Genomic DNA, 72,089 nt, shown 5'->3' with positions numbered 1-72,089 from the left:
ACACGGTGCAAAACAATCCAATCAATTCATTCATTTTCATTGACAATGTCTTGACAACAGATTTGGCGAGCAAGCAAACAACATACTATGGGAAATAAAATAAATAAAAAGATGAAAAGACAGAATAAAAAGACATCTGTTTCAGAAGTCTTTATTAATGTACTCTATATTTCATTAATATTATTATTATTTATTTATTTCATTGGTTGAAATAAAAAAGACCACCCTGGTTGATTGTGCAACATTTATTTATTGTAACAAAATTGCGAAAAAATATAATTTAATCATACATCCAGCCAATAACTCCCTGCTGAAGTTGGAGATGAACTTGGTTTACATGTGTTTTCTATCATAACACACCATAAGAGTTCAGTGTCTGGAGTGTTTACACTTTGACTTGGCTGTGTGTGTGTGTGTGTGTGTGTGTGTGTGTGTGTGTGTGTGTGTGTGTGTGTGTGTGTGTGTGTGTGTGTGTGTGTGTGTGTGTGTGTGTGTGTGTGTGTGTGTGTGTGTGTCTAACACACAGCACACGCACAGCTGGTTCCAATTAGTCATCCCGAAGTATACTGCATGGTGGCTGAGAGGAACTCATGGGAACAAAAGACTTGACATTGCAACCAATGGTGGCGAGCAGAAACATAAAGAGGATCTCTTCAGTTGAACAGAAGCATTTATCCCTGGGGCTGGGTGGCTCTGATGGCGATGATGATGATGAGAATAATAATTCCACAAACAAGAGCGGCGATGTTGATTGTCTTGGCTGTGTTTGATGCCTCCTTAGCAGCATCTGTATCACGGTTGTTAATTGCCGTTTGTACCTTGGAAAAAGTAAAGAAAAAAAAACAGTGCATTGAGATGTCTTCAAATCATGTGCTCATTAACATACATTCAATTTGCAAGAATTATTGTAATTCATTAGATTCCGTTTAAACCATTGTACCATGTGTATAACTCTATAACTGAGAGTTTTTGGGATATTTAAAGGGATATTAGAAAGTTTGAGTTAAACAAATCATCCATCCCAAATCAACATTCACATTATTCATATAATCAGTCATGGCTTGTCAACATGAATAGATCTTTCCAAAGGATCAACACTAAACAATGAATTCTCTAATGTATGATTTCAGGTGTAATGGGGTATTGATGAAATGGAGACTTTTCAGACCTTTCAGAGCTTAAAAAAAAAGAAAAATAATTCAGGCAAATTCATCACCAAAACTTTTGTTTGTGTGTTAGATAAATGTGAGAAGTTAATCTTCAGTAAAGATACCGTCATATTTAATTTAGAAGGTTTATTCCTATACAAGGCCCACAGATTAATAAGAAGTAAAGCCAGATGTTCCATAATTATGTTATAAATAAATAGTTATAGAATAATAACCTACCTTGCTGGAGCAGATAATAGCTGCGATTCCAAGTGGCAGACAGCAGCATAGAGTGCTGAAGATGGACCATCCCATATAAGTTTCAGGCATGCGGGTCTGTTGGCTTTCTTCTGCCATAGTGGACGTATTGTATGGATGTATGCTGCACTTTCTTTGGAGGGTCTGGATGCAATAGTTTGGTGAGTGTTGGGGTTTTAAACATTTTACTAGGTGGGTGTGGTTTAAGTCCAAACAGGAGGGCTCTGTTAGGCAGAGCATTCTATCAGACATTTTATCAGTGTCAACCCCAGTACTTGAGTCAAACTATAGATCCTCCTCCTGGTCAAATATTACTCAACAGAGGTGGACAAAGTACTCAACCCCAGTACTTGAGTAATAGTAGGGGGTGCTAACCACAAATCGTTACGCGGCGGATAAAAGCATGAAATTTGATACAGATGTCCCTTGGGTCATCCTAAAACATCCTAGAAGGGGTGCCCAAAGGAATCTGAAACAGGAAGTGAGTTATTGACGAAATTGAAAATGGCCGCCTAGTGTTGTCGATTGACTCAAAAGACAACTAAATAATCTCATAAAAGCATACAATTTGGCACACATGTCCCTTTGGTCATCCTAAGACATCCTAGAAGGGGTGCCCAAAAAAATCTTAAACAGGAAGTGAGTTATTGACAAATTTTAAAATGACCGCCTACAGTGTTATCGATTGACTCAAAAGACAACTAAAGAATCTCATAAAAGCATACAATTTGGCATACATGTCCCTTGGGTCATCCCAAGACATCCCAGAAGGGGTGCCCAAAAAAATCTTAAACAGGATATTGACAAAATTGAAAATGACCGCTTACAGTGTTGTCGATTGACTCAACAGACAACTAAAGAATCTCAAAAGCATACAATTTGGCACACATGTCCCTTGGGTCATCCTAAGACATCCTAGAAGGGGTGCCTGAAATGATCTGAAACAGGAAGTGAGCTATTGACTAAATTGAAAATGGCCGTGTACAGTGTTGACAGATGATGCAAAAGACACTCATAAAAAATAATCTCATAAAAGCATGACATTTGGTTCAAATGTCCCTTGGGTGATCTGAATGCATCTTAAGGGGTGCCAAAAAAAAGTTTTAATAGTCTCTCAATGGAAAACACTCCTCCCCCACGGGCTGCACTGCTAACATTCAAATCTATGAATACTTACCCCTACCCTTTGGAATGCCCTGGAGATCAGGCTCACTGAGTCTGTCCCCCAGTTTCACCCCCTCCTTAAAACCCACCATAGATTAGCTTTTAATGCCCATTCCTCTTGATTCTAGTCTATCTCTGCGGGTCTTGCACCGGTATGAAACCCTTTGCATACTTTTTCATTGCATTAAAGGCTGCCCCACAGTTTATGAACCTCTCTGCATGAATGTACTGTACTTCTGGAAAACGGTTCAATGACCTGTGTCCATCATTTCCAAAACAGGAAAGAATTAACAGTGTGCAGTTACAGATTTGACTTTTACTCAAGTACATACAGTATCTAGGAAGGCTGTAAAGTACTGAGTACTTTTAGGTTGGCCGTTTCTTTTTTATTCCCTAAAATGCAATTTTATTGGCCGCACTTCTGCTGTCACATTAGCCGTGTTTCTGGCTTCCCCTTCTGCTCACCTCTTTGCTACATGTTGTATGGGTGTATTGGAGTAAAAGTATTTAGTTCTGGTTCCTCAGTCATTTCTATGTGGTGTTCAGTGTGGACAGTATTGTGGAGGATCTAAGGCCACTGGACATGACTGGATGCATTGTATGAAGAGAATAAAGTCATCAGCCAGTTAATGAATGACAGCAGTGTGGGGCGATGCGAGACTCTCACTCTGGCATTCACACTGAATAGACTTTGGGGGACCAACATAGTATCTCTCTGACCAAAACACACAGCTATAGTTCCATGCATTCCTTCCTCTTTCAAATACTTGGATAACACTGAAGAGGAAAATATTCAAATTGTGTCCTAAAACATTTCCTTCTCGGCCCGGACGGTTGGCGTAACCGTCTGGGCACCTAGGCTGGTAAGCCTGACAGCTTGTCGAGGGTTCGACATTACTGACACATTCTTCACTGCCTATTGTCTGATAACCTGTGTGTCTCTATCTTGGTGAAGAATGCCACCCTGCTATTTAATGTCTCTCTAAAGCCTTTCAACTCACCATGTGCCACATGTGTTGAACGCCCACGGAAAAACAAAGACTGTCCATTAGCTTAATTGATAATGAAGTGTATAGTGGAGCAGTACATTGATGCTTAACTGGGATATCTTCCGTTAACAGCAGATTCCAAGAAAGTTAATTCCGTTTTTTTAGACAGATGCTAGGTTTTATGTTAACCTGGCATCTTTTTTATTTTTTATTTTTTTAACACTAAATTGTTTTCTTTGCACTCAGACCATTGACCTTGTCATTTGTTTACTGTAGTTCATGACACTTACTCTGATCTTGCCCTTGTAAGTCACTCTGGATTAGAATGTTCACTAAATGCCTAAAATGTAATTGCAATGCATAGTGGGAAAAAGGACCAGGTCACGTCAGTGGTGAGAGATAAAGAGATAGACAATGTCAATACATTGGTGGCAGATGAATCTCCCCGGTTCTCTCTCCATTATTCTCTGTGTCTGTGCATGTCTCTCTGCCTACAGTACCTCTGTCTCCTTAGCTCTCTGTCACTGCAGCCACACGCTTCACCTTAACAACCCTAAACCGTCCCCAATCGGACAGAATTAAACCCTGTTGTATGCCAAATAACCCCATGGCTACGCCCGGTAGCAATTCAAACCCTCAGTCCCTCACTCTGTTCCAAACTGGCAGCCCGCCTCCTTTCCTCCAACTGTGACATTTTCTCTCTCCCAAGCCAAAAAAAAAGTTAAACTAGAAAATATATTTCTCTTGCTAATAAAGTACCATGGCATATTGTAGCATCTCTGTTTGACCCTCTCTCAGTGCAAACTTGGCAACCCCCCCTCGTATCACAATAGCTAAACATAGCCTCCGCCGCTATAATATTAGTTCACCCTAAATGGAACCCAGTTTCCTCTCCCAATAGACACACTCATACCAATCCAACCTGGCGACCTAGCCATACATTGTGTTAATAAGGCATGCCACCCCTTTCCCTTGCCAAACAACCCCCCTTTGAGTTCGACAGCCTGAAGGGTATAGATGCTAGACTCTCTCTGTAGACAGAGAGCCAGGGGTCGTCAAGGGTTTGGGGCAGCAGGGGTTAGGGGGGGTTACATGTTGCCTTTCCGACATGTCGCCTTTCCGACGTTAACGAACCCTATACCTAACCCTAACCCTAACCTTAATCGCACGCGGAAGCCACTAGTCGGAGTGGCGAGATGTCGGTATGGAAGGCGGTTACCGTTAGGGGGTCACATCTGTACCTCATTGGTGGGTCAAGTATGTGACTGCTTCTGTCTTGTAGTGAAATTGGAGCCAAGCCACATGTCATAATCTCTTCAGTGCGGACTTGAAAAAGTCCAGTGTTGGCGTCTGGCGAATCCCCATGGGGAGAGAGTTCCAGAGGGCAGGGGCTGCCACACTGAAAGCTCTAGGGTCTACTTATTGCTGTGAGGGGTGGTGAGGAGCCCCAAGTCAGAGGACCTCAGGTTCCGTGTTTGGGAGTAATCCTGGAGGAGGTTGACATGGGGACTGAACATGAGGACAAGGCTGTTTGATAAGACAAAGAGATGTTCTAGTTGTCTGTCAGGGTCCTACAGAATCTAACCTTGTGCACTGTAAGTAAGTAAGTAGCTCAGCAGATACCGACAGTAAGCCACTCCGACCGAGTGGATCAGTGTCTTTATCACCTGAGCAACAAGGGCATCTATCTGCTTTACAAGCTGCTAGTCCTCTGGGAGATGGATTGCTGATGTGGAATGCCACACCCATCAACAGCTCCCAGTAGCCTACTTACCATACGACTTTCATTGTCTAAGTATGTATAACTGGCAGCTGAGAGATGATTGATAGCTAAACACGGAACGTGTGAAGTATGGTTGTATTCATGCATACCAGTCATGCAGAGGTTGCGTTTTTCCCCCCTTAAGTAACGTTTTAAATGTGGGAAATGTATGAACCTGAATGACAGGTTGAGGACATGAATAAGAGTATATCTCTATCAATTGTAAAGATGACTGTGAAAGTAAACAATGTGATTTTGTTAGCATGGATAGGGTCAGTGCTGGTACCATTTGTGGCAGGTGAGGTGATGACAGCTGGCTTTACATTAATTTGTTGGCTTTGTTTTATCATGCAAATTCAAGTCCATATGTGTGCAGTGATAATACGATTTTGCAATACTTTATATACATTTTACTGTATATCTGTCATGCAAGCATATCATTCTTGAGTTAGGATGGGTGGCACCGGTTAGAAGTACTGTATGACCTTGTTATTTACCTGTGGACACAGAGGAGGGGACCGTAGTTAATCCCACAGGGGAAATTCAGTCTCAGCTTGACCCAGCTGATGGCTGCTCAGAGGGTCATGATGAGGGGCAGTGAGGAATTAACAGAGGTGGACAAAGTACTCAACCCCAGTACTTGAGTAAGAGTACAGTCAAATTGGTCCAATTTACTCTACTACAAGTAAAAGTAGCTCAGTCAAAATGTTACTCAAGTAAGAGTAAAAAAGTAATTGATTTTAAATATACTTAAGTATTCAAAAGTACATGCTTTTAAAAAAATACTTAAAGTACAAGTAAAAGTAAAAGTCCTTTGAAGTCCTCGACTACCTCGAGCCAGATCCTTGAGGCAGATCTTCCTGCACTCCATTTCTACTGCCATTCCCTTACATTCTCTGCTGTGTCTGAGACTCAGGTAATGTCATCTGACTGATAGTCAGCCATCATGATGGGAGTTACTTAGCCTGGTAAACCCCCCTCCCTCCGGAAAAAACAAAATGTGTGTCGCAAGCTTCTTCCATTTGACAGAGTCAGGTTAGGAGTTACTAGCTTATCAATCAATCAATCAATCAAACCGTATTTATAGAGCACATTTTCACACAACCTTAGTTGACCAAAGTGCTGCACAGGTAAAAGAAAAGCAATACATCAAATCAAAGAACAAAAACACAAAAACAAAAACATGTATAAAACACATAACATGCATGCATATAGGAGACACAGACATAGAGCGAGATTGTTCATTTACACCTACAGTATGTACACAGAAGGTAGAAAACATTAGATAGGAGTTAAAATAGGAATATTTCGGAGTGGATGTTGTTAAAAGCCAGAGAGAAGGTGAGTTTTTTGTAAGGACTTAAAAATCTCGATGGACTTAGCAGATCTGATGTGGGACACCACAAAAATGCGGTCAGTTTAGTCATCCTCGGGACCAGTGTGAACCCCAGTGCCTCAAAAGAGAATAATTTTCTCATGAGGAAATAACAGGAGTCACACATGAGTGACACATCGCTGACAAAGCTGCACTCAGATCACATTCATTATATTACAGTTCTTAATGTACTTTGGTGGTAAAGACAATCTATTTGGTACAAATTCTCAGATCCAGGGCCATCAACTGTGACCTTTTTGTCAAGATACAATAATATTCAGCTTCAACGATTAGGACATGGAGCTAACTTTAAACTGCGGCCATCTGTCCTATAAAAAAAATAAAAATAAATAAATAAATGCATAGAGTAACTGTCATGAAGGGCGTTTTGATTACCGTGATTACACATATTTTTTCATCAGATTATAAGTAATATCTGGTGATTACCTTACATGCTCATTCTGCATGCATACAGGTGACATAGAAAACAGAACATTCTATTTTTATTGCGAGTGCAACGTTTCCAACTGACATTCATCATGTATTTCTGATTAAGGGGTTAAAACTTGGTTGATGTGTGTGTGACTTGTTGTTGAGTACCCTACCCACCCAACATAAATCAGCATCCATGCCTGCAGTCAGAGATGGTGGTTGCAGAGAGGCAGGTGTTGTTTGCAATAAATGTTCTTTGTGACCACATCCTCTGTTCTCATGAGAGCAGAGGATGTTTCATACCTACCCACACGCATGAGAGCAGAGGATGTTTCATATCTACCCACACGTACAACTGTGTACACACAACAACTTCACCTTGTCAAAACAAGATGGCGCCGACATGCACAGCCGTGAACTTCACCGCTGTGCTGAACTACTGACACATCAGGTCACTATTCATGTCATATCCTGTGTCTTGGTGAGACATGACCTTTGACACAATCTGAATGTCTCAATAGAAGAGCAGGGAGACAAAATATAACCACCCCAACAGTTTTGGCACTGAGGGCATTCAGAAAAAACTTGGGATATCTCGTTGTGTGGCACTGAGAGAGTTAAATGTTTCGATGAATCGAGTACAAAGGACCCCAATGTAAACAAGCCATAGTGCTTTCTTGGGTTTAAAGTCCTCTTAACAGACCTTGTATTGAACTGTACTTCCCTGTGCTTGTCTTTGCAAACTATTAATAAAGTATTCATTCAATAAATCAATCAATCCATCTGCAAAGTAGCCTACTTAGTTGCAAACAACTGACAATGTAACTAATAATGTAACATTCCATGTAATTGTCACAGCTGGCGTACGTGTTATATCCTTCACACACACACACATGTCAGGGAGATAGATAGACAGTAGGCTACTTATTATTGTAGTTAGATTTTCAGAGGAAAAAACTGTGCTCGTTAACTCCTGCAGGGCAGAGCAGAGATCAAAGGGAGAGAGTTAAAGTGGTTAACATTGTTGATGAATTCCATAAAATTCTCAAAGTATTCTGCACCTTGGACTTGTGTCACGGCACCCTATGTTGCCACATCAATTAAACAATTGAAAAAAATAAAATAAAATATATATATTCTAAATTAATCAATAGATCAGAACTGGGCTGGCCAATCAGGGACAACTGAAAAAAATCGCCACTGCTAGGAAGGAAGGAGGGAAGGAAGGAAGGAAGGAGTCTCTAAAGGAGAAAGGAGTCTTGAAGTGACCACAACAAGTTGTCTAGAAAGTGAATAACAACTCTGATAGTGTCCAGACATGGTCAGTCAGTAAGAGACTTATTTATCTGTCCTTGTGGGAGGAGTATAGAGTAGTCTATAGCCTATCACAGTGTGAGTTATGCTGACATTCCTTGCTGAGCATGTGGTGTTGATGCTCCAAGCTCATGATAAATATCTAAAAGGAATTGTATTCATCTTATTCATTTAGCCTCTCCCCAGAGAAGTGTTATTTAACGGCTTTCAGCCTGGCAGCACCCCGGTTTTAGGCCAGTGGTTCTCAACCTTTTCAGGCTGTGACCCCCCAAATAATCATACTTGAACTGGGGACCCCCCACCCTGATGAGCACATGGAATGTAGGAGTTGTAGATCTGCTGTTTCCAAAAATGTTTGCCTCTTTCTTATATTATTTGACAATTTGGCCAATTTACATTATACATATGTTATAGTATAGTTAGTTGATACTTTTGATGCAGTAATGGTGTCTTTTTTGGCATTTTTAAGGTATTAAAAATGTCTTGACGGCCCTTAAATTGTCACTTCACTGTCATCTGGGGACCCCCCAAAAATGATGTGGGGTCCCGACCCACAGGTTGAGAACCACTGTTTTAGGCATGCTATTATAGGTGAACGTTTACAAAACTTGTTTATTTGTCTGATTTTCTCCTTGCTCTCCCTCCTCTTTTCTTTCTCTCCTGAACACAACAAAATGATGGAGCTACCGTATAGCGCAAGAACACATTTCACCCAGTGATTTACACCTGTAAACTTTGTGACGTGACAATAAAACTATGATTCTGATTCCGAATGCCACTATGACTGTTCTGTTGCAGCTCACATCTCTTTCTTGCCTTGTCCTATAGCTATTATGTGTGTGGGCCAAATCCTTGCCAGAGAGACTTGCCAGCTTTCATTTGCATTGGCAGCCTCACGTCAGCCCGCCAATGACCCCCACAGAAACCAGGCTGATCAAAGCACTGTGTGATAATGAGGTTCTCCTCCTGTCCGGGCACACTGTGGTGACTGGACTGGATGCAATTAACATCCCAGTCTCACTGGCACACAGAGGTGTCATTTCACACACACAAAAATAAATGGGGAACTCCGGGGAACGTATCCGCTCCCCGGAGTTTCTTTTATCTCCAGCGGTGGACAGTAACGGAGTAAATGTACTTGAGTACTGTACTTAAGTACGGATTCTGAGGATCTGTACTTTACTTGAGTATTAGATTTTTGTTATAGTATTAGGTTTTGTTGCAAGGAGTTGCGATCCCCTGAGACCCCAAATGACACCCCTGCTTGCACACATCCTGGCTCTACCCCATCCATCCATACCCACATCTGTTGCACCATCCAGAAATAGAGTCCACCCACAAAGGCTCACAGTGTGAGAGAGCTAAACCTGGCAGACAAATCAGACCCAACGTATCAGCCAAATCCTAATTGATCCACATACGCCTGTCACAATTATTACATAATTGCCTATAATCCCAATTCTTTTAGAGAATCACATTTGTTTTTGCATAATCGTCATAATAATTTCCATGTTGAAAAATGTTAATATGTTTAAAAAAATAATGGAAATAGCAGATCTACAAGCTCAAAACGTATCACAATGGGATGAGTTTTGAGCTTGTAGATCGGCTATTTCCACTATTCATGTATAAGTATTAAGTTATTAAATTATGTAAGTTAATTGTCATATCCACCCTGTGCACCTTTTGCTTACAAAGCCTAAAAGCCAAACAGACATTTAATATCTATTCATAATGTTACAATGTTCAACAACAGATGCACAATGAAATCGTTAATTATTTGAGTGCCAATTAATAGTCCAGTAAAATTACATAACCGTGACAGCCCTAAATATTTTTAATTTATTCCGTTTTTGTTTGACAATACACAACACCACATTCATCCTACATAACCCAACCACCCACCCACCCGCATAAAACACAGTGCCCAGGGGTATAAAAAGAAACAAAACTATTAAGAAACCAGATATAGAAACTTGATCCAGAAAACCAAAAATAATCCTTAAAATGAATGATTAAGAAAACATCAATTTAACCTTGAAGGAATTCAAATTCACAATAAGAAAGAAATGGATGCTAACCCTTTAAGAACTTCTGCTTTTCTCCTTGAATATTATATCTTAAACATTCAAGATTCATAATTGACCTTGAACAAAAACATGGGAGAAAACATCCACCATAATGTGTTATAACTGACCCTTAAGGGGTCCATTTGGTTACATTTGTACACTCAGAGTTACAGACCTTAAGGGTCGATTTGAGACCCCCTCAAGGAACCGTGGGGGTCCCTGGACCCCACTTTGAGAACCACGTGTGGTAGATTATGCAGACCTGTCACCTGGTCATCATTTTATTTTCAGGATAAAATATGTCATTTGGGATACAAATGAAAACAATATTATTGAGACTTTCCTGTTAAAATAACAGTTGGACTATACATAAGCCCCCAAAGTATGCAATTATACAACTTGAATTACTGATGTGGGTACATTTATGCATATCACATGGTGAGAGTGGCACTGACTGATGTGCTGCAGACTGCAGAACAGCATTAATCAAGTGTCAAGTCAAGTCCATTTTATTTATAAAGAACATTTAAAAACGACCAAAGTGCTGTACAACATATAAAAAGCATAAAAAAAAAGGCTAACAGACAACAACATTAAAACAATTTGACTAAATTAATTAATTATAAACACAGGCCCCAATTGGCCTAAATGGGAGTTAATGCCACAAATCAGATGTTTGAATAGAGATACATTGACATCATAACATTCACTCCAAATTCCTGATGAAATGCAAACACTAACAAAACGCCTACTAAATGAATAATTAATTATATTATGTTTAATACAACGTGTCATTACCGATTTTCCTCTTAGGGAGGCAGTGTTGCTCTATTACTGGAACTATATGACGGTCAATCAGACTTCATGGGTATTAGTATTAGATTAGAAAGACTGGAAGACGTTATTATTAGTCCTCAATGTAGCTCAGACGTTCTTAGGGAATGACAGTTGCATTAGGCCTATTAGCCTACATATATTTGCTTAATCACTCGATTTATCTGTGTGAATACTGTTGCCAGAACAAAAAAAAAGAAGACAGAAAAACACCAAGACACAGCTGGAATGATGAGCCAGGCTGTGGTAATTAATTCTTTCTGGTAATGAATTAGTCAAACAAACACATCCATGATAGATACGGTATTAAGTAAACCACGTCCTGACTGCTGATACAAATGTGATCCAAAACAACTGTAGGCCTATAGCTGCATCGTTACATATAGACTCCGCTCCTATAGGCTAAATAGCTAAACTGTGATTGCTTGCATGCTGGTTTCTGAGTAGGACTGAAACATGACTGTCATATCATGACAGTCATGGATGAACTTCAACCTGGTGTTTGCACTTTCTCCATTTACATCTACATAAACGATCACATTTCAAATATGAAGTGCTTACCCCATGGCTACGGATGTTAACATGATGTACAGGCCCTCAGAAGTACCCGTATCTTCCGTATTGTTCAATAAAAAGCATTTTAATCCGATCAGTGGCCATTTTCTCCGTATTTCCTCCATTCAACTACGCGACCCTATCGGTTGGGAGGTGTATTGCACTCCGATACATTATAACTCTATGAGAAAATGGCCACCAATCGGAATAAAATGCTTTTTATTGAACAATACAGAATAGACAGGTACTTCTGTTAAGCCGTACATAATTGCAACATCCGTGGCCATGAGGTAAGTACTTTATATTTGAAATTTGAACGTTTATATAGATGTAACGTTCGTAAATAGAGAAAGTGCAAACACCTGGTTGAAGTTCATCCACGACTGTCGTGACAGGGTGTGATCCATGGCTTCTGGAGCAAAGGAAAGAACGTGACTGCCACAATGCACGTGCTATGTGTGCGTGTGCACGTGCATGTGCGTGTGTGTGTTTGCGTTTCTGCGGCTGGTTGCCATGACCATGGGGGACGCGGATAACAGGAAATAAACAGGAAACAAACAGCCTAGTCTTCAATTTTAGGAAAGAAGTTTGATGGATCAGACTGAAGATTTTGAGAGTTTTCTGAAGAAGGTTGATGAAATATGTGAGTAGGCTTAATACAATGATGGTTCCGACGGTACAGTTCAGGAGCTGTAGCTAGTGTCAGAAGAGGTTAATTAGGAAGGTTAAGCAATAAAGCTTTTTGCAGATCAAACGGTTTCCTAACTAGGTTAAATCCAGTGGTGGACAGTAACTAAGTACTTTTACTTTACTGGAGTATTTCCAATTTTCTACTCCGCTACATCTCAGAGGCAATTATTGTACTTTTACTCCACTGCAATTATTTGAAAACTTTAGTAGTTACTTATAGATTTAGATTATTATGACAAAATAATATTTAAACTTTGTCTCACAACGCATCGCAATGTGACGCATTGTGAGCTTGTAGATCTGCTATTTTCAATTTTTTTGTATACATTTTACACATATTATGATAACTTAAACGGGATATTCTGCATAATGAGTACTTTTACTTTTGGTACTTTAAGTACATTTTGATGCCAATAAATTTACTTGTAACAGAGTGTTTCTACATTGCAGTATTATTGATACTTTTACTAAAGTACACAATGTGAGTACTTTTTCCACCACAGGTTAAATTACACAACTTTAGCCTAAATCTACTTTTTAAAAGAATGTAAGGGAGGTAGAGCTAGTAGGTTTTTACATATTAAATACTTCATCAGTCAGAAATGTAAACAGGGGGGAACAGTCAGACATTAAGGCAGTAGGCTACTTCTTTCTTTCTTGTTTTACTTTGTGCAGTATATTTGTATAGCCTATTTATATTTTGACATGCCAACAAAGCTCTTCTTGAACTGTATTAATACGGTTTACACATAATTAACCTATTGTGGACTTGGACAACACAGCAGGGAACCAGAACTAATTGAACTTGCTCTGAAAACTATGTCGGCTAAAGCCAAAAGGCATAGATAACACTGTTGAAGGCTGTTCAGTGCCTAATAGAGTAACTACATTACCAACAGTGAGGTGGTGGTGATCTCTCTCTCTCTCTCTCTCTCTCTCTCTCTCTCTCTCTCTCTCTCTCTCTCTCTCTCTCTCTCTCTCTCTCTCTCTCTCTCTCTCTCTCTCTCTCTCTCTCTCTCTCTCTCTCTCTCTCTCTCTCTCTCTCTCTCTCTCTCTCTCTCTCTCTCTCTCTCTCTCTCTCTCTCTCTCTCTGGTGAACTGGTGAGAGGTGTGACCTCATCAGACACAGAGGCTCAGCAGAAAGCAGATCACTACATCGCTGTCTTGGAAGCAGATGAACCATGCAGGACAAAAATCAACAAGACATTCATCAACACAAACCCTGCTTCAGTGGTAAGACACACACACACACACACACACACACACACACGCACACACACACACACACACACACACACACACGGACGGACGGACGCACGGACGCACGGACGCACGCACGCACACACACACACACACACACACACACAGTAGTGCGTGCGTGCAATGTAATTTAGATAGATACAGTACTGTAATGCATTATGCATACTGAAGTAGGGTGGCAGTGGCTCAGGAGGTTCGATCCCCGGATCATCCTGGCTTCGTGTCGAAGTGTCCTTGAGCAAGTCACTGAATCCCAAGTGCTCTTTGACTGGCAGGCTGAGGTTGTTGCCTTGCATGCTTGCCTAGTCTGCCGTCGGTGTGTGAATGAAACATGCTTTGGATGCAGGCACTATAGAGATGCAGATGCATTCCCGCTGGTCCACGCACGTCCAAAAAATATTTTGACGGCTGCTGGATAAAAAGGACAAGTGCAACAAAAGGGAAAATATCCGCACACACCTTCCCAAAAGACTTCTGTAGGTCGTGACATTGTACTCCTTTGAAATAAAGTTATTTTGGAAGTTTATAAGACGGTGGATATTTTCTTTTTCATACCCTAGAAATGCAGACCATTTACCATGCAGTCCATTTAGCTTGAGAGTTGTAAATTGAGTCTATACATAGGAAGTGACAGTTCAGATGAATGGCCTGTAGTTTCGCTGTTTTACCCCTGCTGGTGTCAGAAAGAATTTCTCTCAATGCAAGTGGGTGGGTTTTTGACGAACTTTAGATTGATTTTCTTACCTTAATAAACATGGTCATAAATACTATATGCTTCCAGTCGCTAGTTTAAAGTCTTCTTTCAATCATCATGATATGCGTTTTGGTAAATGATGGTCCCATTTATTTTCAAATTGATGTGTGTGTGTGTGCGTGCATGCGTGTGCGCACTCACACACACACACACACACACACGTGCACGCTCAGGCAGGCGTGCATGCCTATGCATCTGACGTGTCTCTATTAATCTATTTCATCCCACTCTTTTTTTTTATCTATTTTTAGAATTCACAGCAGACTCAGGGTGTGCAGTGTCCAGGTGAGTGAAGTTCCATCTGCATTGAACTGCATAAACCCTATTTAAAAAGCCATTTAAATTCCTTACAAGGCAAGAAACCATTTATTGCATTGACTGAGCCCGGTGCCCTCCCTGAATATCAAAACTGACCAGCCACTCTATATTGCCAGAGTGGAGCTGCTAAACAGTGTTACTTCTCAAAGACAGTCCAGAGACATGTATTACCTTAGTGTCTGTTTTTTTGATTGATACTTTATTTAGTCAATGTAAACATTACGTGCCAGAGCTTATGACTCCTAGATCCATAAGCTCATAAAGCGGATAATAACGTTTTAAATTGTGGCGATTTACAAAACAAATTAAGTCTTGCTGGGACCCCAATCTGTACTGAAAAAATCACAGCGTTAATCACAGACCCTTATTTAGACCCCTGTGGTCTCCGGAACCGTAAGTGGAGAAACAGTGCTACAGATCTGTTAAGTTGATTTAGAGACCCGTCCCAACACCAGAGAGAAAATCTTTACTCTAATACGGTTGTTGTTTAGCGTCAAGACTCACAAGTCAAGTCTCTAAATCATTTGGCAATGTGAGATTAAGGCCTATTTATACTGAACATTAAGTAAGTACAGATACGGCCAGAGCCATTCGTTCCTTCCATCCATCTTCCTTAGCTGAAAGCTTACGGAGAGGACATGTACACATCCGTATTAGGTACAGGGTCCATTCTGAATGCTGGTATAAAATGGGCCTTATAAGCTGTGTCGCTGTGTCTGGCTATGGCATTAACAAGAAGAGCTTTATTTCATTAAGGTGACCACCAGACAACCCATAGGGGTGTGTGTGTGTGTGTGTGTGTGTGTGTGTGTGTGTGTGTGTGTGTGTGTGTGTGTGTGTGTGTGTGTGTGTGTGTGTGTGTGTGTGTGTGTGTGCCTGTGTGTGTGCCTGTGTGTGCGTGTGTGTGTGTGCGTGCGTGCGTGCGCATGCGTGTGCGTGCGTGCGTGTGCACACGCACTATTGTACACACACTTTGCACACGCACACGCACTATTGTTATAGAGCACATACACACACACATATAGGGTTGTCTGGTGGTCACCTTAATGAAATAAATATAGAGCATAGATATGTATATAGAGCACATACACACACTATTGTTACAGTATAGAGCACATACACACGCGCGCGCGTGCGTATGTGCTATATAACAATAACAGTAGCCTACTAATGTATTACTGGTCTACTAATAATAGCATGGGAGTATACCGTATGCAGTACATAATTCAGTTAAAACGTGAGCTACATGACTACAACATCTTTATTTGCCAAGACCATTCTCTGAGCTTGTTTCAATAACAACAAGTCCTTGTGCAAACACAGAAAGAAAACCAAGCAATAAACTGAGGACTCATTTACATCTAATTTTCCATAATGCATGTCGTCTGAAAAAATAATCATGACATCTGGGCTTCAGCGTGGGAAAACAACATAGTGTGTACTGTATGATGGCGTCTACTCTGTGTGGGAGACTGGGAGTGTGGAGCAATTCTGTCACTCTGTCTCTGTGCTTTGAAAGGTTGCAGCTGTATGCTCCCTCTCCTCCGCAGCAAGATGCAATCTTTTTTTTGGGGGGGGGGGGGTGGCTTTTGCTACTAATATAACTGGTGATTGGAGGTGATTTCCCTACTCTTCTATTGAGAAATGTAGATCCTGTGGTGGGGTAGGACACACTGGTTGACAAGAGGTAAGAAATAAAAACCGGTGCGCTTCCTCTGGATGCCTTCTTAGTTTAGGCAGTGGGTGCTCAGCTATCTATGTATACAACTCAAATCAAAAACCACTCCAAAATAAATATCTTTTATTTATCAAAAATATTTATTAATCTGCTCTGAGGAAGGCTGCGGCCAAAACACGTTAGCGTTCTCACAATAAAATGGGAAACTGAGCCACTGTCTTGCAGTATTTATTTCGGAGTGCTGCTTTTTCCACTTAGGTGGTTTTTGATTTGGTTGACAAGAGGTATTGCATGACACTCAAATGGAAATAACCTGCCTCCTCAAATGTGCTTGTCATTATAAGTAAGTAGTCATACCAAAGACAATAGGTCAAGAGCCTATCCCCTGTTTCTGTATAGCGTGAGGCCGGGGGATGTACAAGTACACCCCCTGCTGGACATGAAGCTATAGTGTGTCACAGGGACTTACCCCCAATCCAACCCTTGATGGTGATTCAAAAGCAGAGAGGCAGGCAGGGTACCATTTGTATAGTCTTTGGTGTCACCCGGCCGGGGATCGAACTCCAACTTCTCAATCTCAGGGTAGACACTCTAACCCAGTGGTTCTTAGTTTTCAGGCCGTGACCCCCCAAAATGATCATATTTGAACCGGGGACCCCCAATCCTGACAAGCACTTGGAATTGTAGGAGTTGAGGCATTACATTTAGTTTGATTCCCAGATAAATATTGTGAAAATAGCCGATCTACAAGCTCACAACGCCTCGAGTTGTAGATCAGTCTTTGCCTCGTTCTTATATTATTTGACAATTTGGCCAATGTTTGACCAGGTTTTATAGTAGCCTATAGTTTGTTGATTACTTTTGATGCAGTAATGGTATTCTTTAAATTTAATTTAATTTATTTTTTCAGGTATTTAAAAGGTCTTTAAGGTCCTTAAAGTGTCACCTAAAAACTGTTAGGATTTAGAAGACATTTTGTAGAATCGGTCTCAGGTCTCAATGGGTTAAATTGCCACTGTACTGTCATCTGGGGACCCGCTAAAACCCACAGGATAACCACAAGCCCCCTGAGATGCAACAATGTTGTCTATTTTGGGCATGTCGTGGAAGGCGAAAATGATTACCCCCCCCCCCCCCCCCCCCCCGTGGAAAAAGGTGGTTGTTTCATGACCCCATGCATGTCCTGTAGCAGCATGGGCTGTGATCGGTCTATTATGAGATGAGACACACACACACACACACACACACACACACACACACACACACACACACACACACACACAGTGTCCATACATAAAGACATACTAACCCTATATTAGTATATTTAATAATAATAACAATAATAATAATAATAATAATTCAGTAAAACTGAATCCTGCACACTGTCTTCACTTGTACTGTACATCACCAAGTAAGAATGAAAACACTGAATAAATCGCAGTTAAACACATTGTAAATGGTAAAATGGTACATGAGGCATTTATATAGCGCTTTTATCGTTTGTGCATTACATTCACCCATTCACCCATTCACACACCGAGGGCAGAGGAAACCATGCAAGGCACCAACCTACTCATCGGGAGCAATTAGGGGTTCAGCGTTTTGCTCAAAGACACTTCGATACTAACTCTAGGGGAGCCCGGGATGGAACTGGGAACCTCACGGTTGCCACTCTACCGGCTACTCTACCCCTGAGCCACTGCATTCCCCATTGTGAGCTTGTAGATCGGCTATTTTCCCCAAATGTTTGCCTGTAATAACATGCATAACAGGGGCACAAATGACCACGTGGTCCCTACTGTATACGAAAATAGACGATCTACAAGCTCACAATGCATTACATTGTGAGACTGTAGATCTGTTATTTTCAGCAAATGTTTGCCTATTATGACATGCCCAGAATAGAGATGCTATGGGTTTGTGAGGTTAAGGATTTGTACAAGTAAATTTGAGCTGAGTTGAGCTCTTTTCGTTGCCAGAACATGATATGCCATTCAGTGAGTGATGACCTGCCATTTTAGAGTGCACCCCCGCAAGCTGTCAGCTATGTGCCCAGACCACTCTCCTATTCATTAGATAAACCTCGCTTGTTAGGTGTGTCAGGAGTAGGACCCAAGTGCGGAAGTAGAGCAACTTCAAATGCAGTGTGAGCTTATTAACAAGGGACAAGGTTAGCGGAGAGGTCTGGCTGGGAGGTTACTCTGAACTGGCTAACAAGAACTGGAGCAGAAGGTCAAAAAACAGGAGTCAGGATCTGGAGAACTCAGATTAGTAGCAGAACACATGAACAACCACAAGTAATACACTTTACAAACCAGCAGAGAGGGAGTGGAAAGGAAGGTCAGTAGGCTACCATTAGACGACTGACGTCATAGATGACTGTCAGTGGTGGAAAAAGTATTCACATTTTTTACTTAAGTAAAAGTATCAATACTGCAATGTAGAAATACTCTGTTACAAGTAAAAGTCCGGAATTCAAAATTGCCTTTGAGTAAAAGTACAAAATAATGGCTGAAGGGGTAAATGTATGTTTTGTAATAATAATGAAAAGTAACTAGTAAGTTTTCCAATAATTTGTGTGCAGTAAAAGTACAATATTTGCGTCTGAGATGTAGTGGAGTAGACACAATTGTATTGAAATTTGGAAATACTCCAGTAAAGTAAAAGATATCTAAAATGTTTACTTATTACACCACTGATGACTGTACTTCTCACCTTTGTAGACCATTTCATGACGATAATGGAGAGGGATGCAGAAGATCGGAGGCAGAGGAGAAGAGCACAAGAGGACAAAGCAAATGGTTTCTGTTCCCCCAAAGATTCCTAATGAAATCAACAGGGTCAAAAGCATGTGTCCTGTCATATTGACGTGCTGTGTCTGTCCTATATCGTATTGACATACTGTCTATGTATCGCCACAGTACTTAAGGACAAGGGGAATGCAGCTTATGCAAGAGAGGACTACGAAACTGCCGTGAAGTATTACAGCGACGGACTGGCCGAGCTACGCGACATGCAGCCTCTGTACACCAACCGAGCACAGGTTGTCCTGTACATTACCTTCATGTTTTAAATGTTGACTTCATTCCCATCCAGGCCGGTCCCCAGCAAAAGTAATTCATTTAGCATCACAATCATTTGAACCACTTTAACCATTATTTTATACTTTGGAATTAAAGCCTGAGGCGCTGGTCCCCTAGGCACTGCCCAGTGGCTGCCCTTAATGGTTAAGATCGGTCAAAAACAGGACATATAGTATTTCCCCTCAGGCATTAACAAAGTTTAACTTTATTATGGCACAATCAGAGGTTGGCCCATGATGTCTAAAACCTCAACACTGTGTAAAAGAGCCGCAGGCTATCGAAGCCAATTTACCCCCAGTGAGTACAAATACACACTTTTGACTTTATAGTTCAGTATTCTGTTATATCCTCACATCTCAGAGGGTTTTATTGCTCACAAATGTGAAATAGGCAGTGAGAAGAAAAACACATAATTCTGAGATATAAAATTCTGAATTGCAATAAAAATGCTCACAATTCAGGCATTTAAATGTTTTACTCAAAATGGTCTTCCATAAGAGGCAACATAAATGAAGTTGCTTTTGTAAACTGTTCAGTCACAAATACAGCCCTGTAAAGACATGTGGCTTTCACAGCAACAGAGATGGTGGAACCAAACGCAGAACAGAGCCTGAGGCAGAGCTGGTCAAGTGCACAAGAATTGAATGACCAAAACTAGGAACACAAGGACGTTACACAGGGAACTCTTGGAACACAGTGTATATACCAGATAAAACTAGGAAACTAGAAGTCAGACAGAACACTGTAACAACATCTAAGACTTCGCAGGGAACACATAAAAACTGATGGTTTATATACAGGATAACCAGACACAGGCGAACAAAACTGACAATCAACACAGGGATAGGCTAGGGCAGTGGTTCCCTATACCTTTTGGCTCGAGACCCAAAGAGAGAAATGTAATGTCTCCCCGGGACGCAAACTAGTGAAAATAGCTGATCTATTATCTTGTAGATCGGCTATTTTCACTACTTAAGTTTTCATAGAATTTATTTTTAATAAATTACATTCTCTTAAAAAATGTTTGAAATGTATTTTGAAGTTCTGAAAATGTTCACTTTATTTTTACTTTTTAAAAATCTTTTGAAATAATAATTTAAGACATTTTTATAAACAAAAGAAAAAAATGTGACCTATAAAAATGGGTCTGCGACCCAAACATAGGCTAACAGGACACAGGCAGAGACAACGAGACAACTAATAATGACAGGGAGGTGAGACAAGCCCTGACGGCTTATCTGGGTTATCCTTTTAGCATTCTTTTGTACAAATCTGTGCCACCGTGCCTTGTCTTTGCAAACTGTTAATAAAGTATTCAATCAATCAATCAGACAAGACAGGTAACAGTAACTAAGGAAAACAGGAAACACTAGGACATCACTACAAAATAAAAGGTGCACAACAAGCGTAAAGTAAAACCCTTACTAAGACTATATTAAACAAGGAAGATACAGTTGACGCACGTTTTATTAATTCACTCCCTGCGCCGAGATTAATTAATTTCATGTAACCATACTTTTTTGTGAACAAGAGACACTTGTCCTCTCCCATTACCCGCAGTCCGTTTTAATTTTAGTGAAACGAGTCCAACGCAATCGGTAAGTAAAGTGACGTTGCGCTACTCTCCGCACACGGCCACCAGTCGGGGCGAACGGTGCATACATGGGGGGCGGACGGTGCGGTCGGATGAAATGTCCTCTAACAAGCACATAAGTTACATTTCTGGCATCTAACTCTCATTGATGCTTCAGTAGAATCCTACGAGCAAATGACCATGCTGATAGTCAAATAAATGTATCATGTTAATGTCGCCTCTGTCTGTTTCCCCAACTTTGTGCCAACACATGCGTCGTTCGCCCCTCCCTGTCTGTAAATGCACCGAGTGGCTTAATGCGCCTTCCGTCCCTCCCTGCCGTCCCCGGATGTTTTGCTAGCTAGCACAAAAGCTAATGAATATTTTTCAATGGAACCTTCTCTGAGAGTTAGCCCACAGATTAGCCTAACAGACAAAATCCATTTAAAATCGGCACCAAATAAAGCAGTACAAATGGAAAACACTCAAATAGGGTATTTTTTACTACGGTGTGGAAATACACAAAAGTGGCTTCAACTCCGCCAATTTTGATCAGAACTGGGAAAAAAAGTGTGTCTGATGTTTTCGACCGAAGACGAAGAGGGTGACGAGATGTGACGAATTTTAAGTGTAGCACGAAAAAAGGTCCGACTTGCAACCGTCCCTCCGCACCGTTCGTACCGGCTCTACCCTACTATGTACCTGTTTTTTTTAGCTGCTGCCAGGGTTTTTTCGATTTTTCTAACCTTTTTAAAGGAACACAGACAACTGTAAAGTAACTAAAAAGAAAATAGGAACACAACAAGAAAACACAACAGAACACAACACGGATCGTGACACCTCTACGCAACACAGATGTCTGCATGTGCGTGGGCGTGTGTGTACAGTATGCCTGTGTGCGTGTGACTTACTTTAGGTCTTAACTTTCGTGGGTCCTATTTATTTACCGAAATACTGTTGCCTACTTAGCATCCTTACACTACTTAACCTGTACCTTCCTGCAGGCCTTCATCAAGCTGGGGAGATATAAGGAGGCCATCCGTGACTGTGAGTGGGCCCTGAAGGTGAGACCTGGCCGGGATCTGGGGGTCAATCACTTAGCTACTGTAGCTCATTCGTCATGGTGTCATCTGATCCATTGTGATCTCTCAGCAGCAGGCTATTTTATGCCCCGCACAGCTCTGGGTCACAGATGCAGGGTTTACATGTCCTGTCCCGAGCAGTGGATAGTAAATGGATACTGTAGCGTTTCATTTGTTTTTAGTGTCATCCTAATTTGGTCTTCAGGCTTGTGTTTATAGTCCTTGACACTCAAGCCAAATAAAAAAACTTTAGTTGAGAATGTTTCACCCTAGTTTTGAGTGATAAATATGTTCTATATATATATCACATGCTGTTTTTAATTACATTTTATGTAACCACATTTCAATCTAATTTGTTTTTAGTGTCACCCTAATTTGGTTTCCATGGCTTGTTTAGTCCTTGTTTCAAGTTTCACTATAGTTTTGCCGATAGTTTTGAGTCATAAATACAGTATGTTCTATACATATCACCTGCTGTTTGTTTAATTACATTTGCACATTTCAAGAACACATTTTACATAAACTCACTAGTCACTACCAGTAAGACTCCCTAATCGGGAGATAAGCGACCGTAGGTCACATGTATACAGAAGAGGGCTGTAACGGCGATTGGTTCCTAGTTGTGTGGGCAATGTATAGTTTTGTTTGGTGGTCTAAGAAATGTGGTGGCAGGCATGTTGATGACATGAGTGTACACATACTGTGTAGTGTGTAGCAATTTGCGTGTTTTTAGGGGCAAAACTGTAGGAGTAGTGGGCAAAAATGTGTTGTGAAAAGCGGCCTGAAGGTGGCGCTAGAAGAGGGCCATGTGAGAAATTAGGGGTGGGGTGTCCGCGTTGCCTTGGCGGACGAATAGGTACCGGCCGCGGCTCTCCCGGACGCTCCTAGCCCGAGTTACGGCATTTTATGTGAGCTGCAGTGGCAGGGGGTCCTCCACTGGGGGCGCCACCACTTTTGCATCCGTTCTGGAGCACCAGGAGTGGGTGGTCCCCGGGAATGCCCCGTGAGCAGCCCCGTGGGGGTGGTCATTTGGTAATTTGTCCACATGTGCTCATTTTTTACACTTGGGGGTCCCCGAGGCAGCTGGGGGTCCCTGGAGCTCCGGGGGTCCTTGGAGGGTGTAGTTTGGCAGGTAAGGAGTGTGTGTGCAAAATCTGGCATGGATCGGGGCAATGGGTGCGGAGATATGAGCAGGGCAAAAGTGTGACGGGACGTGTGTGACGGAGTGACGGGACGTGTGTGACGGAGGGACGGGGTGACGGACGGACACCTGGAGCAGGTTTCTATAGTAAATGCGACCTACGGTCGCAATAAATACATACATACATACATACATACATACATAAACTATTTTCAATCTGTGAACCAGTGCTTCACTATGTATAAAATCATCACCTCTTCAAGTGATTACACACACACACACACACACACACACACACACACACACACACACACACACACACACACACACACACACACACACACACACACACACACACACACACACACACACACACACACACACACACACACACACACATATGTCATGTGTCATCTCCTCTGTGTACCAGTGTAATGAAAGGTGCATCAAGGCCTACCTACACATGGGCAAAGCACATCTGGCTCTGAAAGACTATAACGAGGTAAGCATGATTATACCCCTCATTACAGCTAATCATGTGTCATTGATTCTTACTTGAAGCTTATCTGTATTCATAGCTACTGTACAACTCTCCCCATCTTGTATGTTGCAGCACGCAAATAAATTAAGGCTATTTTCTCTCTGCAATGAATTGAAAACTTAGCACGCAGTCATGGGGGCAGTCAAGTGATTGAGCATGGGTGTATACTTCCTAAAGTGTTATTATTGATCTTTTGCAGATCGCAAATCAAGAGAGTATTAACAGTTAAGTTATTCCATCCCACTCATTGGAAAAAAATGTGTTTACTTCTTGACATCTGCCAAACGTTTAAGACGATGCAAACGTATAAAGTTAAATCCCTAAGACAATTGCAAATTTGTTGCCAACCATTCCGGAAATTGATTTCCTTTTGCTTCATTCATTACTTACGTTACTTTTCTTTATTTTTTTTTTTCAGTGCAGAAACTGCTTTGAAAAGATACTGGAAATTGAACCAGCGAGGGAGAAAATGATAAAAGGTAACAAAAGACAAGGCATGACATGATTTATGGTGAAAGACCAGAATCCATCTTTATCACAGTGCGTTTATGCACGTTGTCTCATTAGAAGCGCTGCCTCGATTCACAACATTCCTTCAAAGATTGTTTGTTTCTTTTAGGAAATAGCGTTAGGGACCAACTGAGAGTAACTTTTTCAGATTTATTCAGACGTACCGTAGTTATGAAAACTACAAACAATAAAACTAAAAACTAGATGGTACCAATGGTGTAAAGTAACTAAGTACATTTACTCAAGTATTGTACTTAATTAAGCACAATATTGAGGTATTTTTTACTTTACTGGAGTACTTCCAATGTTCAGTACTTTTACTTTTACTCCACTACATATCAGAGGCAAATATTATACTTTTACTCCACTACAATTATTTGAAAACTTTAGTTAAGTTAAGTTAAGTGGCACAATCGGTGGCACTGTCGCCTCACAGCTAGAAGGTCCCCGCCGGGGACGCTGTGGGCACTGGGGGCGTGTCTTCTCCTTCGCGTCATCAGCGCCCATACCTTTAGGTGGGGTTGGCGAAATGGCCTACTGTGTGGAGTTTGCATGTTCTCCCACGTGTCTACTAGGGTAGTTAATACCCTCACAAAAACATGTAGTAATCCTGGTCACTATAACGCCTCCCCCATAACAACCGGGGCGCCTGATGGAGGGGAAAGGAACTGGTTGGAATAACATGGTACTTCCACGCGCTACGTCCAACCGGGGAATCTCCCCCCTGTCAGGTGACAAGAAGCTCAGTTGGCTCTCATGCATTGAAGGAGGCATGAGCTCGGCTATGGGCTCCCTAGGCTGGCGGGGGGAGTGTAGCGCCCAGGATCACTTAGATAATTGGCACAGGGTGAAAAAGGGTTACAAAATTGTGGGATAAAAAAATATATTTTTTAAAATGACTTTAGTTACTATTTACTAGATTTTGATTATTATTACAAAACATACATTAACCTTGACCACTTCAGCCCTACAGTATACATTTTGGCCATTTGAAAATAGCCGATCTACAAGCTCACAATGTGTTGCGATGCGATGCATTGTGAGCTTGTAAATCTGCTATTTTCAAAAGATTTTTATTCATTTTAAAAGTTGTGAAATGGGACATTCTGTATAATGAGTAGCTACTTTCTACTGTTGGTACTTTAAGTACATTTTGATACCAATACTTTTGTACTTTAAGTAAAAGTACAAAAATGTGAGTACTTTTCCCACCACTGACTATAGTACCTCAACTGAATGTTAACATTCAAGCTTTTCCAGCACAGAGTAGAAAGTTCACAAGAACAGAGCAACGTGACACATTGTGAGTTTGTAGATCTGTTATTCATGGCAAATGTCCCCCCCGGAATACCCAGCTAACTCATCATCATCAAATCATGCCATTTCTCTGGCGTGACGAGGTGTCCGCGCCTCGCCGATTGGAGTGTCCGGCCGTCGGGACCCGAGGTCTCCACGTGCCGTTCTTGCTCATCGTTTACCCGGCGGGCCAGCGGTCCACTGATAGCGGCCGAGTAGCGTGGCGCAGTCGCATATGACCACCTCATCCGCCCTCCTCACCTCCCCTTGTCCTTCCCTCTCTCCCACATATTTATATAAACACATTTAATAAAGCAGCACAGATGTGAACTTAGTTATTTTTATTTATTAAAATAAAACAGAGCCCTATCAAACGCCTTCGGAATTGGAACACCAATTGTCGTAACTGTTTGGAAAATAACCAATCTACAAGGTCACAATGCGTTGCAAAGGCGGCACGGTTTGAGCTTTGTAGTCTGGTGATATGCCTGGAATAGGAACGGCAGGCTGAAAGTGGTTAATGGGGGTGTGCGAGAGAGAGAGAGAGGGAGAGGGAGAGGGAGAGAGGGAGAGAGGGAGAGAGGGAGAGAGAGAGAGAGAGCTGCTCTTTTGTAATAATAATTATTTCTTGACATTTTCAGAAAAGTTTGGAAAAACATTCACCTATAATGGACTTGCCCAAGCCAGCGAGGCCAGGTTTAATGTGGTTAATGCTTTTGTGGCATTTGTGAAAGCAAACCACAGGCATCAATGTGGAGTTGGTTCTCCTCATTGCTGCTGTAACAGGCTCCGCTATAATGAGATGGCTCTTCACCAGTTGGAACATTGCTGGTGCAATTTTCAATCCAATTTGCTTCCACCATTACACACAAGTATATATATTTTATTTATTTATGTTTTATTTATTTATTTTTACCAGAGAACCTGCTGTTTGCTTCTATCTATCATTTACGGTCCTGCTTTTCTACAGTGGTGGAAAGTAACTACGTGCATTTACATTTTTACCATTGAGATAATAGAGCCTGTCTGCTTGCTTATAGGGGATGAATTTAATCTTGACCGTCAGGTCAAAATTCGTATCAGATCCTGTGTCTAGAGACATGACCTTTGACACGATTTAAATGTCTCAATAGAAGAGCAGGGAGACTAAATACAACCACCCCAATTGTATAAGTTATATTAACATACTCTTGCACATATTGGACAAAATTACATGTATTCATTAAATTATTTTGTTTCGCTTAAGCAAACAATCTGATTATAATCTCCACCACTGTTTCAATCCAATTAGCAGTTTGCTTCCACCATTACACCTACGCTTTGTGGTACTGTTTCCTTTATTTTTTAAATTATTTTTAACCAGAGCACCTGCTGTATGCTTCCATCTATTATCATCTCTCCTGCTGTTCTGTTGTCCTCTCTCTGCTGTCTGGAGGATGGGTTCATTTAAGAATGCTTTACAACAGGAGGCTCTGTGGGGGAACACTATACTTTACCGCTATAGTTAGACACTCAGCTAATCCGGAGCCTGTTTTCCTCTCAGCGGAGCTTCTCTTGTCCCTGTCTGACTTCTTCTTTCATCTCTTTACAGCACTGTGACCCAAACAGTGGGTGGCGGACCATATTTTTATGGGTTGCCAGTTAATATCACCTTTTTTCCTCTCCTACATTAAATGATCATTTTAATAAAAACATTGTTTTTAAATAAAGAGAAGAAAATCACAACTTTATCAATTAAAAACAATTCCAACAATAAAATCTAATAACTTCCATGAATAAAAAAATAAAAACGTTTAAGTAGTGAAAGGGGGGAAATAGTGAAAATAGCAGATCCACAAGGTCACACTACGTCACTTCGTGTAACGCTGTGAGCTTGTAGATCTGCTATTTTCACTAGTTTGTGTCCCAGGGGCAAAACGTCTAATTTCTCTTTTGGGTCTTGAGCTAAAAAGAAACCCCTGCTGTACAGAATACCTAACCCATGCCGCTATAGAGGAGGAGAGAGAGAGGCAGGAGAGCGACGCCAGAGCAGAGCCTGACAGCGGAGGAGGAGAGAGGGCCGTATCGGTGCCCCTGCTGCTGGAGAAGCAGTCCAGGTCCGGGCAGCAGACGCCGGTCTACTACTGTGGAGGAGTGGAACTTCTGTCACAGGCCATCACTGACTGTGAGTGAGCTCTGTTGGGACACCAACTCCATTTCCAACTCCCTTCCTCTTTCCAAAATAACCTAAAGCTCTGTTCCTCACTTCACCCGTTTCTTTAATGACATTTTTTACTCGTGACCCATAAACATGGATCCACGTCCCCCAATTGGGCTCCGACACATGTGTTTGGGAACCACTGCCAGTGTTTGGGAACCACATACTCCTATACACTACAATTTAATAATCCATACAACATTAAACAGTGAAGCCCTACCCAGGAGTGCTTCTCCCTAGCCCTTGAACAATGCTGCAGTAGCAGCAGGTAAAATATTGGCGATTTAGGAAATGTATACTTCACTATTTATGTTATGTGTCCTTCTCCAATATCCAAAACAAATAAAAATGAACTGAACTGAGAGTTCTATATAATGTAGAGTTGTGCGCAGATGCTCAGTGCTACTCGAAGTGGAAACTATTTTATTCTGTTCAGATGCAAGCAGTGTGTGACCACCACCACCACCACCACCAATGTCAGTTGACTGGACATATATTTCATTGGTTACCCTAGGCTCAGTCCATGTTGCCAGAGTTTAGTTCTTAAAAATAGCCTTTTGTCTGTGGTGTGTGTGTGTACCCACCCGGAGGCTAATAATACATGCTAGGGGATGGTGCATAATGTCCTTACAGGGAGATGTCACGACCCATTGCACTCCTGCACTCACCTTATACAGTGAGTCATTGTGAAGTGCAGTTGAAGTAAGGTTCATGAGGCACCATCTAAAGGCCTTATTTTCTGTCATTGAAAGGGCATCTGGCACCTTGAAGGCCTTGCAGGTGCCGATCGATATTTTTCGAGTGCACCCTGCTTTTGCCGTGAATGTCACAGCTTTGCTGCTGTGTCATTTTGCACGGCAGTGTGCTCAGAGACGAAGACACACATGACACGCATGAGTAGGGCTGCAACTATTGATTATTTTCTTAGTGATTATTGTTTTGATTACTTTTTGGATTCAATCAAATACTTAAAAAGTGCATGTTTGGGGTATTAAGTTAATTTTATTTGTATATATTAACGAATCAACACGAGAAAAAAACTATTTTTTTTCCTAATTGAATCAATAAATTATTCTGATAAAAAATAAAATCAATTATTTAATTAATATCTATATAATTTTCTATTATCGATTAAAACGACTAGTTCGATTAACTGTTGCACCCTTATAATTTGAGATAATCACAATTAGTTCTTTGCATAATCGTCATAATCATTTCCATGTTGAAAAATTATCATATATTTTCATTCTTTTTTTTGTTGGAAATCTCAGATCTACAAGCTCAAAATGCGTCGCAATGCATGAGCTTGTAGATTGCCTATTTCAACTATTCATGTTATTAATTCATAATAAATTTATTAAAGTAACTAAATTGTGTGCGTTATTTGTCATATCTTCCCTGTGCATCTTTTGTTTATAAAGCCTAAAAGTCAAACAGAAATAAAAATTGTGTTCATAATGTTCCAATGTTCAACGATGCAATAATTTGAGTGACAATTAATGGTCATGTAAAATGTCATAATCGTGACAGCCCAAGCCAAGGAACAGGAACAGCTGTGTGAACATCTGTTGTTTTCACCAAGTGATGCGAGCATAAATTGAGTGTAAAAGCTGCGATCCGTAACTTTTATGTCCTACCCTAGATTCAAACCCTGGTCTCCCACGTAAGAGACAAAACATCTACCACTCATTCAAGACGGAATCCTTGCTTGGCCAAGGGCAGATATTTATGGCTCTCATGACCTTCAGGCAGTACTACCTGTCAACCAGTAGGTTTCCTACCCGGGGTGTAAATGTCTCAACGGAAGACCATATAGACTGTAAAAGAAAATATGGACGAAGGGAACCGTCACGTGACCCATTGGTTTCTACAGACCCGTTCTGAAGCCAGTTTTTCGGCGAATTCAAATCCGCCATCTTGGAACTTCCGGTCCCAAAAAGCAACCGGATGGCTGCAACCTCAGCGAGGGCAGGTCTTCACTCGGTAGAACCAGTAGAACCCTTAGAAGCATACCCTACTTTATCATTAATAAACTAGAAAAAGTGCTCCTCGGAGCACAGGTCTCCGCAAGGTTAGAAGACGGCCTATAACAGGCCCATGTGAAAAATGTGAAAGATTTGGGGCAGAGGTTCGGAATTGGCATCCAGGGAGTGTGTGTGCACAGTTTCGTTGCGATCAGGCCAACGGTGCCGGAGATTAGCTGTTCACAAACAGGTAGCTGTTCACAAACAGAAGGACGGACGGACAGACAGGGTGCAGCCGGGTGAAAACTGTTCAAGAACCTGGTGGTGCTGCTCTGGATACTGTGCTAGTGCGCTAGGCCCCCTTGCCCGGCCGTGGTCGTTGTAGGGGGTTGAACAGTTTGTGACTTGGGTGGTGCCTGTCCTTGATTTTGTTCTTCCGTGTGAGCTTCAATTCCTCTCCCATGCCGCCTGTGGAAATGTAGGGAGACACCCTCCAACCACTGCAGATGTGCTAGTTATGTTGTATTAACATACTCTATCGTATCATTAAAATAAGATTCCAGATTGCAGCTGTCACACCCTAAAGCCCAATTTTTTTTGAATTATTAATGAACTGCATAGTTAATGCTGGTCTGTAGGGCATTGACCGCCTTCTGTCCCATAGTAAGTTCAACCAGTCAGCACATTAGATAGAGGTGTGTGTTTGTGTGTGTGTGTGTGTGTGTGTGTGTGTGTGTGTGTGTGTGTGTGTGTGTGTGTGTGTGTGTGTGTGTGTGTGTGTGTGTGTGTGTGTGTGTGTGTGTGTGTGTGTGTGTGTGTGTGTGTGTGTGTGAGTGAGTGAGTGAGTGAGTGAGTGAGTGAGTGAGTGAGTGTGTGAGTGTGTGAGTGAGTGAGTGAGTGTGTGAGTGAGTGAGTGAGTGAGTGTGTGTGTGAGTGAGTGAGTGAGTGTGTGAGTGTGTGAGTGTGTGTGTGAGTGAGTGAGTGAGTGAGCGAGCGAGCGAGCGAGTGTGCTTGCGTCCGTCTGTCCGTCCGTCCTTTCTGCAATGGTATGGCCAGCTCCCTTCCACCACCACCACTTTACTTGACCAACCAGATGTGGTATAAGTAACTAAGGTAGAACTAGTTTGGTATTCAAAGTTTACTTAAGTACAAAAGTATTGCCGTCAAAGTATACTTAAAGTACCCAAAGTAAAAGTAAAGTACGCATCATTAAGCAGAATGTCCCATTTCACAAGTTTACAAAGGCATATAAACTGCACAAAAATCCGCTGAAAATAGCAGATCTACAAGCTCATAACGCATCGCAAAGCGACTCGTTGTGAGCTAGTAGATTGGCTATTACCTTTTGTAATAATAATCATAATCTACAAAGTCATTATTAACTAAAGTTTTCAAATAGTTAGAGTGGAGTAAAAAGTACAATATTTGCCGCTGACATGTAGTGGAGTAGAAGTAAAAGTTTTGAAAATCGAGAGTACTCTGGTAAAGTAAAAATACATCAGCATTGTAATTAAGTACAGTACTTGAGTAAATGTACTTAGTTACTTTCCACCACTGCCAGCTGGGGTGGTACTGTGTAGTTTCCAGATGAAAACTGGGAAAAGAGTTCATTATTTTGGAGAAAACACTCACATACGACCCACAAGGACAAACAATGTACCTGTAGGCTAATTGTCATGCAGGTACTCTCAACTATAGGTACCCACGCACCGTACCAATGTTCCGTCCTCTGCCTCGAATTGTAACACAGCTTTCGGCATAGTAATATCTAAAGAGCAGTGCTGGAAAGTAACATTGTAATGTTACTGTAAGTACATTTACTTACAGTAAGTAAGATTTTCAGGTGCATATTTTTTACTTTACTTGAGTATTTCAAATGTTTTATATACTTTATGCTTCTACTCCAGTACATCTCAGGCGCAAATGGTGCACTTTTTACTCAACAACAATTATTTGACTGCTTTAGTTACTAGTTGCAGATTATTATTACAAAACATAGGCCTACAGTTAAGCCCTATTTTATATTTTGTCTATTGGGAAATAGCTGATATACAAGCTCACAACGCGTTACATTGCAAGCTTGTGAAAATGTTTGATGAATTTTGAAACAATTGAGTACATTTACTTACTGTACTGTAAGTATATTTTGATGCCAATACTTTTGTACTTTCATTGTAACTGGTTCTTTTTATTGTAGTATTAATACTTTTAGTCAAGTAAACAATCTGAGTGCGAGAGAGATGGATTCTGAATTGGATGGTGTTGTACTAACTGTGAGCTGGTGATGCTTGAGTCCTTAAATTTGACTTTTGCAAACTTTTGCAACCCTGCTTAATAACAAAAGTGTCATGGAAATGCTACAAGCTCTGGTTTGTAATGCACAACAGCTATTTGTGCTCAATATCCTTATCCTGATTAGATAAAAGTCCCATTCTCTGCAATCCATATACAAACAGAAATGTATAATTTGCAGGAGGTTCAAGTTAATAATTCACATCTATCTCAGAAAATGGAGAAGGGTAAAACTTGTTCGTTTTACAACTTAAGCCCTAAATATTTCTTTTTGACAAATCTTCCCAAAATAGGGATGCCAGAGTTAATGTGGTAAACATAGTTTTTCGTTTTTGATATTTTGACTTTTAATCTAATTTCAATTATTCAAAGGATAAAACGCAAAAAAGCCAATGGCTTATTTCCATTGAGGTCCTTTCTCATGTATGTGGAAATATGTAGTGATGATGAATGAAAGGATGAGTGCGTGCGTGCGTGCGTGCGTGCAAGTATATGTCCAAACATCCATTGGTACATGATATTGTCCTTGTGGGAAAAAGTGTGGGTGAACCTTCCACACTGGGTAAGGGGAAGGGGGGGATAACTGAGGAATACAAAAATACACTGTAACAACTCGTCTCTGTCAGGCAGAAACCTTGTATCTCCATATTTCAACTTCTTTCTTTCGTAAATTTAGATTTTGTACGCCCTCTCCTCAGTGATTTTTTGAGTGCTCGCTTGTATAATAATAATAATATTTTGTACTCGTAAAAATAATTTGTATTTGTAAACACATTTTGCATTTGTAAAAAAAATATTTGTACTCGTAAAAATAATATGTACTCGTAAATAAAATATTTGTCTTCGTAAATAAAATATTTGTATTCGTAAATAAAATATTTGTATTCGTAAATAAAATATTTGTCTTCGTAAAACAAAGTTTTGTATTCGTAAGATAAAAATGTGTGTTGTAATTGTAGAATTACATTTACAATGAACATTGTGACCAGAAAAAAACAACAGCTTGCTCGCTCGAAGATCTGTTCTACGGATTGCAAAACTTTATTTTTGGCACTCTGCACTTCCGGGTCTGAGCCAATCACGTGAGGCCTTTTCCACTACCCAATCATAAAGCTCCATAGGTCTCCATGGCAACATGGCAAACAGGGTTGCCATGTTGCAACCCCAAGAGTTTTAACTGCAACATAATTCCATTGCTCAGGAAATAAACAACGGATTACAATACTATAACATTCCCTTTAATCAGTAACATGTAGGTGATACCTATGTCTATCAAATATGGTTTTATTGAAAGGCAATCAAAGGCTAGATCGAGTTTAGAAAGCAAATAGGTCATGTCTGGGGGCCTCAGTGCGGCTGCAGAGTTTGATTGAGTGTGAGACTAGGACCCACATGCCATATGTCAAAATGAGCGGCTTCATCTGGAATCGTGCGCGTGTATTTTGCTAAGAGATTGGTTACATGGTTTAATTGATATTAATTTATTGGTGCATTAAATTTCCTCTTCCACTTTGATGGGAAAATTAAAAAACTTGATTTCAAGTATTTTTTTTCCAGAAACTGTAAGGGCTAGAGTTACAAGACTTGGAGGGGAGGTTCATAATTCATTCCGAAATTATCAAAAAAAGAAATACACCAGTCGGCCCCATGGTGGCGCTATAAAAGCCCCCTTTACGTTTTGGCCTATAACTCTTGAACCGTAGGTTGTAAAATAAAAATCTTTTTTTCCCTAGATTCCTTGTGTCATGACGCAACTCCCCATATAGGCCACGCCCATTTGCGCCAGGATGGATTTTCCGCCATTTTGAATTTTCTTCAAAACACACTTTTAGCTCCTCCTCCCACATATTTTGTCCACATTTCACAAAAATCGGTACACATGATCTCTGGACCCATGCGATAAACATCTCCAAACCGAATTTTGATAGTCCATACGGTTCTTCCATAAATGGCTTCCAAAATTTGCGGGAGGGGCCTGTTTTAAAAAAAAGGCCACACCCCCCCTCCTCCTCCAGCATTATAGGGCTTGACAGCACTGCTACTGACCTATAGGGTGTACCAACGTCGCGTCACCAAAAGTTCGCCACGCCCACCTTTTCGATGCTACAGCCCTTGAGGGGTCAGACTGTACATAGAGACATGCTTAAGACTAGAGAGTGACGGTGGTTTGTGTTTGTAAACATTCACTTCTTTGCCGACTACATAGTTATCATTGCACACTGCACATGTGTGGCTGGTCTATGAGAAAGCTGTCGCAGCTCTCCTCTTCAAGATTGAATACAGTTTGAGGCTAAAAATGTAGGCTATTCAAGAGACGTAGTATGGCTTGGATCTCAGCTGTACCACAGGAAGATTTAACGTTCAAGAACCTACCCAAATACAGCCGTGTTTGTTCACGTCATTTTCTCAAAGGTAAATTTTTACCAAAAACATGAAACTGCTATTTTGTTTCTGCTAACTAAAAGTAACTAGGTAATATAACTGTAGGGTGGTCCAGAGTGTTAAGTGACTTTTTTTCCCCTCTCTATCGATTTGACACGCGGGCTGCTCTGCTCATAGACCGAACATTCCACTACCGTGCGAGGTCTCCAACTTTAATAAAAACTAGGCGCGTAGCAATTCTGGGAAATTGCAAAGTGTGGTTGCGCCGACGCCGGTCGCGGGTCTCGGCCGCCGGGACTCGAGGGATACGCCGGGAGGAATACCGTCGCAGGCCGTGCGACGTGCCATTCGAATCGGGTGCCGGTTGGATCCTGCCTTCGTGATACGTGCCGTTTTGATTTTAAGAAATAGGCCCCTCCCACTAAATAAATAGGTCCCTCCCACAAATGTAACGGCCAATCATATTGTTACGTCACTCCTGATATCGCTTTTATTACATTTTGAAAGGATTGTTCCCCCCAAAAATCATGTTTTTGCATCAAACGGTTACGTTTTGTGCATTTGTGAGGCCCCCTATGGGTCAAAGTGGAAATGCTTTTGGGGATTTGTTGAGTAAACCACCCTCGACATGTGATTTAAATTTGGGATTGACCGGACGTTTTGTTCGTGATTTCTGGCATTTTTGGTAAAACAGGCCCCTCCCACTAACTTTGGAAGCCATTTACGGACGAACAGTACGGATTATCAAAATACTGTTTGGATATGTTTATCGCATGGGCCCAGAGATCATGTGTACCGATTTTTGTGAAATTTGGACAAAATATGTGGGAGGAGGAGCTAAAAGTGTGTTTTGAAGAAAATTCAAAATGGCGGAAAATTATCCTAACGCAAATGGGCGTGGCCTATATGGGGAGTTAGATTTTTATTTTACGACCTACGGTTCAAAAGTTATAGGCCAAAACGTAAAGGGGGCTTTTATAGCGCCACCATGAGGCCGACTGGTGTATTTCTTTTTTTGATCATTTCGGATTAAATTATGAACCTCCCCTCCAAGTCTTGTAACTCTAGCCCTTACAGTTTCTGAAAAAAAAATACTTGAAATCGAGTTTTTTAATTTTCCCATCAAAGTGGAAGGGGAAATTTAATGCACTAATACATTAATATCAATTAAACTATGTAACCAATCTCTTAGCAAAATACACGCGCACGATTCCCGATGAAGCCGCTCATTTTGACATACAGTATGGCATGTGGGTCCTAGTCTCACACTCAATCAAACTCTGCAGCCGCACTGAGGCCCCCAGACATGACCTGTTTGCTTTCTAAACTCGATCTAGCCTTTGATTGCCTTTCAATAAAACCATATTTGATAGACATAGGTATCACCTACATGTTACTGATTAAAGGGAATGTTATATTATTGTAATTCGTTGTTTATTTCCTGAGCAATGGAATTATGTTGCAGTTAAAACTCTTGGGGTTGCAACATGGCAACCCCGTTTGCCATGTTGCCATGGAGACCAATGGAGCTTTATGATTGGGTAGTGGAAAAGGCCTCACGTGATTGGCTCAGACCCGGAAGTGCAGAGTGCCAAAAATAAAGTTTTGCAATCCGTAGAACAGATCTTCGAGCGAGCAAGCTGTTGTTTTTTTCTGGTCACAATGTTCATTGTAAATGTAATTCTACAATTACAACACACATTTTTATCTTACGAATACAAATATTTTATTTACGAATACAAATATTTTATTTACGAATACAAATATCTTATTTACGAATACAAATATTTTATTCACAAAGACAAATATTTTATTTACGAGTACATATTATTTTTACGAGTACAGATATTTTTTTTACGAATGCAAAAAATATTTTTACGAGCACATATTATTTTTACGAGTACAAATATTTTTTTTACAAATGCAAAATGTGTTTACAAATACAAATTATTTTTACAAGTACAAAATATTATTGGCACTAATTTAAGCCCATATAGAAGCGCCAATCTACGTTTTTAACCCATTAAGACCTGAGACTGATTGTACAAATGCCTTCAAATTTTTTTGTGCCAAGGATCCCCAAAATGATATGTATTTGACCGCAGACCCCCATCTGAAAATGTTTTGTGCCAGGACCCCCCCCCCCCCCACACCCCCAGAAGAGAAGATTGTATTAAAAAAAAAAAGAATCAAAAATAGGAATCAAAGATAAGCAGGGCCAGGGAATGCAGAAAGAAAAAAGAAAGAAGCAATGATAAGTAATATGCACAATAAGCCATAGAAACATAGAAGACTGAACTTGAGAAAGAAAACCATGCAATTAACATGAGAATGTTAAACCCTCACTAACCCTAAACTCAGTAAAAATATGCCTAACCCTAACCTCAAGAAATACTATGCGTAAGCCTAAGAATGCCAAATCATGATGACCTCAACACATCGTCGGGGACAGGGATCGAACCAGTGACCTCCGGACTCATAGGCTGCCTTTCTTCTCATTAAGCTAGAGATATGATAGCCCTTGTAGTGTCCGTTGATATATATAAGTCTTTCCGTCCCTGATGAACCAAGCCTCTGTTTTGCTAACTACTCTAGATCACTGGTTCCCTAACCATCTACCGATAGAGAAACTGTACATCTCCTCGGAACAGAAACTAGTGAAACTAGTTCACGCAAATTGCAAAAAATCCTGGGTTTAAGTGTTTTTCAAACTGCTCAAAATTGCGGACAATTTAAGGGCGGAGCTTACTGGTCAAAGCGATAGATGTATTCCTCATGAGTCAAGGCACATGTGTAAGCAAGTTTAAATAATGCCAATAACAAAACGGAGCTTTGCTCTGCAGAGCCTGGCCCCGTAATGATTCAACATTTTTCAAACAGGTTCAAACCTAACAGATGTACAAGCTTGCAGCACGGTACAAAGTGACGAGCTATAAGCTTGTACAGTAGATCTGCAGTTTTAAACCATCTAGTAGATGGTGTTTGCTGATGATGGCTGCTATTTTAAACCATCCTGTTTAACTGTTCTAAACCACTGTTCTAAATCCTAAGAGTTTTCTGAAAAACATATGTTGCTACATACAGTATATAGCTAAAATCTAAAATGACACAGATGCTTTCCCGATTTTAATGGGTTAACTAAACTTTTTATCTCTCTCTCTCTCTCTCTCTCTCTCTCTCTCTCTCTCTCTCTCTCTCTCTCTCTCTCTCTCTCTCTCTCTCTCTCTCTCTCTCTCTCTCTCTCTCTCTCTCTCTCTCTCTCTCTCTCTCTCTCTCTCTCTCTCTCTCTCTCTCTCTCTCTCTCTCTCTCTCTTCACTATTTTACATGGTCTCCAGCGGACAGCAACAAACTATAACAACAACCTGTGGGCACCCAGCCCACAGGTTTTGGTATCGCTGATTTATTCCATTCTCGCAGGCTGTCCTTGACCATGAGTCAGGCTAGATCTAACAGAGTAGAGAGGCTGTGTTGTGTCTGGGCCAGAAGTGTCCACTGGTGATCAGTGTTGCCATGTCTGCTTATTATATATTATTTTGGGGGAGGCTTGTTTCTAATGTGTAGTTGCTTATTTGGGCTTGCTTCCTAAATGTTTTTTCCTGACATTTTCATGTCAAGGACCCCCCAAATGAATATGTATTTGTCCATGTCGCATAGCGACGTGTTGTGAGCTTGTAGATATAAAGTTTAAAGTGGCTCATCATGTGGCCTATACTAGTCACTTCTTTTGGCCTTGTTTTCATAGACCTGGTTACTTATTTCTCTCGTAAGAAATCTGGCAAACGTGCTGGTGATGATGATGATGTACCGCAGCGTTCTGGAGGGATTTGTTCTCTCTCTGTGTTCTCTGACACTATCTGCTCTTCTCTCCTCTATATAACAGGTACCAGTGGCCAGGTGCTGTTCAGACTGCACAAACAATGGCTTCAGTGTCATCAGTGACAATGACACAGTGACCAGGTAAAGGGGACCCGGAGGAGACAGTTGAGTGATGACTGGACTCATTGATAGGCTCACACTGTCACCACGTACGTGTGTGTGTGTGTGTGTGTGTGTGTGTGTGTGTGTGTGTGTGTGTGTGTGTGTGTGTGTGTGTGTGTGTGTCTCTCTGCCTAGGTTTCTGTGTCTCTGTCTGTCTGTCTGTCTCCATGTTTCTGTGTCTCTGTCTCTCTCTGCCTATGTTTCTGTGTCTCTGTCTCTCTCTCTCTCTGCCTACAGTATATGTTTCTGTGTCTCTGTCTGTCTGTCTGTCTGTCTGTCTGTCTGTCTCTATTTCTCTCTCTCTCTCTTTATCTCTCTCTCCTTCTCTGTCTATTTCTCTCTAATTTCTCTCTCTCTTTCTATTTCTCTCTAATTTCTCTCCCTCTCTCTCCCTATATGTTTCTGTGCCTATATTTCTGTGTCTCTGTCTGTCTGTTTGTCTGTCTCTGTCTCAATTTCTCTCTCTCTCTTTATCTCTCTCTCTCCCTGCCTGTCTTTCCCTCTCTATTTCTCTGCCTCTGTCTTTAACCCCCCCCCCCCCCCCCCCTCTCTCTTCCTAAAGTGTTGGCTCAGAAAGGAACCCCATGCGTTTCATTGGATATTTACTGTAGCTGAGTGTGGTGTGGTGTGGTGTAAGCCTGCATGGGTCTTTAGTCCTGGATAAAGGGGGGAGTTTTGCACGACAACACACAAATAATGAGTCCCTGGTGTCAGATTAGCAAGGTTATTATTAACTCACCACACGCATGCTACCATTCATCAGTGTCGTCACACAGCCAGTATGTAAGCTGGGACACATGTGGGACCGCTATAGCTAAGTGGCTCAGTACAGTGGCGTGAAGCAGTGCTTCTCAAACTTTATCCATGTCAAGGTCCCCACATTGTCCCATACATGGTGTGGTGGTGAGGACACAAACGCAGGACAACAAGGCAGGCAGAGTTCCTAACCCATGATTTGGTGTTTTAACCCATTAAAACCGGGAAAGCATCTGTGTCATTTTAGATTTTTTATATGTATGTATGTATGTATGTATGTATGTATGTATGTATGTATGTATGTATGTATGTATGTATGTATGTATGTATGTATGTATGTATGTATGTATGTATGTATGTATGTATGTATGTATGTATGTGTGTGTGTGTGTGTGTGTGTGTGTGTGTGTGTGTGTGTGTGTGTGTGTGTGTGTGTGTGTGTGTGTGTGTGTGTGTGTGTGTGTGTGTGTGTGTGTGTGTGTGTGTGTGTGTGTGTGTGTGTGTGTGTGTGTGTGTGTGTGTGTGTGTGTGTGTGTGTGTGTGTGTATGTATGTATGTATGTATGTATAATATATCAGAAAACTCTTAGGATTTAGAACAGTGGTTAATTGGTTTTCAAAAATAGCAGATCTACAAGCTCACAGCACGTCACTTTGTGCCGCCCTGCGAGCTAGTACATCTGCCTTTTTTGAACATTTTTGAAAACTCTTGAAAGTTTTTGATTTTTGGGGGATTTTCAGATGGGGGGTCCGCGGCCAAATACATATCATTTTGGGGGTCCTTTGGGGTTCCACCAAGTTGTAGTGTTAAACCACAAAATATAGGGGTTTAAATATAGGGTTTAAAGGAATAGTTCACACACTTTTTTTTTCTTTTTTTTTTTCGCATTCCTAAGCCAATCATTTGATAACCGACAGTGGTTCTGGTAGGAGACACAAAGAGTCTCCTTTGTGTCTCCTACCGGAACCGCTGCCCACCGTTTCGCTGGTCATCAACTTATATATATATCCATGAAGTCTCCATGGGGTGACTAATCGATAGAAAAAAAAGTCATTTTGGCGGTGAACTATCCCTTTAAGCCCTACATCAGCTCAGCGGCCTTGTGGTTACAGTGTCCGCCCTGAGTTTGGGAGGTCGGGAGTCAATCCCCGGCCCAGTCACACCAAAGATTCTGAAAATGGGACCCAATGCCTCCCTGCTTCGCGCTCAGCATTAAGGGTTAGGTTGGTGGCAACTCCCTGCGACATACTAGCCTCACGTCCAGGGGGTGCACTTCATACTACAGAAACAGGAGCCTTGTGGCCAGGCTTATTACTTTACTTAAGCCGTGTGACGAATACAAAAAAAATGCCAATCGTCAAGCTCACAATGCATCACATCACAATTTGGTGTCAGCTTGTAGCAGATTGCATTTTTTTTCTATTTTGACATTATTTTGAAATTTTCTAAATTGTTTGTTTGGTTTTTTGACAATTACCGCCTAACAAGAAAGTAAGTAAGTGACGTGCCCAAAATAACAAAGTGAAAGTGGCTGAGTAACCATGTTAGTTTGTTTGTCCCCACAGCTGTTTGTTACAGAGATCAAAGAAGCCCTTTGCCCATGAGCTGTGTGCCTCTGTGCTCAGATTGTGGAGGGTGATTTGCAATGGAAATGGTTCATAGGCATTTGAGTCACATTTTCCCTTCAAAGAGTTGACAGTAATATGAAGAAAATGTTAAGTGTGTCAAATATGTTAAGTTATTCCATCATCGTGTTCACAGCCCGCCAAAGCTTTCCATTATTAAATAATCACTTGCTATGTGGGCTTCACCACAGAAAATAAATGCCTGCAATATTGTTACAAATGTGCCCACTTTTGCCTACTGCAACAAATCACTGACACAGCCGTCAAAAGTTTCATTTAATCACTTAAACCCTATATTCTTTTCAGAAAATAGCGGATCTAATCACATTGCGTTGCGGGGTTGTAGATCAGCTATTTTTCGCCGAATGTTAACCCCAAAATAGGGACACCAGGGTTCAAGTGGTTAAGCTTACACCAATTAAGACCCAAATATTACTAAGTAGTTTATCATTCCATGGAAAGCCACAGGTTTTCAGCTTATAGATCTGCTACTTTTGCTATTTTGAAAAGTAACAGTTATGGACATATGAGGTTTCCACCCGACAGAGACAATACAGCAAAATCCTTTCATAACTTCACACACACTTTTATATCTTTTAATCCCTTCCTAATGACCAGAAAGTTAATTCCGTCAAAGCTGGGGCCTCTGACAAAAAAATATGAATGTTCCAATCTGAGAGTTTCAGAGCCAAAATATGTAATAATAGTTCATTCATAGACTCAAAGCAAGTCATTAGTCAATCATTACGCTTCACCAGTGCTTTCTGGTGTTAATGGGATAGTTCACCCCCAAAAGGACTTTTTTCTATCAATTAGTCACCCCATATAGCCTCGGAAACCCATGCTTTTTTTTTGTTACAAAAGAAAAAAAGCCTGGGCGAACCATGCAGGAACGATGGTCTTAGGACCTTGTTATCTCCTAACCAATCAGAGTGCAGAGGGGCGTCGCTCTAAATTTGGTGACGTCAGCGTGCTCCGTGCACAGGCACGGAGTTATCACTTTATACTTCAGCAGGGCAAAAGCAGAGTATGATGTTTCTGCGTTTGTTTTGACCTGAGGCCGATTCAAAAACATGTCTTCTAAATCCTAAGAGTTTTCTGAAAAACGTATGTTGCTATAACAGTGGTTGCAGTGGTGGAAAAATTCTAATGTTTTACTTAAAGGAGAATTTCGCCCGTTGTTATTCTTACATTTATTATGACGTTATGATATCCTAGGACGAGTGGTACGGTACAGAAATTCCATAACTCCATAATGGATCTGCCACAGTTAAAAAACCTGCGCCTATGGTCCTTGCTTTAAATCGCGTATTTGAATAGCTTCTTTTTTTTTGTCAGTGTCAGCGATTTTAGGTATCATTATTTTTATGGTATAAAGAGAGTCTAATGATGTTGTACACCATCAAGGCACTTGATACACCTGCCTCATAACTTTGTATAAGCATGTTTGTTACCATTGCATTGAATCTAAAGAAGACCTAGCCTAGGTGACATTCACACTGTATTGCCAACGACTGCTAACTTCTGTACCAAAATGTGAACTGCTTTTCACAAAAGAAGAAGACAGTGCTGCATTGTTTTACAACAACAACAACAACACAAAAGGCTTTTTTTTGTAGCTCAGGAAACAAGTCCAGGAATTCTACCTCGATCTAACTTAACCACACCGAGGTCCCCCACGCGTCTATAATTGGTCTTCTGCCTTTTCCAGTCGACACCAAATCTATTCACAGAAAATAGCAGATCACAACGTGTTGCAACTTGCAAGCTTGCAGATGAGCTATTTCTGGTGAATAGTCACCTACATGACATTCCCAGAATTGGAACACTAGGGTTCAAGTGGTAAAGTCTGTCTCCCACTGGTTGGCCAGACCAGATCAGACTACAGAGCTCTGACTTGAGCCTTCCAAGTCAGTATAATAATAATAATAATAATCAATTGCAACGCAGTCCCAAGAAAATAAGGGCAAAATAATTAAACACAATGATTTAATTTATTTGATTTGCACAACAGTTTACAGTATATATACATATGCATGATATGTTCGTTCTTTCCACGGGAAAGTTGACAGTTAGTTGTTGTGCCGGTGCGGTTATAAACCCTAGGGGGGCTTATGCAAGAACCTCACCATCATTTTACATTACATACAATTTGAATTATTTAATGCATTTCCTTATGGCAGATGTAGACTCTCTGATGTGTTTGATATTTATGTTTGATAACATCAAAGTGATGTATTGCCTCATGTTTACTTTGCTTACTGTAAATCACTCTGGATTAAGAGAGTTTAAATGCTTCAAATTGTAAATTGGTCTCCTGCAGGTTGATGAAAAACCTAATGGCCTGCATCTCAAAGCCAGACAAGCGCAGAGAGACCACAGCAGCACTGACTGCTGTGCAGAACCTCGCCACAGACGACGAAAGGTATTTCAGATACAAGTCCCAGCGGAGTAACGGAGGATTTTTTTTCCAATAACAGTCAAGAAAATTGATGGACGTTATTGCTGTGTGAGAAATTATTTTCAGATTCTAAGCAGTTTTCAGAACGCTGTGTCCCATCAGACAGTCAATTAAACTGCCATACGTTGTATCCGTATGTATGAAATACATTTAATGTAATGTTTCCACTTGGGCCAAGAGATAGTGCAGCGTTCTTTATAAATCACCATGCTGGCATGCTCTCAGACATAAAGTGAATAAAATGTCCATCACAAATGCATTTCATTTCTCTCCTCTGCGTCATCAGTGCCCATACCCTAGGTGGGGTTGGCGAAAGGGCCTCTCTGTGTGGAGTTGACACATTGCCATGACGACACATTGAGTTTAGACACAACTCCATACTTGGGCGTAGCTGCATTGGGAACTCCTTATATGGTTATGGTTGAGTCATGGTACATTAGCTAAGAAATAATTGACGGCTGCAGCCCTAGTTAGAACTCTTGAATAACTTATGCAAATACGGACAAACTTGAAAATGAAACTTGCACCATGATAGTTTACATTACAAAAGCAGTAGACTTTCTAATTACCTACTCTGATTGATTGTCACCAGTTTGGAGACTTAAAATCCTGCCTAAAGGTCCTCACTTAATCCTGCTTCTTATGTAAACAAAAGCCATAGGATGATAGGAATGTGACAATTCATGTAATCATCTGCTCTAATGTATTTAAAGCAATGCTTAAACTTTGGTAGAACCTTGGGGTCGTGATCTACAACCTCATGTGCACATTGCTTTGTTTATGCGTCTACACGCTCACACACGATGAGATCTTGAGAGCTATTTTCGGTGCATGACACGATGTGCAACCAAGTCTAAATCAGGCATAAGGAAGAAAACGAGGCCAACTCAGAACTTTGCAGCGTCACTGACCAGTGTGCAACCAAAAGGTACAGTATGTGATGACAGAACTGTGTCACTGAATCACAACTAATTTTCATGTACGTACTTTTCCATTTCCTCACCAATCCACTGTGGAAGCTACAAATGTGGCCCAGTGCAGCAAACAGACGAGGGGACGCTTTTCTAACTTTAGAGCAGTGGTTCCCAAACAATGGGCTGTAGACAGAGCGCAGTGTGAAGTAAATTATTTGTTCACAATGTTATGATTCAGATTAGATTTTGGTTTATATACTGTATACATCCACCATTATTAGTTTGCTCGGCGAGTGGAGTGAGTAAGTAGTCTTAGAAACCAGCGGTAGGTCAGGAGCCTATAGTATATATCCTGGTTCTGTAGGGTAGAGTCCCCACAAACTTATGTCTCAAAGTAAAATAACAAAACAAACAAACAGAAAAAAGTTTCAAACGAGAAAGAACAAGACAGAACATAACACAAATGAAAGACAAAAGGCAAGGTTACAACAACAATACACATTGTAAAGACTGATCGTAACCAATAACAGAGGCAGAGCAACACAAATGTAAGACCACATATATATATTTTTAAAGCGAACATTTTAACTCAAATCTTTGCTTCTGGGGGTCCCTGGAACAAAATATTTTGATGGGGGTCCGCGGCCAAATACGTATAATTTTGGGGGTCCTTGACATGAAAAAGATTGAGCACCACTGATATAGAAACATAAGTTTTTCAGAAAACTGTTGGGATTTAGGAGACATGTAGAATCGGCTTCAGGTCTCAATGGGTTAAAGCAAGTTCAAGGCCAAATCAATAAGTCCTATGTTGCTTATACAACAAGAAACAAAGAGCCAGTCAGCTCTGTATCAATTCACCTTTCAACAACTCATGGAAGTGGAGTGTTTTGCTTACTACCCATTACCAAGCAATGCGTCTTCCACCGTGGAGGGCCAACAGTAGCCTGAGGGAGATGTCGGCTGTATTCGTAGCCCAGGCTTGATCAGAAACTACGCAGCTGTCAGCATGTGTTAAACAGATCGCACGTGTCATCATTTCAAGTCGATTAAACGCACAAATTGGCACACATACTCCTCCTTCAATGAGTTGACTGAGGGCCCGGCGCTGGCCGTGGTGCTGAACCCTCTCATCAACTCTCAGTTGTCAGCGGTTCATTGACACTTCACTACATCGAGAGGCCAACTAAGATTAAAGACCAAGGAGACAAATTCAGTCTTTGGGTGAAGATTTAAAAGCCATTATCTTCAACAGGGGGTTCGGGGCCACTAGAGAGTCCTCAGAGATACTGCACGGGGGGCGCCAAATCTTGGTGTGATGGGGGACTTTTTTTTTTTTTTTTTTCTCCATTAACCACTTGAACCCTAGGGGGGGAACATTAGCAGAAAATAGCAGATCTACAAGCTCACAGCGCGGCTGCTACGCATTGTGAGCTTGTAGCCCGGCTCTTTTCGGTGAAGTGGTTTGGTGTACAGGGAAACAAGAGCAAGAGCAGACCAAGAGCAGACCAAGTACCGAGCCAAAGGTCAAGTTTACAAAGTATTGAGGGTTCAAGTGGTTGCAAGTCTGAAAATACACATTTAACATGAATCCATCATGTATTGGGGGGCCTGCTTCCTCTCTATTGGCCTGGCCTGAAAAAAAAGTTGAAGACCCCTGCTCTATGGACTGGGCTGATCTAAAATGGAGGGGTAGGCTCTTCCACAGCAAAGGCTCAATCAGCCCTGCTTTTTTTGTTCATATCTCGGGACATCCAGTAGCTGTAGTGTGACGTGTAAGAGATCAGCAAGATATAGGAAGGATGCCAGCTCATTAACGGCTTTAAAAACAAATAATCTTCTTTCCCATCAGGGGTCGCCAAAGCGGATCATCTCTTTCCATCTGCCTGTGTTCTCTGCACAGGCAGGTCACTCCAGCCACATGCCACATGCCTCTCTCACCGCATCCATAAACCTTCTTTTTGGCAATTCTCTTCTCCATCCATCCCTCCTCCAAGAGATGTCCAAACCATCTCAACCTCTCCTCTCTTGTTTAATCCCCAAAACGTCTTCCCTATGATTGTTTTTATTATCAAAAACAAATTGCAGCTGCATTATGAACAAGCTGCAGCCTAGATGAAACAAAAGCATTAATTACCATCTCAAGTTGTGCCAGAGGAGATCGGCCTTAACCTTGGCTAAGAGTCACGACTGAAAGAAACTGTTTTGAACTACTGAGCTGATCTGAAAATGTCCCTCGCTGAACAGAGAAACTCACATCTGATCATTATATAACTATAACGCCAAAGTAGTGCTCAAGTTGTGATAACAGGATCCTGTGATCCACAGTGTCAAAGGCCACTGTGAGATCACCAAAACGGCCAGACAACCAGAATCGCCAGCTAACATCAGGTCTATAAAAAGTAAAACTTTCAAGACAGCAGTCTCAGTGCTGTGGCTTGGTTTAAAGCCAGACTGAAGCTTTTCGTGAATGGCATGTTTGATTAAAAATGACTGCAGCCGCGCATAAACAACTTCCTCCAGGACCTTTAGATAAGAGGTACTGAAGCTGAGAGACAGGTCTGAAATTAGATTGAACAGATGGGTCTAAGTTTGATTCTGGTATTCTGGTCTCTATCGAACCCAAAGTTCTACCAAAGTTCCTACCAACTGTTACCCATGCAACATCTTTTACATTCTGTTTTTTGTCCTCTACAGATCAGAGATGTTTTTACAGAATGTATTGCTCTCCCTTTCGCCACAACACTGGTGAGACATTCAGCTATACAAAGTTGCATCATGGACATAGCACTTTATATTACAGACATGGCTTGTGTGTTGCCAGACAAAATTGTTAGAATGTGAATGTGCATTTATATGTATGAGTGTCTGTGTATATCTGTATACGTGCCTAGTATAATGTGTGTGCATGTGTGTGCGGGTGAGCGTGTGTGTGTGTGTGTGTGTGTGTGTGTGTGTGTGTGTGTGTGTGTGTGTGTGTGTGTGTGTGTGTGTGTGTGTGTGTGTGTGTGTGTGTGTGTGTGTGTGTGTGTGTGTACCTTTATTAGTATACCAGTGAGGGCCAAATGTCTCCACATGTAGAATTTGAATACTAACAAGTAGAAAAAGATTCAAGGTTGGGGTTAGGGTTACGATTAGACATTTAGAGATTAGGTTTAGGGGTTGGGGTTAGAGTTTTCCCAATTGGTATTGCGGCGATGTCACACACGCGGTGTGTGCGCTCTCTATTTTTCAGAAAAATATAAGCACATCCAATGTGCTTCCAGCACTGATATCCACAATAGGCTGTCTGGCTGAAGATGATGTAATTCGACACAACCTGGCTCAGTGTTGGGAAGCCTTTCTGGCTGCTATGGTGAATATATGATGGTTGTATACATTATAACAAAGTTCACAACTAAGTTCTCCCTCTTCAGTTGTGGAAGAAGTATGCGTCCAATTTATTCCGTTCAAGAGATTCAGTGCTGGAGATTAAGTACATTTACGCCATACATTTACAAATAGCTTTAGTAGCTTTTAAAATGTTTAGTTCCTCTTAAAATTTTAAGTGCCTTTTGAAATGTTGTTTTGCAAGACAAGGACATCAGCTGTAGTTCTATTCCTGCATAACGACATTGATTGCCTATATGTTTACTGTCCTGTCTATATATAACGTGTCTGTCGGGTGGAAACCTCACATGTCCAAAACTGTTACTTTTCAGGATTCAAATTCAAAAACAGCAAAAGATCAACAAGCTCAAAACGCGCCGCTTCACACCGCGTTTTGAGCTTGTAGATCTGTTACATTTGATGCTTTTGTGTGACACTGTAGTATGATCAGGTAGGGTGTTAATTTACAAAAAAAAACACAAAGTTAGAATATGGAGATAAGAGGTTTCTGCCTGACAGCGACGATATACTATGTTGGTTGTCATTGCAGAGCGACTGCAGTGGCCATGAATACAATGAGGTACTTTATCCGCTACTTGGGCTGATAATCAATGTGTCGACTGTCACCTCTCCAGCTGTTCAGGTATAAACAGACCTATTGATCGATGTTGTTGCTACTTTGCCTGATGATGCAGAGTCCCAGTTTTCTCCTGGGATCTGAATAACAACAAGTGTTTGTTTGTTTATTATCACTTACAAGAACATTTAAAAAAGATACACAAAGATTCAGTAAAAATGTGAAGGAGAATGCCTAAAAACCCTCCAGGGGCTTGAGAGGTGGTATTCTCCGGGAATATTTGTACATTCATAGGATAAAATGAACATCAATGTGGAATATACACATCCATTACAGTTTAAACACTAATAGACATGTCATACAGATGAAGAAACAGAACGGAAAAGACCAATATGGACACTGTTAAAAGAAAGAAAGAATTAAAACATATTACAACAATAAAAGTCAGGGGAACCAAAACGTAAACCTCTAGGAAAAAATGTATTATATTATATTAGGCAGACCATATGGAAAGTATTTGGTTGTTAAGAGAAACGATTTTAGAACCTTCTTAAATTGGTGAGAAGACAACTTCCATAGATATCCATATTTTTGACCCACTTTTGAAGCCTATATTAAACTGGGTTTGAGAGGTACGGGCCTTTGGGGGTCTGAGGTTATTTGAGCTACGTGTTGGGTAATTATGAACCTGAAAATTATACTCAAATATATGATGAAAAAAGGAGGGAAGGGTTCTCCCCAATGAGCCATAAACAAATAAGCCAATTTGAAGATGATTCACTTGATAAATACTGAGGACACCTAATCGGATAAATAAAGGCTGAGATGAATGTCTTGGGTGTGCACAACTTATTGTTCTTACAGCTCGTTTCTGAAGACGGTATATGGGCTCCAGTTTGGTCTGATGAGTACTAGCCCAGACTATATTACAATAATTAATATACTGATAAATCATGGAATAATATAAAATAGTGGCTACCTCAGAACTGATCAAATGACGGATTTTACGTAGGATACCAATACTCTTCGCTATTTTTGTGGATATAGCCACGACTGTAGATGCCCTACTATCTCCTTGTTGACACAGACAACATTTACTTTTTAAATGGTACCTGTAAATGGGCTGCATATATATATATACAGTATATTAGTGCTACGGTATATTAGGTCATTCAAATGTGCTTTGCAATGTACTTCACTTTCACATTCACCCACACAAACATACACTCACATTCCGACACAGCAGAGGAAACCATGCAAGGCACCAACCAGCTCGTTTTGGAGAAATTAGGGGTTCAGTGTCTTGCTCAAGGACACTTCGACACACTGTCAGGACAGGAGGAGCCGGGGATTGAACTGGGAGCCTTTCCGCTTCCCAGGCAGCTGTTCTAGTTGCGGTCCTATAGCTGAGAGTTCAGCTACTCAAAGCCAAAACCTCACACCACTTTAGCCCTATATACTGTATACTTCGTTCTACGATGCATGACGAAAATCGGCTAAATACAAGATCTACAATGCATTGCATTAGCTTGTAGTTCGGCTCTTTTCACTATTTCTGAAAATATGGATACCATCACATAATAGAAGGGAAGAATCTACAAGGATCTGGACAAAGGCAATAGAGATAGCCTTGCAGTTAACCTTCCAGTGTAATATTTTCTATGTGGACATCATAGTGTGTGTGAAAATTGATTTTCTTGTTGTTGAAAATTATTTTCTTCTTATCTTATAGGCGCATGCTATATACCTCTGCAGTCTGCGTCTGGCCCTGCTGAACGGAACCAATGGAGTTATCATCTCGGTAAAGTGTCAACAGTCTCTTTACATCACTTTAACGCTACAGTACCCCGCAAAAACTCCCCGTGGATCAAACAATCGCATTACCTTTCACATCGTTTCCGCTGCACTGTGGAGTAGCTGTGAACACCAGAGGCATCAGGCCTGGAAAAAGCATTAACACACAGTGTCGTTGCATGGGGATTATCAGTAAACAGGTTTATAGACGTACTGGTGGTTAAGTTTCTACCCAGGAGGCCGCAGGGCCCTCATAGTAAAACTCCCATCCAATCAAAGTGCGCCATGATTGGCTTTCTCGTTGCTCCCAGGGAACAGCCGAAAAACACTGTAGGCCATTAGACCAAGCTATCTATTCCAAGGTTTGCTTATTACAAGTAAGCTTAGTTAACAACCTTAGCAGATAGATTTCCATATATCGTTTTTCATCATTGGTTTATTAAACTTGCTTATACAGACTGTGATTCAATTTCAAGCAGTGTTACAGAACGTAGCCTACACTACAAAAGGAAAAGCAAGTTCGACTCAAACAGGTTAGTGTTATTAATGTAATGCAGTCTGCTGAAACCTCACAGCAGCACGCGGATGCAATAAAAAGTCTTTGCAACTGGAGCCCACGGTGTGCGAGCGTTTTGCTTTTACATTTCACGTTTTTTCTCTCCGCTCAGCACCTGCCCAATTTGGAGTTAGGATGTGCATGTCCTTCCTTCTTTTCATGTTAATCTTTATTAATGTGCCTTCCCTCAGGTGAATCATTAGCCCAGTGCCAGTGTGGATTGTAAAGGCTACGGGCCAGATCAAATCCCCAAATGAAAAAAAAAAGAACGGGCAATGTTTGGAGGAGCCCGTCTGTGCGAATCATTATGGCTCATTAAAATAACATCTCCAGGTGCTGTTGCATGTTTTAATGACTAATCTAGTGTTAATGCGCTGCATTCCTGATGCCCTCTAAGTCCTCTGCTAGCTTCTGTCTGTCTCCTAGCTCACTTCTGGCACGCTTTCGACCTTTCTAGTATTGCTGAAATTCTCAAATATTTATATATTCTTTTACTGAAGTGTTTTATGCAATAACTCAGCCACACACTGGCAGGTTCAGTGCACGCCACCACAAGCAATAAAGTACGTACTGTACAGGTACCACCCTGGGCAAGACCTGCGATGTTGGTTGTCTAGGAAGTTGACAACCGGAAATGGTTGAATTTGGCGGAAGTACCGCCCAAGGAAATGACGTTGATGCTTTACAAATCTGTTAACATTCTCCGTGAATGAAACGAGTGTTGTGATTGGTCAAAAAATATCGTTTCCGGGGGAAACGGAAATCCTGTCACTCAGGACTTCCTAGACACTCGCTGCTTTAGGTCGTGACCAGGCTCTTCTCTTCGCAGATGAGTGAGGCTGGGACCGAGGTTATACAGGTACAGTATACCAAGGCCTTAAAGGGTAATACCACTCATTTTCAACATTGAACTATGTCTTTAATACACCTTAGAGCTGTTGTGTGGAAATAAGAAAAAAAGTCCCCCCCCCCTTCTATGTTGCCTAGAACTGGATAATTGATTGAGGTCATGTGATCAGTGACATACGCAGGGTGTACTTTTGGCTGAGGGGGCAGAGCCAAAAGTACACCCTGTATGTCACTGATCACATGACCTCAGCATTTGTATTGAGCTAGGTTGTATTTTGTTAAAGGCAGATTGATATATTGCCTAGTAAGCGAGTTGGGGTTCAGCGTGAGCTCCAGGCGGCTCCAGCCAGCAGCCATGCTCAACAGGAGACCTGACAGACGGAGCAGGAGAAGCACACACACACTCAGACCCCCGGCCTGTCTCCGGCAGCTTGTTTGTACACAATCTGTACATTTCAAGGTGAGGAATAGGCCATGCAGTTGCTTAATCTTGATTAATTTAATTTAATCTCCAAGCCGCGCTATGAGCGCCGTGCTATGAGCTTGTAGATCTGCTATTTTTTTTAAATCGTAAAAATGTGTGCAAACCTTTGAATATATATATTTTTAAAGCATTTTTAACTCAAATCTTTGCTTCTGGGGGGTCCCTGGAACAAAATATTTTGATGGGGGTCCGCGGCCAAATACATATCATTTTGGGGGTCCTTGACATGAAAAAGATTGAGCACCACTGATATAGAAACATACGTTTTTGAGAATACTGTTGAGATTTAGGAGACATGTAGAATCGGCTTCAGGTCTCAATGGGTTAAATAAATATATAATCTCTGAACCCCCGACACATCTTTCCCAACTCTGTCTCTCTTCCTCTTCTCCCTGCCTTAATTCCTTCTTTCCACCCGTCTCTCCTTTGCTTCTGCTGCTGTGGTTTTCACTGGTTTTGTTCTCTCCTACACACTGTTTGCTTCTTCACCATCTCTCTCCTATATGCTGTTTGCAGTGTCTCTCCTGTTCACTGTTCTAGTCTCTCTCCTGTACTGTTCTCAGTACTGTGTCTGTTCGCTCCTCCTCCTCCTCCTCCTCCTCTCACTCGGACATTCTCCTCCGTCCTCCAGAGAGCTGCAGGTGTGCTGCGCGCCGTGCTCCCACAGTCCCCTGCTGCCGTCCAGCAGGCTGTGGAGGGAGGTGTGGTGAGGACCATAATGCGCTGGCTGCTGAAGGTATAGGAGGATCTCTCTCTGTATGCATTATTTAGACCAGTGGCTCTCAAAGTGGGGTCCTTGGGGGGGGGGGGGACCTTGGGGGGAACACTTTATCCATTTATAAGTTGGCTTACTTGTACATCTGATATTTTTGAGCAAATTTTTAAAATCTTGAACGTGTTTGGAAAATGTCTGATCATTTTGAATATTTTTACGCAAATATATATATATTTTTAGCGGCGCTAGCCCTATACCTAACTTTGTCCGTGTTCACCATCAACGTTCTGATTGGTCAGACCCGTCAACGTTCTGATTGGTCAGACCCGTCAACAAAGTGATTGGTCAAGCTTCACGTGACACATGGCTATAAACACATTATAAACACATATCGATGACAAAATGTATCAAAGGCGCCGCTACCTTCACACAAGGTGTGATTTTTTATTTAATATCAATTTGCAGTTTGGGTTGGCGCCCCAGTCTGTGTCTTCCGTGAGGAAGAAGCCCAACAAATCCACGGTGAGGCCTTTAGGAGGGCCATTCAAGCAAGCCGCAAAGGGAGCCTGCAGTACCACCACGGGCCAAGACACCATCACACCAGAATGACATGTTTGGAGCGGGGGAGTCTGGTGCAACGCTCAGGACCTGGACCTGGTGTGACGGAGGAGTAGCCCGGCCAGGAGGCCATCCACAGAGCCTAGTCCCTCCACGTGCCAGAGTATCTCCTCTCCCCCATTCCTGGCAGAGTAGTTTTGGACAAGCGTATTGAGTGGCCCTGTCTTTCCCTATTTAGGAGTAGGACTGACCGTGGGTAGCTACCTGGGACGTAAGTCGGGGCTTGATCAACCCTGGCTGGGTCACCTGGGCGAGGGTGTATGTTGCGAGACCCGAAACATCCTATGACCCCAGGCTACAACACTGATGATACGTCCCAGGTGCATCCATGTGATGTTTTTTCGTTATGGGTGTCCTTGACATGAAAATGTTTGAGAACCACTGATTTAGACCAGTGGTTCTCAAACTATTATTTTCAAAGACTGCCATAACTCTGATGCTGCGTTCACACTGGCAGCTACAAAAGATACAAAGCGACAGACACAGCCTGTCTGTTGTTGCGTTGCAGTCGAAGTGTTGATCAACGTCAAGCATGCATCCAATGAATGAGAAACGTTAAAGCCTGGGGTTAAACAGAACACAGAGATAATAAAGGAAATAATTAGCTCAATAATTAGCTAATACCCTAGGTGGGGTTGGCGAAAGGGCCTTTCTGTGTGGAGTTTGCTGTTCTCCCCGTGTCCGCTAGGGTCGGTACCCTCACAAAAAACATGCAGTAATCCTGGTCTCTATACTGCCTCCCCCTGGTCAGCCTGGGCACCTGATGGAGGGGAAAGGAACTGGTTGGAATAATGTGTTCCACGCACTACGTCCTCCTGGGTAAACTCCCCCCTGTCAGGTGATAAGAAGCGGCCTGCTCACTCCTCGTTGAAGGAAGCATGAGCTCAGTTCGGGGCTCTCCCCAGGCTGGCAGAGGGAGAGTAGCGCCCATGATTACAGCTTAGGCAATTGGCACTAGGTGAAAAAATGTATTACAAAAATCGAAGGAAAACAATTAAGAGAATACAAAGCTTGTACAAAAGCTTGTAGGCTATTTTCAAATTGCCAAAGTATATATACAGTATATAGGCCTAGGTCTGAAGTGGTTTTGTAATAATAATCAAAATCTACAAAGTAACTAGTATCTAAAGTTGTAAAAAATACCTCAAAATTGTTGTACATACATGTACTCAAGTACTGTACTTAAGTAGAATTTTGAGGTCTTTTTTTTTACATTACTTTTACATTACTACCAATTCCAATTTTGAATAATGTTACTTCTACTCCACAACATCTCAGAGGCAAATATTGTACTTATAATCCACTATAATTATTTGACAACTTTAGTTAGTAGTTACTTTGTAGATTTTGATTATTATCACCACTGGTCATGTTATAGCTGCAGTTACGTAGGTTTTGTAGCAACTACAAATGTCGGGTGTTGCTTCTTCATGTTGCAGGCTTCCATTTAAACTTAATGGTAGCAATAAGCATACAGGTTTGTAGCTGCCAGTGTGAGCATGAACAGCAGCTGTGTTCACACTGGCAGATACAAAGCTGCAGTCTTGCAACGATTTTGAAACTTCTTTGAAATATTGATGCCATGCAGGTTCAAAGTGGTGTCTGAGGGTTTTATAAATATTGGACCAATGAAAAGTATTAACACGAGCTTCTGACTTAATAATAACTACATTGGATCCATTGTAACACAAGTTATTTATTTACATTTCCTGAAAAGTAATGGTTTTGGACAAGGTTTCCGTCCGACAGCGACAATTGAAAATGTGATGCGTCTTCATGTTGAGCTGTCACTGTTATGACAACTTTTCTTTTCTTTTCTACTTATTTTTTCCTCACCGGGAGGCTATAGGGTCAGTCCGTCCATCCGTCCGTCTGTCTGTCCATCTGTCCGTCCATCCAAAACAATAACTACTGTATATAAACATTTTATATTTTCCTGTTCATAAAAAACAAAAATTCAGGGCCTGTTTTGAACGGTGAGCCTTCTGCAGCAAATAAATAAACAATATTGTTTTCTCAAACTTTTCTTTTGTAGTAGTACCATGTGTGTCCCTCTGGCATTTCAGGGAGCCTGACAGACCACCACAAAGTATGCCATTAAGACCCTTGCAGTGTGCACCGTCACTCAGCAAAGGGAAGAGCTGGTGAAGTCTGATAAAAGTGAGAAATGATCGTCTTATTACTTGTTTTTGTTGGTTTCCCGGTCATGGCCGCTCGTTGTTATATGGAATTGAGCTGAGGGCCTTGGTATGTGAACTAGAGCCTGATTTTTGGGTCCAATGCCTGATTTTGGAGAGCCCTAGACCACCGATTACTCATACATGTTTTGTATTTTGTAATTAACACATTTTTATTTGGTTAAAGTTTCTTATAACTATTACTCATGTTTTGACGCATATTTTGTAATTAACACATTTTTATTTGGTTAAAGTTTCTTATAACTAAACGTATAACTTATAAGCAAACAAATAATAAACAAATCACTGTTTGTTAGATAAAACGTTTAAATCAAAGCCATATTTGAATATTTTCAAAATTAGCGGATCTACGGTACAAGCTCACAAAGTGTCACAATGCAGCTCATTGTGAGCTTGTTGGGTACAAAACAAATCGGGTCACATTGGTGTGTTTGATATATATTGGCTAAACCGATATATTGATTTGGTCTCTTTGCCATTCATGTTTACCTTCCATGTCGCTACAGCACTGTTTCCCAAATAGTGGGTCGTGACCCATGCTTGGGTCGCGGACCAATTTTTATGGGTTGCGGGTAAATACCTATTTTTATTCGTTTCCTACATTAAAAATAAAAAGTTTTAACGAAAAAAATATCTTCAATCTTCATAAATTAAAAACAATTCCAACATTTGTCAAAAGATATTTCATAGATAAAATTAAAACATCTAATAATTTCTGCATATATATATATATATATATATATATATATATATATATATATATATATATATATATATATATATGTATATGTTTTTAAGGGTAAGAACGCGGCACGTTGTGAGCTTGCAGATCTGCCATTTTCACTAGTTTGGGTCCCGTGCAAACTCATTTCTCTTTCTCTTGAGCTAAAAAAAATAGGGAACCACTGCTCTAGTGTCATGGTTTTGCCCTTCATGTTTGCCTTCCATTGTGTCTACACAGGACTGTCCAGTCTGCTGGTTTCCAGCGGCGACGAGGGGGTGTGTGGAAACGCCACTCTCTGCCAGTTTTAATTAGTTAAAAACGAATTAAAACTGGACTGAAATTGAAAACTTGAAGTCAAAACTAAATAATAATAAAAAGGAACGAAAAGCTCTAAACTATAATAACCGTGGCATGCTGCCAGTAGGCCATTGAAGTACCTCTCCGCAGGTGGGCAGGTACTTTACCCCTGCACCAGCTGCATGCCTCTTTCATCTTAGCACACACATTAACCACTTTCAACCTGGTGTCCCTATCTTATGTATGTCATTAAAGGCCAAAACCTTCAAAAGTTTTCAAGTCTTCAACTTCAACAAAAAAAGCAAATCTACAACCTGTCGATACACGCTAGCCTCTATATACATATGTATGTATATATATATATATATATATATATATATATATATATATATATATATACATATGTATGTATATATATATATATATATATATATATATATATATATATATATATACATATATACACACACACACACACACACACACACACACACACACACACACACACACACACACACACACACACACACACACACACACACACACACACACACACACACATATATATATATATATATGTACACACACATACACATATTATATACAGTAAATACAAAGTGCTTCGCAAAGCACCGGTCAGCTTGTTGAGTTTCGCTCTCTCTCTGGGTTATATTGCGTGGGTGAAATATGCTCTCTCTCCCCCCCTTGTTTTCCCTCTCTCCCTCCCGCTCATTCTCCCTCTCTCTGTCACTCTCATTCTCTCCATTTGTCTGTCTCTCTCTTCTCAGAAACTGTGCGTAACAGGCTAACAGCAGCAATGTATTTACACTGATGTGAGGATCTCCACATGTGCATAATGGGGACACACAAGCATGCACACACACAACAAACACAACAACCTTCAACTATTATACAGAAGCGAGTCATATATGGCTTTGACAAAAGGTCTCATTGTTTCTTTAATTAAGGCCAATTCACAACATGGCTTCTGAATGGCTTGCATTAAAACACAGCTTCAGGCACATAATATAACTGCTGATGCCCTCAATGCATAGATAAGCTATTTTGTTATTCAATAAGCAGGCCTATATTATCTACACCAAATGCATCATTCTTGTGTTCTGTTGCAGAGACTTGGAGTCTTGATGAGAATATTTAAATGAGCTGAATGGTTGTCACTATACGGTATGTTATAAGATAAGCTTATCAGGTCCCTGCTGTATAGGTGCTGTCCGCAGGCTCAGTATAGTCAATGGAGCCAATTATTTGTAGCTTTTCATGCACTAACCTAGAACCAATAAATCCCAGTCAAAGTGATGATTTATAATTCCTAATTATTATTACGTTTTTTTTCAATTATGCATAGCATGTTTCTTCAGTTGAAATTTTCGTCCTACCAGAGGGTTTGAATACCACTGATGCATTTTAATGAGTAAAATGTTATTTAACCGATCTGTGTGGTACTAAACAGGCTCGGGAACTGTTTGTTGGCCCTTTGGGCAGGAGCCTATCTCCTGTTTCTGTAGCATGAGACAGCATGATGTACAAGGACACCCCCTGGACATGACGCTAGTATGTCACATGATTTACAAGTATACCCCCATGGACATGACGCTAGTATGTCACATGATTTACAAGTATACCCCCTGGACATGACGCTAGTATGTCACATGATTTACAAGTATACCCCCTGGACATGACGCTAGTATGTCACATGATTTACAAGTATACCCCCTGGACATGACGCTAGTATGTCACATGATTTACAAGTATACCCCCTGGACATGACGCTAGTATGTCACATGATTTACAAGTATACCCCCTGGACATGACGCTAGTATGTCACATGATTTACAAGTATACCCCCTGGACATGACGCTAGTATGTCACATGATTTACAAGTATACCCCCTGGACATGACGCTAGTATGTCACATGATTTACAAGTATACCCCCTGGACATGACGCTAGTATGTCACATGATTTACAAGTATACCCCCTGGACATGACGCTAGTATGTCACATGATTTACAAGTATACCCCCTGGACATGACGCTAGTATGTCACATGATTCACGAGTGCCAAGCAGGGAGGCATTGGGTCCCATTTGTATAGTCTTGAGTATACTTTACCCCATGGGTTGTCATGGGGTTCTCATGGGTGAGCCATCATGTGTGGAACAGGTTTACCCACGAGACCCACTATGGGAAGGAGGCAGGGTCATACTGTACCTCAGTCAAGTCAAAAAAGCTAAAAATGCTTTTCTCAATTGGCACTACGGTTCCTAAGAAATGTCCACTGGAAGCTTGCTAGCATGTTATAGCAATGCTAATGTAAATCACAGTTATAGCCAGTACCTCTTGGCCCCGTACTTCCGGCGCCCATAACTCGGACCACTCCCTTGTACTGAATGGATGCCAATGAACTTGGCGTTCATTATTATCTGAACTACACACCTGTAAGGTTCATTGACTGCAGCCTGCACGGTTGTGACGCGTAAAACACCACAAAATCACAATAAGTTTGCCAGATTTCTCGAGAGAAACAAGCGACCAGATCTTTGAAAACAAGCTCAAAATAAACGACTCTAGTGGGGAAAAAAAGCCAAAGTGACATGCTTTACAGATGAAATAACCGCTTTTGTCAGTCATGAGGGATTGGGCATCTCCAGTGTCCCTCTGGAGTTCTTTCAACATTATTGGAGCAATTACATGGTTTATTAATGCAGTGTGTTAGGTCTTGGCTCTTTTGAGTTTTTTTTTTAACACCGTTAGATCCAATAAAAATTTCGGAGATGGTCAAAATAGAATTAATGGATTTGTGACAGGCGACAGTATGAAGGCTCACCAATCCTGTGTTGTCTCGTTTTTGCCTATGAGAGCGTCAATCCAATGTCTGTCAGCCTTATTGACCAGAATTATACCGCATTGCTTTTATGTTTATCTGTGACCCAGATATGCATGATGTGCTCATATTTCACACTTAGCCTACAATATCTGCACAGTGCCTGTGATTCATCCCCCACTTGAGGTTTAATCCATTCCTTTAATCCAGATCTATTTCCCCCACTCTACAGAGTGGGATATACTCTGTCCCACTTTTCCCCCTGTAATCCGCCCACTTATTCCCTGGCATTGTTACCGAAATAGGGTAGTTAAAAGGGTGTAAGTGATGTTATTTTTGCTAAAAGGTTAAAACTCTATTTTCCGACAGTAATCATTGCTATAGTTGTTCAGTAAACAGGGAACTCCCAATACCTCCAGCTCTTTAGTAAATATGAAATCGTTTTCAGGTCAGGATACCAAATGTATCCAATCAGGAGAGAGAACCACACAAAAGATCATTAAGATCAAACCAGAACACTATAACATTTAGGTAAATTTGATCTGCATCAATTTCATAGTTTTCCAGTTCCTATTTGGTCGACAATTTTTTTGCTTCATCACTCTGAATTTCACTTGTTTATCCTGTATGAGTTCAGTGAGGTATATCAAGCCCTTCAGGCTCACAATACTTTGATACTGATGGGTGATTTCATTAGGGGGTGCATAGAGCTCAGAGACTGCCGTGAGTTGCTTCATTTCTGAAATAGGAGGAGGAATAGTGCATAGATAAAAATGTGTCAAGCCTTGAGAATTATCCAGTTTATGGCATTACTTTTCAAACTCTTGCATGTCAAGGACCCCCAAATTTATATATATTTAGCCGCGGACCGCCATCTGAAAATATACTGTGCCAGGGCCATACAAGGCTTGTGTTGTTGTTAAAATATTAAAAAATAATATTCCACATTTTTCATTCATTTGCAAGATTTTCTAATGGCCGACATATAGGGCTATAGATTTTTATGCAATGTTAACACATTTTGGAACCATCATTTGTTAATTATATTTCCATTATGACCACAGATATGCTTGAAAAGTGGAAAAACATTTTTTATTTCACGATGACGATGATCAAACCAGAAATTCTCCAGACCAATCATTTCAGAATACTTACCGACGTGAATGTAACTGACCTTTATTTAATAATTTCTACTTGTTGGAGTGGCATGTTGTAGCCCTTCCTAATGTTTGCTGAACATATACATAACACAGCTTCACACCCCCAAAAATATATCCCCATAACAACACATCCAACTGTAAGACTGCAATAACTATAGCTCTGCACAGTGACATCATCAGTGCTCTGAGAGGGAACAAAAATGGACCCAAATGGACCCGGAAGAGTAAAATGAAGACTGAGGTGTGTTATACCAGTGGTTCTCAACCTTTTCCGGATCAGGGTCCACTTGAAAATCTCAAAAGCGTTTGCGGCCCACCCATCTGACCACTTAACACGGTCAACAGTTAAGTGGTCTGATGAGTGGCCACGTACTGTACATTTTCAGAGCCTTTTTATTTTAATGGTCACTCAATCGATTGTGTTCCGGCTTGGTATCAATGGAACACAAAGGTGAGAAATGTGTGCTATCTTTTGTTATGTATGAAGGCATCCGAGAAAGCTTGCCTAGGGCGGTAGGTAATTGGGTCAGAACTAAATAAAACTAAAATCTGTATCTGAAAACTTTTCAGGTTAGAAATAAGCAACTTGCATAAACATTCTGCACAGTGGCCGTCTCTCTATCCCTTGGGCAGCGTGCGCCTGCAGGCTACAAACCATAGAGTTACACACTAGCAACGCTCGCTGCTGTGTGTGAGATTCCAGCGTGCCATAGCCTGAAGGGATGGAACCTTCTGATTGGCCATTTGAGACTGAAACTGTCATTTCACTACGTCTTTAAAATAGTTCCTATTTATTGGTATCACAAAGAAAACTCTTTTCAATGTTTTAAAGAAAAAAACACCACACTGTTTTTACAATATTCTTTTACATTAATGTTATATTATCATTAAAATGCTAGCGTTTTGGTAATTATTTGGGGAACCACTTGCAGTACCCTCGCAGCTCACTAGTGGTTCCCGGCCCATAGGTTGAGAATCACTGTGTTGTACGGCCGATCGGTCACCACTCCAACACACTGACATGGAACAGGAAGCACAGGTGTGATTGACAGGAAGTCAGAAAGTGAAAACTTACTAGACTCGCTGGCTGGCTCACAGGAGCTTTTGAGATCGATTGATTGATTGATTGCATTTAAAGATGACATGAAATGGTGTTTTGAGAGCATTTCATTTCCGTATCGTGAGGTATTTCCTAGGGCAGTGGTTCTCAAACATTTTCATGTCAAGGACCCCCAAAGATATGTATTTAGCCGCGGACCTCCATAAGTGACAATTTTCAAAATGATTCCCCACTTTTCAAACAATTTCTGGATAAAAAAGCCTATTGGCTCAGTGGTAAACAGGTCTGCACTTGCGCAGGAGACCCGGGTTCAAATCCAGGGTAGAACAGGAAAGTTACAGAGTGCAGCTTTAAGTATAGTACACAACTGTTCTTAGTTTCTTTCCCACACTGACATGTCCTTGTATCTGCTGCATTTCCAATCGAGGCACGTGAACAAACTTCGACAAGCTCCACGGCTTCGAGATCCTCCACTCCTGCATGGAGCTTAATAATCACCTCACCAAGTGACGACGTCGCATGCTGAGTCATTCTCTCTGTGCTCTTATCCTCTGTTCATTATCTCTTCACTTCGCTTGTTGTGGACATGGGATAAGCTGGGATAATTCAATACTTTTACTTCTACCCCACTAGATCTCAGGGGGAAACATTGTACTTTCCACTACAATTATTATATGAAAACTTTAGTTACTAGTTCATTTGTAGATTTTGATTATTATTACAAAACACACTAACCACTTCAGCCATATATTTCGTCCATTTGAATAGCCGATCTATAAGCTTGTAAAACGGCTATTTTCAAGAGATTTGTTTATACATTTTGAACTTGTAAAAGGGGACATTCTGCACATGAGTACTACTACTTTTGGTACTTAAAGTATATTTTTGATGTCGATACTTTTGTACTTTTACAAAAACATTTAATACCGAACTTGCACTTGTAACTTGTAACAGACTATTTCTACAATAGGGTATTGATGTTTTGTTAAGTCATGATAAGTCAAACATGTCAGTACTTCTTCCATCACTGCTGAAATCCACACAAGTTTACTGATATCCTGAGCTGGATCTGCTTTTGATATCTTATTCTCTGGTCATTTATTTTGATCACTGGTAGACTATATGTTTTATCCCTGCTTCTGGTCAGAATGAATTAAATACATGCATTTCCTTTTGGGAGTCTGATATGTTTGATATTTATGTTGCAACAATTTACTCAAAAATCTATATTAATCACACTAACCTTGGCATCCCCATTATTATTTTTTTATATAGAATACAAATAAAAAGCATTGCGTCCCACAATGCAATATGTCATGCAATATGTTGAGATCTACTATTTTTGCCATTTTGTCATACAAAGAAGTATGTAGGGCTGAAGTTGTTAAGAAAGTGTCCCAATGCCCTGATCTTTCCTCAGGCATCAAATGTTGGGTAACTCTGTTCCTTTTGTCAATGAAGAAATGCAATAACGTATAATGTGATCTCGTGCTCAAGGTCAGCAATGAACTTTTATAAAGTTTTGTTTTTCTGTTATGAACGATAACATAAACTTGTTGAACTCTGCTAATTTGAAAATGTAATATACTCTTTTGTTCAAGAAGAAGGCTAATCCTGGATAAAGTCTAATAAAAGATGCATATCACTTTAATAAGATCCAGCCCCTAATTGTTTTTCCTACACAAACAAAGTCGTAAATTTGACCCAAGTACTTGGCTGCCCTTGTTTTTATGTGAGCATCTGAATTATGACGAATAACTCAGAAGAAAACAATAGTATGACCTTGTGGTTTAAATTGGGTAAAGTTTAAAGGCTTCACATCGACTTGAGAGCAAGCAAACATTTGGTGATGTACGATGCAGGAGGTGGATTAGAGTTGGCTAAATAGACCAGTGCTTCTCAAACGTTTTAATTTCAAGGATCCCCATTACTCTTTAGAGTTACAGACCTGTAAGGGTCTATTTGGAACTCCCTCAAGGAACCCTGAGGGTCCCTCATGGACCCCACGTTGAGGACCTCTGATGTAGGCCTTTATCACAGCAGCCATACAAGAAATAGTAGGGTAACACAGGTGTTGCCAATTATATTAATTAAGGTTAGCAGTGATTCTCAACCTGTGCCTGGGCCGTGGGCCACGAGGGTGCAAGTGGGCACCCAAATAATTGGCAAAACACTAAGATTTTAACAATACTAAAACTATATATTTACTTTAAAACCTAGAAAAATGAGTTTTCTTTGTGATACCAAATAAATACTTAAAGTAGCCTATACTACGTTAATTCCATTGATCCAAGCCAGAACACAGTCGATTGATTGATCATTAAAATAAACATGCTCTGAAAATGCACACGGCTCCACCCAATTGACCACTTAACTTGAGTGGTCAGATGGGTGGACCGCAAACGCTTTATGGGATTTTCAAGTGATCCAGAATAGGTTGAGAACTGCTGACATATAGGGAGCCTTTTTTAATACGCTTTGAGGGCACTGGAGCACACCATGGGTGCTATCTGTGGTTGTTTAGAAAGCAGAGCGCACACTGACCACTCCCGACTCCCGAGTGGAAAGTCGGGTTTGTCCAAAAAAAAATCTGAAGGTTTTGTGACAACAAGTCATCGCAAAATGCGATGACTTCGATGTTGTAGTATTGTAGTATGCAATGTTGTAGTATTGTGATACTACTAGAGTATTGAACACGCATCTACTTGTGACAAAACAGGTTGTAATCATCATTCTGTGCATGGAATGAATTTGTGTTGAAAGAAAGAGGAAAATGGCAACATCAGTTTACAAAGAGGCCTATCTACTCTGACCTTTTACATAATGAACACCATTTATGCTCTGAAATTGGAGGAGGTTATCAGATTTGCATTTACAAAGGCACCCTAGCAGAGTCTTTCCGGTGAGCCAAAATATTCACAATAGCAGCACCCTGACTCCGTTTGACCACAATCTTAAAGATCAAGTGAAATGAAAAATATGTTTTACACAATTTTAGAGAATATCTGTGGTCATCATATGGGCATACAGTACCTAACAATAGATGCCAAAAAAATAAAAATAAAACCATTCGTGTCTATTTTTATATCAAAAGTCCCTAAAAAGCCAATCTTAATTATTTCCTGTAAACAAAAACATACTACGTGATGACATAGATCAACTTTCATGAATATAAATAAATCTTGATTTCGTTCACCTGTGTGATCCCCATATCTGCACGTTCCTCCAAACACAGCTGATTTTAAAAACAGAACTACTTGGTTTTGAATCTCAATCAAGATGACATCCAGACATGTATTACTCATAACACTGCGCACCATGTGAGTGAGGTTCTACCGTGCCATAGCATGAAGGGATGGAACCTTCTGATTGGTTGTGAGGCCGTTTCAGACTGAAACGTCAAAATAAAATGACATGAGAAAATGTCATTGCACTGGATCTTTAATTAATATCATTGGCACCAACACCTGGTGTGCGACCTAATATTTCATGTCAAAACGGCTGCTGTGAAAAAGACGTGTGTTGACGAGCGGGCAAGATGGCGCAGAGCAGATGGAAGCATGCTGTCATGAGAAAGGCTGTCTGTGTGTGTGTGTGTGCGTGTGTGTGTGTGTGTGTGTGTGTGTGTGTGTGTGTGTGTGTGTGTGTGTGTGTGTGTGTGTGAGAGTGCATGTGCGTGCATGTGCATGTGTGTTTGTGTGTGTGGATGTGTGCCTGCACGTGCGTGTGTGCACTGATTTATCCTGTATGATCATTTCAACCGTGCCAGTGTCTAATTAGTTTGACTCAGGCCAGGTGTGACTGAAAAATATACCACCTCACAGGCCACATACCTGTGTTATGTTTGAGCGCTAATCATGGGATTATAAACCATAGCACTTCTGTACTGCCATCAATGTTATATTCCCTATGGGGAACCCTTATGTTCATGGCATTGTTATGCTGCACACACTATGTCAGCCATATATGCATTGCATACGCTCATACAGTTTAAACCAGGGGTCTTCAATGTTTATTCAGGCCAAGGACCCATCTAGCTGCGAGAGAGACGAGCCCCGGATACTCTAACCACAAGGCCACTGAGCGTGTGTGTGTGTGTGTGTGTGTGTGTGTGTGTGTGTGTGTGTGTGTGTGTGTGTGTGTGTGTGTGTGTGTGTCGGGAAGGTCCCTCTTGAAAGGACTGAAGTCATATTTGTGGAGGGCCTAAACATCAAAATCTAACAAATCTCGTTTGCCTAGGAAATGGGATACCTACCCCCTCCCCCCCCCCACACACACACACACACACACACACACACACACACACACACACACACACACACACACACACACACACACACACACACACACACACACACACACACACACACACACACACACACACACACACACACACACACACACACACACACACACACACACACACACAAAGCAGACAGTTGTCTGCTTTGTTTACATGTCAGAGAAATCCAATCCATGTATAAATGAACAGCAGAAGACAGAAGCTCACAGTTGGAGATGACACCAGCTGTGCGTCTGCAAGCCACCGATACCTTCGGCTCAGCTGGATATTACACAGTAATAAGGCCACTTATTCATTGGGATTTGAGCGACGTTAAATGTGACTGAACAGACATGGCTGGCTTCCTGTGTTGTTTCACGCTGCTCGTTTCCACGCTTACAGGTGTAGTATGTATTAATTTATAATGCTCCTTTAGTGCAAGCATAAAAACACATTTTAGCTCTTAACCCATTCAAACTGGGAAAGAATCTGTGTCATTTTAGATTTCAGCTATTATAGGAACATACGTTTTTCAGAAAACTCTTAGGATTTAGAAGGCATTTCGCAGAAACCTCTTATCTCCATATTCTAACCTTTATGTAAATTAATGCCTCATACTTGATCATACTACAGCGTCACACAAAAGCATCAAAAGTAGAAGATCCACAAGCTCGAAACGCGGTGCGAAGCGACGCGTTTTGAGCTTGTAGATCTACTAATTTTGAGTCCTGCACCTGTTTTGAGTCCTGAAATGATTTGCAGAATCGGCCACAGGTCTTAATGGGTGAAGCTATTGACTGTAAAGTCTTTCATGGAAATGAATTGAAACCATATTAAAACCTCAGAAAATAATTCCTTAATTTATCTAACTAATCCTTAGCCATAGAAATTCATGTTTGATTTGAACACAATCCGATATTTCTGTTATTTGACGTAGAACATTTTAATTATAACTTTAATTATATCAGCATTTAAGTGCCGAATATTATATTCAGCACTTAAATTAGTGAAATTATTCTTGTTGTAACCTAACTACTGAGAGCTAAAATGTGTTTTCATGAGTCATCCTATTTTGAACTGCAATGTTGAAACAATATTGAATTAAAGTGAAAACATTTCATCTCAGAAGGAGCTTGAGTCACGCTAAAGTTTTGTCACAAATGAAGAGGCAAACACCTGCTGAGTGCCATCATCACTTTTATGCCTGTTGCTTTTCTGTGTGACATCCTGCCTTCAACCTTATTGTTTTGCCAGTTGTAGTAGACATCTGCCTGCTACTTCACAACACATTGTAAGCTTGTAGATTGGCTATTTTCGGCACACAAGACGTTGTATACGGCAAAGTCTGACACAAATCGGTGGATCTGCCGACCAGATTAGAGCATAGTTATATAGCTACTACATGGGAATCATAACAGACAGGCTGTACCAAAACAATAGCTATATTCTTCATCAAGACTCACTAAACTAATTAAACTACACCAAAACCTTGCCTAAACAGTACCTTACCCAAATAGTGCCTGACCCAAACCACCTGCAAGCTATGTTTTTGCCCCGGTGAATATATTTATATATATTATATTTATTATTATATTATTACGGTGAATATCCACTACATTTGGCAACAAATGCAATAAAAAAGGGCTTTGATAGACCTTAATTTTTATGTAAACCCACATATTTGCAATATTTACAGAAAGGATTTTAGAAGCCTAATCCCCTATTTCACCCGTTCAAAGTTGACATTATTGTAATTAACTGTAATGGCTCAACATCATATAAAAGTAATCATGATTGACAGAGCTCTCCATTTGTGCTACCGCTTTGGCATTTAGACATAAATACAGCCCAGATTAGGCCTAATCTGTGGCAAACTAACCACAAACAATCCCTTTTTAAAGAATGGCATTTTCCTTTTACTGATGGCAACTTACAGAAAGAAAGAAAGAAAAAAAAGAGAGAAATTGTTGTTTTTGTTTCTCTGTAGTGCGGGCTGCTGATGAGGAATTCCAGGGTTATCGTACAGAGCGAACAGAAGCTGCAACTGAGCAGCGGTTAAAAGAAAAGAATATCAGTGGTCATGGATCAGCGGCAATACTCACTGAGAATACAAATCAACACGATGCAACGAGCCAGAAGCCTGGCGACACAGGCGAGTTTCACACCGCACCACCACCACCACCACCACCACCACCGTCACCACCGCCACCACCACCTCCACCGTACGAGAGAGCTCGACTCACAGTGGCATCTGCCGTAATCGCCTCTGCGAGCAGAGCCAGCCTCGCCTCAGACCGCGTGCCAGATTCACTCTCGCCGACCGAAGAGCATCTATCAGGCGAGAGGCGTGACGCCGAGCCAAATATCCCATTGATCTCTAATTATGAGAAGGTCGTTATCTCTCCCGGCCAGGCTGGATTAGAATCAATGACGAATGGCACTCCAGAGCCCAGGGTTCATTTGTCCATAGGGGTGGCCGGGGCCTCCGTTTGGCATCACACGCCGCACGATAACAGGAATCAAAGGAACACGGACTCTATTACGCTCGCGTCTGCCAACAACAGGCGGCTGGGAGTCGCGGCGTTATCTCCCTCTCGTTCTCATGTAATTGATGGCCTGGCCGATTTGCATAATGAGAGGGAGGACAAACAGCCAGAAGGCAGGCACGAAAATATGATATTAGAAGTAGGAAAACAACATTCCTACACAGCAACCAAATCCCTCTTTCAAAGTCACGGAGTGAGGCGTTATGTGACTGAAAGAAATGGAACAAAATGGTGCTTAACCTGCCTGAAAGATCAAAGTGCAGCGTCACTTGCTGACACAGTTACCGGCACACGTCCTCTTGATGTGGAGGAGCTCACTGTAGGGTACAAACATATGGCCTCGTTATCCGGCGTAATTCAGCCTGCAGTTAGAGGACAAGAGGGAATAATAAATGCAGAGCTATCTTATGATGCCAAACCCTCCAAAATATCACATTTGTCTGAGGGGGATTTCAATAGACCAAATTATAATCTGGCACAGCTTTTGTCCTTAGAAGCAAAAGTAAGTCACAGTCAAGGCAATTTCAATGTTCCGCTTATTAACATGTTTTTCTCAGATACAGCAAGAGATGGAGCTCATACTAACACTTTCCCCGAGATGTCCACAGCATCACATCTCTCAAGATATACCTACCTGGGTGAATCTTCTGCTACAGAACGACCTACACCAACAAGCACCATACTTTATCGTTCCCCAAAGACATTTCACACGCATTTCACACAGACAAATGACGCTCACAGTGAAGACGGTTCCTCAGAGAACTCGCAATTCCATACTTCAGACCTCAACGGCAAGACAACAAGCAACAGCAGTCAAAATAAATTAACTGCGAAAGGCAGAGATGCCAATGAGGAATCACACCCAACTCGCAAACTGAGATTCACTGAAACCAATAATAGTGCAACGACACCCTATCACATCAGGAAGCTGACGATTTCTGCTGTTATAAATCTTCTGCCAGTTCCGACAGTGGGAGTGAAATCTTTGATGCCTGTATCAGAACGTGTTGGCCGGTCTCCATCTGAACCAGACACTCAACTCACAGAGCCCTCGCTGACCTTACGTCCAGAGGGCTTTGTTGTGCGTCTTAGACCCTTAACCACTATAAGACTCCCTTTTACGCGGCAACATTCACTTAGTGTAAATGTCATCGCTAAAGACTCAGCCTCTCCCGCCGGGTTATCTCAGCCGGTGAAGCCATTTGCTACGGAGCCAAGTCAACCCTTCACAGCTGCTGTCACTCCCACAAAGTCATTTGTTTTAGAATTAAGTCGGAGGTTTGACGCCACCCTGACACCAATTAAACCCTCCAGACAAACACTTTACGAAGATGTACCTACGATTAAACTTTCTGGGGATCAAAAGAGCAATGTATCAAAAACTACTCCATTGAGGGCTTCTGAAAACATCACCAGCAATGTAGGACCAACACATCGTGATCACGTAGCTTCAAATGCATCTACTACAATCACAAACTCTCAAATAGTCCATGAGGTGAAGTTGGGAGATAAGAGAGAGCGGGAGCCTGATTTCACCCAGCCTCGAGTTACAGGAAGCATGCTCACAGAGACGTCTGGCAGAGAGGCAGAGGAGGGGGGTGAGAGCCGAGGGAAATTGAAAGAGATGCAGAGGGAAGAGGAAGAAGTGAAATTTGAATTAAAGGCCGAAAACTCAGAGGGGCCGAGTGTGACGGCGCAGATGTCCCGAACGGATGAGAGGAAACAACGGAGAGTCGTCACCGCTGAGGAGACGAGGGGAATAGACAGGAGTGTAAATGGACAGGCAGTCGAGGCGGGGACGTTGGCAGAGGAACAGGAGGGACATGTCACGGGAGATGATGTTGAAACTTTGAGGCAAGAGAGCGATTATGAAGAGGTGAGGGGACAAGAGGAGAGCTTCATCAAAGACAGAAACGACATGAAAGAGAGAGAGAAGGAGGAGGAGGAGATGGAGGAGGAAGAAGAGGAGTCTAGGACCAAAGGGCAGGAAGAGTTTTTGACAGAGGAAGTTGAGAACAGGAAAGACCACACAAACACGACCGGCAACACGGGGAGAGAGGATGTGACACTTTCTATTCATCTTAGTCTCAGCTCGAAAGCACTGAACAGAGAAACAGGATACACCGTTACAAATAAATCTCTCTCCCACAATTTAATTAAACAGCTTGGAGCCTCTCTACACAAAGGCATCCATCTACATGTAAGTGAAAACATCACTGAAATTACAGGGATAAGAAGCAGGCCAGTTTCCAGAGCGGTAATGGGAAATAACAGACCCCCGCAAACACTCATAACTCAGAACACGCACATACTGACAAACACTGTGTCTAAATCTGTAGTAATGAATAGCGCTCAGCACAACGTGTCTCCAAGCCCCGACAGAATGGATTCGCACACATTTAAAGGAAAAATAAAACCAACATTTCCAACAAACAGTATTGCAACTATTACATCAACTCTTTCTGTATCCAACAGTGCTGATGAAAGGTACCCGATCGCTACTCCGCGGCCGGCAATCATGGCCGAGCTGTCGAGTGATGGGCCCCACTTGACAGTAAACACATCTACCCTCGACGCATCAATTATTTATGACATTTCAGTTCATGAGCGTCAATTTGACAATCCCCTATCCCCATCAAATCCACTAACGCAGAGCACCGCTGTAATCTCAGCTAGAGTGCAAACAGGGCACATCATGCCAGTATCAAGTAGATCAGATTTCCCTACTGACAGCCCTGCATCTGTCATGTTTGAAACAGTAAACACATCTACTCAAGCCTCATCTGCCAGCCCACCCACAGTGGAGAGCCCTCCCACGGTGGAGACCTCATTCGCCGGCCCACTCATGGTAGAGACCTTGGCCTCGATGGACCACATCTCTACAGATCCATCGCTGCTCCTGTACCAAGAGCAATTTATCCTAAGACAGACTTCCGCATCCACCGTGACTCCAAGCCAGCCATGTTCATTTTCACATGTAGAAGAGCCTAGCTCTTCAAATGCTCCCATGGCCTCAGCGAGTCCTGAAGTGAGACCAGAGGAATTTAGCCCTGACGCTATGCCTTCACAGCCATTGTTAACGTTATTAGGGGGTGGAAGTTCTGCTGGCAAAGCTAGTAGGGGAGACAGACCGAGATCAACATCTAATAAAGCTGTGCTGAGGCCAAAAGAAAAAATACATTTAAATTCTGAACACGTTGACAATGAAAGTGAGCATACTGCGCCCGTGACAAGCCATACTGTACATAATGACCATGTGTTTCCCATAGATAGTCACGCAGGAAAACATACAGATGATATCAGCATGCACCCAGCAGTTGCACATGATGAAAGGAGACATTCTGGATATACAGCACAAACAGTGGACACGCCTGAACCACATGTTAGTAACAGAGTCAGTTCTCTCTCTCTCTCTGTGAGCTCTACTGAGGAAGGAGCTAATAACGAAACAAACAATGGGTCTGCCCCAGTGGCAATTCCCAGTAGGCCTACCGGTGAGTCTCTGCATGCATTCAATGATTTATTTGTTCCTCATAACAATGACCTCATTATGTTTGACACAAGTGATGAAAATGATCATGCTGAGGCTGAGACAACTGAAAACACAGAGGCATCAGGAAG

General features: G+C 41.3%; 1 protein-coding gene across 1 annotated transcript; it reads left to right on the top strand.

The window, feature by feature from the left end:
• Positions 1–19,124: 19,124 nt before the first annotated feature.
• On the top strand, positions 19,125–56,588 carry ttc12 (tetratricopeptide repeat domain 12; the record flags this gene model as incomplete). Its single annotated transcript, XM_084064614.1, is given in 14 exon segments — positions 19,125–19,401; positions 19,522–19,643; positions 22,261–22,320; positions 23,910–23,981; positions 24,439–24,499; positions 27,724–27,994; positions 38,550–38,574; positions 38,576–38,619; positions 43,345–43,446; positions 51,531–51,551; positions 51,830–52,001; positions 52,657–52,761; positions 55,437–55,518; positions 56,518–56,588. Coding segments are annotated over 14 exon segments (1,311 nt in total). The 5' UTR covers positions 19,125–19,298.
• Positions 56,589–72,089: the final 15,501 nt, after the last annotated feature.

The sequence above is a fragment of the Gymnoscopelus microlampas genome (assembly GCF_963454915.1).
Source record: "Gymnoscopelus microlampas genome assembly, chromosome: 8".
Classification (NCBI taxonomy): Eukaryota; Metazoa; Chordata; class Actinopteri; order Myctophiformes; family Myctophidae; genus Gymnoscopelus; species Gymnoscopelus microlampas.
Note: the sequence above shows the minus strand (reverse complement) of the source record. Positions and strands in the feature narration are given on the sequence as shown.